Source organism: Haemaphysalis longicornis, unplaced genomic scaffold (genome assembly GCF_048455015.1).
Source record: "Haemaphysalis longicornis isolate Haplotype H1 unplaced genomic scaffold, Haemaphysalis longicornis Haplotype H1 scaffold_9, whole genome shotgun sequence".
Lineage (NCBI taxonomy): Eukaryota > Metazoa > Arthropoda > Arachnida > Ixodida > Ixodidae > Haemaphysalis > Haemaphysalis longicornis.
Genome location: NW_027526460.1, coordinates 83,028,688 through 83,100,776, shown reverse-complemented (window position 1 = coordinate 83,100,776; position 72,089 = coordinate 83,028,688). Strand labels below are relative to the sequence as shown.

Genomic DNA, 72,089 nt, shown 5'->3' with positions numbered 1-72,089 from the left:
ATGAGTCCACTGCAGAGCGTGCTGCCAGGATTCGGTACGAAAATGCCAAAAGTAGCGTTAATGCGTCACAGGAACCTTCCAAGGCACTACTCCACGAAAGGATTACGCCCCTTCTACGAAAAAAACAAATTCCCAATCGCAGTTTCCTAAAAGCATGCTGCTTCTCCTGGAAGGCTTGCGGCTCTTCGAGGAGATTGTTAGGGTTCCCCGGCATGTCCAATACAGGTTCATTTTTCGACGAGATATGTGAATGAACCGCTTTTGGCTGGTTAAGGTCGCTGCAGACGACTACACTGGCCTTCTGCATGGTGAAAATAGCATCCATGGAAAGGGAGCTTGAAAAGCGGACGAAGTACGACCGGTTGGTGCATTTCATGGTGGCAACCAGTTTCAACACTCCAGGTTCAAGATAGACAGGACGACATTTAGGAAATAATAGGGGGTGGGTTCAGGAGCAACTCCGCAAACCTCAAGAGCAAATGTTTGCCGCTGTATCGTCCGTAGTATTTTGCGAGAAGTCAGAGCAAGCACTGAGTGCGCCACTTAAACGGCGTAAGCACTGGAGGGACATGGAATGAATTACCGGCCAATGCTGGCCGTGGAACACCGTGCGTAAATTGTTCCTCCCATGTAAAAAACAGGCAGTTAGATGTATTCGTTGTGCAGTAATTAAATGTAGTTGTTTAAGGGCAATGAAGACCGATCCTGATGCCTGATGTGTCACTTAACTTACAATGATTACTCCCCCCAATATATTGTATAATTGATTGTCATTCACTCGTATTACATGTTGCTTGTTTACTTGATCTAATTTCTTGTTTGTTGTAATTCATCGAGGGTCCCGTTACAGTTTTTAAATTTGGGACCCTCGTCTCTATAATACTATTTCTGTACTACTTTTCTGGAATGAATAATAAACTGAAACTGAAACTAAAACTGAATGAGCACTAAACATATTTACACTTGCAATTTGTATTTTTTACTTTTTACGTAAACGCCTTCCAAAGTAATGTAAAATGTTGCCTACGCAACCTCAACAATCTTCACGAAAAATGCATTTTTAGAATTAGGCGCTTCTACTGTCTTTATCTACTCCTCATGCTCTCGAGCAAGTAATTATTAACCCATGATAAATATATTTTTAACAAAATAGGTCTTCGAATTTGGTCAAACCGGAATTCACGTAGGAAGAGCACTCAAGCTCTACCCCAAATGAACATTACCCACAGCTATCTTTCTTTTCATAAAAATATTCTGCGAAATTTACTTATCTCGATCATCACGGAAAGCGGTATCAACAAATTTCGCTGAAAAAAATTTGACCCCAACGTTTGTTTGATATTATATTAAATCACGCTACCCCAATGACTCCTGTCTATCTCCAAGATTTTTTTATTTTAAAATACCTGAAGCTGTCGCCAATAATTACAAGGGCGGGTCTAAAATTTCATCAATTGACTCAAATAATATGATTCTATTCCTTATGTGCGAGAGCAAAAGCTTCTAACGCATACAGGTAACATGTTTCTGTTAACGTGGATCATAATTGGCTGACAAGCCTTTGTTAGCTAAGATCCGCTCTCTTCAAGACGTGTTTATAGAACAATGAGCCTGTTATCTCCTCGCTGCATTATTGTCCCTCTCTCCTAAACTGCCAAGTAGTGCAATACGTTCTGTTCGACGTCCAGACTAAATTAGTTCGCTCGGGTGCTGCGCAACCCGAAGGTACGAGCCAGACACAATTAGAGCGTCGACAACGCTTTGTTCCACGTAGTAGGTTGCATGCCGAGCAGGCGGCCTGCCTGTTTACACAAGCGTTTTGCAATCAACCAAGCTTTTCAATTAGTGTTGATACGGGAATTTGACGTGCCTTGTTTACAGCCCCCGTTTACTGCGGTGGCGATATTTTTTTAGTTTGCCATTTCAGAGTAGACGCGTCGCGTTCCTTCACGGCTGTGTCTAGACGTAATTGCCTCACTGATTCATACCCTGGTGGCGATTCTTTTAATGAATAGCCACAACACTAAACAAACCTGAACGCTGCAAGCGGTTCACCCATCCGCGCTTTTTCTCATTTCTGTCAGTGCACACAATGAGTTTTAAAGGTTACAAAAATAAACTCAGTTCCAGTTAGCGCGAAACCTCCAGAAACAGCCAAGCTGTGGTTCTCTTGTGTCGGATCGAACATCAACGGGTACTCGCCCAATAACTGCAGCACCGTCGCAGCACAAATTCTACGATTTGACAGCACTTGTTTTTAAGCGAGCTAATTCATAGTGGAATGACGAAAAAAACGTGGCGCTAAACAGACGTGGACGAAGATAAGATACGACAGATTCAGGCGTGCAACACTTCCCGCAAATAAATTGGTAACTAAACGCAAACGGTTGGAGGCCCCTCCCTTCTCTATCCCCTAGCGGGAGGTAGAGAAACACAGCCTTCGATACCACTGCGAACTCTACCGGTAGGTCTTGTAACCTGCTCCTACCCCTGCGTGACGCATGACCTACATCATACAGACGACAAGGCTCAACCTACCACAGCTGAGCTGTTAAAAAGGACCGGTAGTCTACAGATCGCTTCCTTATCTATTACCATTTTCTTCGAACAGATGCCTAGCTGGACTCGAGCGTACAGGATAAAGGGCTTCCTGGTAAAACATTTGTGGACATTTTAATTATTTTAAGTGCAGAGCAATTTAGGCGCTCTCCTTGTCGTCCTAGCTCGCTCGCTCGACCCAAGTATATAAAGCACCAAGGCAGCGTCTCGGGGTAACGCTGGTGTTCGCGGCGTATCCCAGAGGGATCGAAAGCAAAGCGGTTTAAATAGTCATAAGCGTTCGAAACTCGTGAAACGCTGGCGCTTAGGAACCTATAGGTACATTTGAGAAACTATATACGTAATTAACCGGCAGCGCGCCCGTTCCTTTAGTTAAGGACGCGCGTAGGGGTGGTGTTTACGATAGTAAAGGTAAAATGTAGCAGTGCAACGCCGGCACGTGCGGGGAGCAAAGCACAAAGAGAACAGAACTCGCGCTGGCGCAGTTTCAGGCAGGGGCGCGCGAGCACAGCAAAGGCGGGAAATTTGAATTGAATGGGGTGGTAGCAGTAAGCCGATAACGGTGTTACAGCCCACTATGGCGAATCACTGCTCTGCACTTCCGACAGCTTTGACATTAAGTGGAATGGCTTTAATTTTTTGCGTCCTTTTTTAGATGCAGGTGTTTTCTTGTATCATTTTTAATATATGGAACCATTGGCCATATCCCTGCTGTTTTCCTCAATAGGCTTCTTTAGTAGCAAAAATACAGAATTGCCAGCATCCTTCACGACGAAAATACACACACGGGGATAATAAGGGATGGCGAACACATTAACACGATAAAAAAATTCTAATGTTTTTGTTTACCTTAAGCATGACTGGTGGTTGCTCTTTCTTTGCCATGAGCTTGATATTGCATTGAAAAATTTCCTTCGGGAGCACATGGACTAGAGGGCCGGAGAAAGAAGTTCTAGATTCAATAAAAGTAAACACACACACATTTGGCCACCCTTTAAAAAGATCCCTTTGGCCGCCCTAGTGTAATGCAAATAAAAATTATGTTATGAAGGCAGGGAAAAGTCGAGGGTTTGGTGTGTTCACAAAAAACAAATAAGAACTTTTTCTGCAGTGTTTTCCCCGCCAATAAGGACAAAAACGAAGCTTGAATACAAAATTAACGCTAGTTTCTAGGCGCCGTTTGTTGGTTTCCAAGAATTGCTAGCTGACCATGGAAATCCTTTCCGTTAGCGGCCTAATATTTTGAAAACATCCGGGCGCCGACCAATTGTGATTCTTCGCATTGTAGTCACCAAACTAGTGCCAAGGATTTTATTTCCTGAATTTAAGGAATCACTGCAACAGACGCGTTGTTGCTCCCGATTACCTATTTTCTGAACGCTTTATGGCGAGAGAGGTAGAAAGATTTCGGACAGCGCCACTTTGAAAGGTATTTTAGACTACTAGATGACGTCAAATTATGATATAGTAAGCCGGTATCGTGAATGCGCTATCGTGGATTACCGGCATTGTGAAATACGGTATCGTGGATGCAAGATAATCACTGTGGTTGTCATGCTGTTATCCTTATTATTTTGTTACGTCTGCGTAAATTCAAACTGGAGGAGCCCCGCTTTATAACGCCCAAGATTTGAAGGTTGTGAAGCTGTACTCAACCTTCGAGACCATAACGACGGTTTCAGGCCACTATTGCAGCCGATTTGCTACTTCGCTGCCGCAATGACCTTTACTCCATCTTCGTCGCTATAACGACAACCAAGACGCGAATCGAAGAAGCAGGACGAATAAACGGAACGCGGGCACTTAAACTAGGCGCCCGCGGGTGCACTGAGTGCCTCCTTATCAGGTGTTCTGTGTCGAGCAGGCGCCGTGATTTTTCTCCCCACTGTCACAGCCCAGTTAGTAAGCCGTTTCACTCTTACCCACTCGGTCATAGCAGAGTGGGTAAAACGACCTACTCTAACTCTGTTACACAACACAATACATACATACACAACCCCCATGGATTTCAGCCTTCTGTGTCATCGCTGTTTTTATTTGATTTAAAATATAACTGACTCAAGCTTACACTCGTTTTCAGCAGACGATGAGTTTGCCTCGATGACATTATTTTATACGTAAACGGTCTGTTCCTGCCCACAATAGAAATCCAGGTCAGAGACCACCCCCGTTTCTACAGTATTTTTTGTGCATTCAGCCCTTTTGGAAACTCTGCTCATCAACTCTAGTCAGAGAGGGAAATGTAATAATGCCCGCCCAGAAAAACGTAAACTCGCGATATCTCCACTTATAAGCTTCTACGGTTGGGCTTTCCCACGCAGATCATTCTCAGTCTGTCTCTCGATCCCTGCAATTTTTTTTTATATTGGATGGGATTGATTTGAAAATTTGGAAGCGAAAGCTTTTTTAGTGGAACCGAAGTCGTTCTGTCAAAAAATCCTCATAGACCTGCTGGTCCTTAGAAAAGCTCTGATAAGATCCTTGAACAGAGTGCGCGTGAGTGAAACCGAGATTCCATCGCGCCAAATCGATGCCGGAAAATCGCGAAAAAAAACAATACACGCATCGATCACGATCAAGGAGTACAATACTATACCTTTAAGTCATAAACCCCCCATCGCTATAAATGTAGATCGCTCGTATAGAGATGCGTTTTCTTGGCGCGGAAAACATCGCCGCATGGATTCCTTCTTTGTTTGAGATTTCGGTCTTTGAAGGTTTGATGATTCATTGCACGGACTATCAGCAAAATTTGGACGCACTTTTAGTTTTTGCGCTTCTCTCCATTTCTTTGGGAAGCAATGCCAAAATTTTTGGTCCTGTCACTGAAGGTAAGCTCTCTACTTGCGGCGATATTGCAATGTAAAGTTATAAAAGTGCACGAAGAATTCCCAGGATTCGAAAAAAAAACTCGGAAACAAGACAACAATCTTCTGAGTGAGCACCATGAGAAAAGGTGCATGGTGCGACGCAAGTTGGTTCATGTATTTTGGGTTGACGTAATCAATGATCTGGACGGCTTTTGGGCACAATACTGAACGCTCAAGCAATGTAAAAAAATTGCAATTCTTTGCGGCAGTCCATGACAAACTTCGACGCGTGCGTATTCAATCTGCATACAGCTACTATAGAGTGTCCTGAACGCTTCCCTGTATTTAAAATCTCACCGATGTGATCATCAAAACTATCATCACGCTTCAGACTTAACTTATCATTGGCTAGATAAACAGGGTAATGGTCTTGTTGTATACTTCAATCATCTCAGATGTGATAAGCGCGAGAATACTGCTCCCATACGCGCGCTTTCTTACGTCAGCTACGAACCGATTAAAATGTCGATGGGAGTGAGATCAAACACCATTTGTTCCTTGCTGAAGCGGCATGCGGCTCAACTGCCACAAAGTAAAAGGCACCCAGAAGAATTGCACAAAGACCTTGCGATTTTTAGAGGTTCACAATTAGCAACGCACACGTACCGCCAGTTGGCACAGAAGATGAATAAGGAGATAAAACCGCGGTTCCTACGAAACGAAACCCCGTCCGTCAAATCTTAGTCAGTTCTGAGAATCATTTTCGAGCTCCATCACACAGACTCCCGGAACTGTGACCTTAATAGGCCGGTTCATTTATTGCCGTAGTGCCATTAACGACTCCGCGAGACAAGCAGTCAAAAAACCTGGGGAATTACTGTGCTCCCATCCCAAAATTTAACAACTACTTTGGGACAGCGGTCACCCTAAGTACAAGGCTATGAGGTAAAAAACCCAGCACCGAAAAAATAAGTCATTATTCGCAGCAATAAAAACACAAATTGGCTTCTAGGGACATATATTAACCCAGCATTCAAAAGGGACATGAGTGCACAAGTCTGTGGGAATTTTTCTGGAAAAAGTACGGCAGATTTTTACTTTAATGTCTGAAGCCATTGAACTTTTCGCACTCATGTTCAAGATATTATATCCAGACTGTCATAAATATTTCAGGCATTTGAAGCCGTTCATGAACCTTGCACGCTCCATCAGAAGAAGAGCATCCTCCGTGGAAGGTTATAAAAATGAAATGACATACAATAAGCCGCGAAATAAGTTTCGGGGCAGGCGTCTGTGTGCAGCTCTTCGAAACCATTGGTAGCCCACAAACCAAGGTGAAAAGGCGGGTGTGGAATTGCGATAGCCTAAAAAACGATCATTCATTTGAAATTTATGCTGAAGCTTTCCCCATGTTTACTTAGGAAAATATGTTTTTTTTTTTTCTGTCTGTCTCGCAAGTAGCTTTAGTTGAATTCTATGTGCCTGAAGGAATACAACATAAATCCTCAACGCCAAACCAGCCGTACGAGCATTGGCTTGCTTAAAGACAATTTGTAATAGGCGGCTGCTGCAGCGAGCATTATTAAGAGAGAATACAAAGAAAGTGCAAATGTTTGACCCAATATGCTGTTTATTTGACTGCCTGATTTTGAATAAAAAAATCCAGAATTTTTGTTTTTATCACATGCGACCTTCTCTGTCTCGAGCAGAACCGCAGCATGTGCGTATGAGGTGGTACACGCCAACTCGGTATTCGGTGCATAGTGGCATACTGATTCAAATCAAAATTCATTGAAGGCTGCTTAGATGTTAGGCTGATGCTTCAAGAATATCTAAATAGTAAAAACTGGAGGAAAGTTGAAACTTTGTGTTGTATGTGAGCTAGAGAGTGGTTGGTTTTAATGCACCCCTCTCGTTATTTTACGCGACTCACAGCTCAAGCACCAATGTGAAATGATTGATGTGCCATAATACTCCGCAAGAAAATTTTTGTGTCTCTCAACAGGCTCCTGTTTTTAAGCAACCGAAACATTCAGCAAATGAAGGCTGCACACAATGAACAACCATGTTGCCGTTAGCTCGTGGCTACCATGAGTGGACCTCCAGCGTACCGGCATTTGGGGTAGCGACCTAATTCCGACTGCAGACGCAACAGATCTGAATTCTGTGCGTATATGAAATTACAACAGACTGCGTGTTCTGCCCTGGCATCATGCCGCCAAAAAGGGGAGGATAGCAGGTTGATGATTTCTGTCGTCGGCTTACCATTTGCTATAGTAGTATCAAGAACTAGTATTGGCTCTAAGGTGGCGGCAAGTCCACAACTCCTTCATAACCAGGTATCTAATCGAACAACACAACCCGCGCACCCATTTATACACACGCTCACACTCACCCTCACACACGCGCACACGCACCCAAAGACTGCCACTCGGGTTGACCGACGTTTATCGCGGCCGCTCAGAAAACCATACCTCGCTCCGACAGGGTTGCCAGGTTTGGCGATTGGGCGACAAACTGGCGACTGTTAGAGGCTCGTGCCAATTGAAATTTTAGTGCTGCGACTTGGCTACTTTCTGGATTCTTTGAGCACTGGTGATTACTGATATATTTCTGCGTACTACCGACACGTCATGTTTAAAAAGGGGCCTTATTTTTAAAATAGGTACAGCGCGAATCGAAACGAAGACACAGAAAGACGACACCTAGATTCGCATCTAGATGTGGTATCTAGATCGCTAGATGCGATGACTAGATCACGATCTAGATCACTAGGTTGCCGCATCTAGATCATTAGATACGGCAACAAACTGACGCCAAAGAGACACCTAGCTCACCATGGCGTTTCGCATGCGAGGCTTCCATAGTAACCCGTATGGATAATCCCTCCCAACCTTCCCTTCCGCAACTAGGCTTGGAACCATCCCATTTCACGAGTTATTGTTCCACTTCAGTGGGAACCGTACAGAGGGGTGGTCTAGTAATCATGAGCGCGGCGGCTTTGTTCGAAAGAATGTTCTCCAGCGCAGGAACAAAAGGTCAGGCATGATTTCGCCTTCACCTTTGTTAAAAATGTTCTATCAATTCTTCATAATTTGTATCGGTTGCTATCATGCTTTCTTAATGCCGTCGGGAGAACACGCCATATAGCGACGTTAAAGCGGGGCTGCCGTAATTGATTGCTTGCAATAGTTCGTCCAAAAAAAATCGGGTGTGGGGCAAGCTGAGCTTTTTTGCAGTCTCCTTTGCCGCTGGCTTGATTTGTCTGCCCATTTGTACGTGCGAGGTTTTTTATCATGGTTTCTGAAATATTTGTGTAAAATACGCACGAATTTTTCATCGAGAGAGAAGTGCTAGTGAGCGCTACTTTTCATTTGCGAATAGGAAAATTCAGGGAAGCTTGCACTCACGCGTAAGACCCTAATGGCGGAGCTGTTGTACGTTAGCATAGCCGGACAGATTGTTAAGTTTCACTACACACTAAACTTTTTACACCCTTTTTTACCGAAAAGGGTGTACAAGTCTTGTCCCATGGCTAACACCCTTAAAAGGTGTTTTGGCAAAAAAAGGGTGTACGGAAGAAAAAGGGTGTTGAGCTCAACACCTTTAGAAAAGGGTGTTGAGGATGCTCAACACCCTAAAAAAAAGGGTGTTGAGTCTCACACATTTTTTTTGAGGTGATGGCATGCGCAGAGGCAATGTCAAACGGTGGAGCGCGCAGCATTCAACACAAACACCCAATACGTACAAGTTACAGTTGGAACACGGGATGCAAGCGGTACAGGGAGTGCACACTTACTTAGCAATACATGTGCTATTCTTGCTTTTATACCCACCAGAGGAAAGCCCCCAGATGGAGTCGGTGGGCTTGTCGCAAAAAACTGATATTTTAGCGCTAATTTTGGAAGTATGGATTTTACTACGAGAATATACAAATCAACACGCGGATTTGCAAAAACGTTTTAATTACGCGGTAGTTTTTCTGATCCGTAACTTATAGAATTTTATTAAATACCATACAAATCTTCCCTGCCACTTCAACACCCTTCAAAAAGGGTGTTCATTATTTCAACACCCTTTTTCCTAGAAGGGTGTAACGCTACAAATTAGGGTGTCCGAAACTAAAAAAAAGGCGTAAAGAAAAAAACGGTGTAAGAAAAGACCGCCAACGAAGAAAAAAGGTGGAGAGACCTCCAATTTTGGAGGCATTTTGTACCTGTTTACACGGGTGGACTGAACATTCTCTACAAGCGGGGGGGGGGGGGGGGTTGTACCTCACGATGTTTACAGCAATATGAATTTGCATAATTTATTACCAGTGAAGCTCTTTAAGCTTCAGGACGTAGTTTCGGTGGCATTAGCAAAAAAATACAAAGAAAAAGAACTGGGGCACCTGTAAAGGGTGCACCACCGCAGATAGGGTAATATAACAGTGAAGTCGGCTTTCGAGCTTGTTCGAGTGTGAGCACAAGGGGCGTATGCGTATCCGCAACTCTTACTGTACCATTTCAAAGGTACTAGTCTTTTTTGGATTCTAAAAGGTAAAAAAATTCGCGCACCTTGCAATAGTGGTGCAAGGCTGGAGAAACAGCAACGCTGGGGGCCGGCCTACCTTGTTTCCCTCTTGGATCTCCTGGCAATGGGGAGGGGGGGAGGAAGGGGGGCACACTGGAACAGCCTTGTAAAATCCGGTTAAACTTGGCCTCATCCCTCAGCGGTCATCCTGGCTTAGAAACAACATTGTAAAGCTTAGCAGACATAACAAAACTGAGCAACACCGGAAGAAACTAGGTCGACCCCAGCTCTGCTGTTCTTTTTTTGCAACTAAACACCTATTTCACACCGTTTCAACAACCTACAGAAAGCCAAGCGTGTTGCAGTTGGTAAACATCCTTTTCGCCACACGACTACAGTCTTCTTAATTTTGAAGGTTCAAATTGGTGTTTCACATGCCAAAGGTAAACTTCGGGCATGTGGTGCACCGAATAAGGAAATGAGCGACCATTGCATAAGAGTAATTATTATTTTTTTGCGTTTGGAAATTTCTTGCGAGTATATGAGGGGATGTCTTCTTCTTTACAGTGCTATTATGCATCCGAACATGGCCTTATTCAATGAACAGCTGAACACCTTTTCCACACCCTTTCAACACCCTAAGAAAAACCAAGGGTGTTGAAGTTGATCAACACCCTTTTTTTCAAACAAGAAGGGCGTAGAGCTAGGAAAAGGGTGTTGAGACTCAAGAAAAAGGGTGTAAAGGCCTCCCAACACCCTTTTCACGCTTATGCTACACCCTTTTTGGCTAAAAGGGTGTAAAAAAGTTTAGTGTGTATGATTGATTATTTGTATAGTTGCGGTGCTAGTCATTGTCCTCATATGCATGAAAAAGGTCGTCGTATTTTTCGCGGCGAGGGGTGGACGCAAAGTCATACTCAGCATAATAGGCTTCCACCAGCTCTTCCTCATCGGCTCGAGGCAGCGGTGGCGGGGTCTCCAAGCCACCCCAGAAAGGATTAGCACACCCGTAGCCATGTCTCCAATTATCCATAAAGGCTTCTAAAAAATGCGGTGGCCGCGATGGCCTCTCCCAAGCAGGGTGTCTTGTCATCTTTAGCATTAGCTCCGGAGTGCTTTTTTTACATGTACGGTAGCGCCTGACGACAGCATTGGAGTTCTTTTTTTCTAAAGCCGCTATGGGCGCCGGTGACTCGGAGGTTGCTGCGAGTCACGCGCTCACGAGCACTCGGCATTTTCTTGGTGTTTTTTTTTTTCTGAAAACGGTGAGCTTATCGCTTGTACAACAGCTCCGATTTTAAAACGCGTCCTTGGGAGGCCATCACAATATGTAAGACCAACTGGCTCACAAATGCACGACGCAGGATGCTTTCCCCAGTCGTGTCAAAAAACTGACTGCAGATCCACGTAGTATGTTGTGTACAGTGAGGTCTACTGTTAAACGTAAGCGGAAAGTGCGTGGCCGCATCGTTCGGTGAAGCGGTGGCGCTGAGAAGTGGCGAAAGGCGGAGACAGCGCGCATCCCGCAGAGAGGGGGCAGCCGCTTGTTGTCTCCGCAGCTCAATTTGTGTTTTTTTGCGTATATTTCAACGAATTTAAGGTTATTTTAACAAATGTGTCATATCTGTTCATTTTTATCAACCTGCTCTTCAATTATCCAGCTCATTATTGTGCCACGTAGAAAAAGTTATAAGGACGCATGCACAAGCGTGTATTTACAACGCAGGGGTCGGCAACTTGCGGCCCTTGGCACAACGTCCGAACCTTCCTACTTTGTCACTTCCTATCTAGCTTAAGGCGGACATGGCGATTTTAACCTCAAATCGGGTTACACAGGAACAAAGCGAGATCGCGTCCAGTTGACATCGCCCCCAACTTCACACTTAGCCAGATAACGTCTTTACTTCCTTCTTTTGCACAGGTGCTTTGCAACCATGAAGGTGATTTGAGAGTTCATGATTAGTAATTATGTCGGTCGCTTTTTGAGGACACAAACAAACCACTTCCTTTCATAAACTACAAAAAACGTTGGTTGTAAGGCAGAGTGTCACGGAAAGATACACAATCTCAGTAAATTACGACCTGCCTAGAAGGCATGTTCAGAAATCCCTCATCGGTAAACATGAGGTATATGAATCAAGGTGGAATTCTGCCAGGTACACAGATGACATTGTCCCATTCAATCTCTAGCTGCAGGACTGACGGAATACGCTTCAAAAACTACACTTGAAGAGCTTTGTGTGATGCAAAAATAAACTCAAATGTTTTATATTTTTTAAGGGGATTTTTACCATCTTCAACAAATCGATAGTAGCAAATTACTATCTTTAACGAATTAAGGCACAATTCCACTGGTCTGTGCTGCATTCAGGAAGTATTTAGGATATTTAAAACGTGTGGAATGCGGTACGATACCCGCGTCACCTAAAAAAGTAGCCCCGCTTCCCCGACTTAACGTCGCGAAGGCTAATCGAAGCTCCCTGGCTTTCCCTAATCGCATGGCTAAGCTTCAATGAGCTTAACAAAGCTGATAGCTTGATTCCCGTTCGCGCCATTTCTTTTTTGCCGTTTTGCACTTCTCGCACCATGTAATAAAACCTTTTGGTACTTTTGATCTTCATACACCACCACGAAAACGATCCGCAAGCGCTTTTTGCTTTTTCAGTGCGTATGGTTCTATTTGGTAAAGCAAAAATCAACCAGCCGTGTATTGTTATATAAAAGAGCTATGCAAATATCACCTATGTATGGATGGCTTGATTCAAAAATGCGTCATGTTGACGTTTTGCGCAGCCATATTGACAAGTATTAACATTCCCACCAGAATTAATAGTTTATAAAAGCTTTGCTTACATAAGCGCCTCGTCCAAGCATTTGTTCAACCTGTTGCATGTCTGCTTTGCGCTTGTTCTCCGCCGCACTAGGCTATGCCCTCTCCACATCAGTGCGAGCGCATTGCCACATTTCATACCATGAAAGCCTGGATCAGGAACAGGTTCGCTGTTAAAAACTGGCAATCACTCAATTTGTACTACCGGTAATGATATATGAGTAATGAACTTAGGGTGATGTCGCAGAGCACCTAGCAAGGAAATTTTCTCCACCCAAAAGAGCCATGAAAAGATTGGTAATGGTAACACTTTGACACAAGAAAACAGCAGCGTGGATTATAGAACAAATTCCTGTGGAAGACACTCTAGTTCACATCAAGTGAAGGAAGCGGATTTATTCATGTGTCGTATAACGGATGACGGACAACCCGTGGATCATGCGTTTAACAGATCGGCTTCCAAAAGGTTGTAAACAGATTAGGGGAAGGACTGCAGGAAACTAGAAGTCCTCGAAGGAGAAATGGACTAGGAAAGTTTATGGGCCAAAAGTGGGCATGGCCAACCAACGATAAAGACGGGTGGCAATCTTTGGTAAGCCCTTTACCCTGCAATGTACCAAAGCAAGTCCATCCTAATGAAAATGATGATTATGGCGATTACAGAGACGTAAAGTTCGGATTAAGATTCGTTATGACCTAACCAGAAGTGTCCAAATCGTGCACTGCCAGGTAGAATATTAATACATCTGCGCAAGAGTGCCGTAGTTTCTAACGCAATAGCTCCGCTTGCCCTAAAGGTTAAAAGAGCATTATCGTCTTTGCCCATGTCATGTTTGCTAGTTCAAAGAAAAATAAGGGGCAGGATCCAGTTCCTCATATATAACGCCCTTAACACGGACAAAAAATTGGGCTAGTTAGTTCATATTAGATTAAGTTAGGTGAAAAAACAGTGCAAAGTAAATTTCCCCTTATTTACGTCGCGCGCTTTTTTTACATCATGAGAACGTAATAAGAGCTGCAGAAAGTTCTTCATTTCCCAGATAAGGTGTAAGGCTCAGGAAAAAGAGCCTCTTTGACGACACGCAAGATAAACATAGCTAGGGCTCAACAATTCTAAGGCTCAACACTTCTACGGCTCAACACTTCTAAGCCTAGCTATCACGAGCAAAAGCAAATGCTGCGCACACTGTTTTGCGAGAGTCTGCGTTTGCTGGATATTTCACAACCTGGCGGCTAGCTATTTATACTGGATGATTGGATTCATTATTTTGCTTGAGCTGACGGGCTAGCCCAGACAGAACTGCCTGCACTTCTTAGAGGGCGAGACTAAGAAAGCAATAATTTACAGAATGCATATAATAAATATCGATTCGGGTGAAGCAAAAATATAAAATAGCTTTAGAAAGGCAAATTTAATTAGAATCACAGGAATATATGTAGTAGTAGAAAATTAGCGAAATTTCATTAGTGGCGTTAGGCTAGAGTCAACAGCGTAGCTCGTTATCACCTAGCGTTTTACGGGGTTTGCCTAAGTTGTTTCCAGTTTTGGGAGGGCATGATAGGTACTTTCACGCAGGGGTCGTTTTGTCCACAGGCTTCCACATCTCCCCTAAAGTAGCCCGCGTTCGCAAGTGCAAGAGCCAGCTGAAATCGGCTTCTGAAACTCTGTGGCTGTAGCGCGAAGTTTACTGTGCTTCCCAGTTGAGCTGCGAACGCACGCGAACTGGCGCGGAGCAGAGCTTGGGAGAGATCACGACACGAACGCCGGGCAGAGCGTTCTGAGTGACGCCGTGCTAGAACCGGCGACAACAGGCTTCGGGAACTCGGCGTCTCTAGCGCGAACTTTTCTGTGCTTCCCCTTTTGACGCGCGAACGCACGTGAACTGGCATAGAGCAGAACACGCGAGAGATCACGCCACGAACTCTAGGCAGAGTATTCTGGACGATGCCGGGTGCTCCTTACCAGGCACACGCTCACGTGCGCTCGCTATTGTTCTGTGTTGCTTTGCGAGCTGCTCACGTGGTAACGGTCCATGTCGGAAATAAAAGCTTAAAAAGCTCCGTTGTTAAAGCGATCTATGAGGTCCCGTCACACACACCTTTAAATTCAGAATAATTCAGTCAGCCATACGAGTTGATTTATTGCACGATTCAAGCCAAATGTGTTGCAAATTTGGAGGGGGCAGAACCCTAGGCGTGCCTGGGGAGTCTATTTTATGGCCCTTAAGCTAGCTAAAGTAGCAAAGCACGAGAGGTGTACTTAGTGATTAGTCTGGCTAATTGAATATTCGGGGCAGGGAAAGATTTTCACCGAAGTAACAAAAATAGCCGAAGTTCCACGATGTTGATTAGAACAACGTTGGCTGATTCTCGCCGAGGACAGTAACACAGTATAGGCTTTTGCACTTTATATACAAGAGCGCAAGAAGAGAGAGCCGCTGAGCTGGACCTCATGCAGAACTGGTCTCCATACTGCTGGAATCGCGTTTTGAATCTCTTTTTCTCCATCTCTTCTTATTCGTTTTATCGTCATCTTCGTTTAACATGGCCATCGTCTTGGGAAAGATTCTGCATGGCAAACAGTTTGTTTGTGCGGCCCGGCATCCGCAGCTATTTTTCTTACGCTCTCAAAACTTCATGAGGGTGGGGCCGTTTATAGGCGGCGAACCTAATTTAATTAGTCGAAATTGCACAGAAAAACCCGGAAGGAATTTCGCCGCCACAGTCTGATGAAATTATTAGAGGTGAGTTAGTGGTTCCCGCAAAAAAAACAAGAGCAGATTTCAGCGAAACTTGTGACCCAATTTATAAATCTGGCCAGAGCCTCTAACACTTTATTCATTACTTAGCTTACTACTTGTACGGTCGAGTTTTGTGACCAGCCATTTCTTTTCCGCAAAAGGGCCGATGGGAGAAACGCGAGAATAGTTGCCATGACGAGGTCGTTGAACACGGTCGTTGAACACGGTAACATGCTATCTGGTCAATCCGACTTCCGAAAATAGGCCAATGATAGAGAAGCCACAGGGCATTGCTCAGGCCAGAGAGGAACAGCCTGCTCTAGCTGAAATCTTGCTTATGGGCGAACACCTTTTAACTTGGCCGGGTATTGCAATGTTTCAGTAGAAGCTTAGGGGCATCGTTCTGCTGAGTCTTCGAAAGATCTGAAGTTTCAACAACTAGGTATGGTGCAGGTAGTGTTTTACCTCCTCACGTTGCTAACTACCATCCAATTTTCCTCACATTACGCTGCCGGTTGCGTAAGAGCCGCTGGCTGTAATGGTGCACACTCGAAGCACTGCGCAATCCCGTTAGTACTGACTGAATAACCATTGCTCACCAGCGCCTCTCACGCTCGAGATGTTGGTGGGAGCTGAAGGGACCGATGGAAACACTAGAACTCCTTGCATGCAGCAGATACACACTGGTGACCAGTACCGTATGGTATCTTGCATAGCACCGGGTTATGAATGTTACCGTCAAACTAATTAAAACAGGTTGCAGAAGACACTAACTTGCCATTACTTAATGCTCCGATAAAATGATCGTGAGTGAGAGGAGTAACAATACAAGAATCTTGTGCGTTCCATTGAAATATTACAGCCTGAATTGATTTTGACATATATGCCGTCGTCCGACCTTTCACTTTGATTGGAAGAAACACTTAATTGGTTGAGCAGATTGTTTGTTTATTATGTGCGGTGGCCCTGAAATAAAACGACGACACCTTTGGTTATTGTAAAGGGAATGAAAGGAGCTTGCAGTTATGGCTTCTTGAACAACTGTGCGGTAAGGGCAGTCATTTCGGGGACTGTAACACTTGTTTGGCACGATCTTTCCTTTCGTCTGCTGGCTTGCCCTGCGGCAATTACTAAATTATAATTTGCAACTTGTCTTCCGGGAAACCTCATCATGCTGTCGCAATTGGACTTGTGATATCGGTTGCACTGTATAGCTTGTCTACTGCTGGGGTTCCAGGCATATTCTGATCACTGCGAGCTTTGTAAACAGCGTTGTTGAAACATTCATCAGGTTCAAGGTTTCAGGCACATAGCTAATTATAAACATGCAATACGATGCGCATTCAACGCAGATAGCGACGTCAGCATCTTGTAAACTCAGTAGCCTCATTCAGCGGACCCTAAAACGAGAGTTAGATTGCATGAGTGCACTCTAGATAGTCGCTACAATTATGCAGGAATAGAAACATCGTTACACAAGCAACGCTAAAAGAGGTCACATACGAAATGTTGTAAGACACGGAGAACTGTCGCATCAAGAAAGGCGTTATTCAGGGGGAGTGAAGTTAGCTGGTTGCTTTCGCCTGCCCCATACTCTGAATCCTTCCTCCCCTTGAGACCCCAATTAAGGAAGTCATTGAAAGCGATTTTGGAATGTAAAAGCATTGATGTATACTCCACTCAGCCAAGTCAAGAAAACACCTGCTGTGCAGGACATTCTCACAATACAGCCATAAATCTACGCAACTTGAGTTGCAATCTGATTCGGCTCGTCTGTCTTGGTAACTAGCTTTGCAGATTCTGAAGCTTCTTACGTATGCTCTGAAATACTGCAAAGTATAAAAAGTTTCATAACGATTACTTTCAACTCTAGGTTGAACAAAAAGCAAAAAAGTTTACAACCCTTAAAACGCACAACTTACACTAATAAAGACAAAAACAAAACTCAAACAAAGTTCTTCAGCGTTCGTGTCTTTGGTGCTTTAATGTAGGCACACAGGTTTAATGAAGCTCCTCTATTGTAAACTTTACGGAAGCAACTCCATTGCAAACTGAACCCTGAAGTGTCACGTGAAGTGGCGAAGGAACTTGCTTGTACATAAAAGAACGTTCTTACCACACTATGCTCTTTATCGCCGTGAACGCTCAGTGAAAACAAATTTTCCTACCCCTGAATTACACAAAGGCTGTTTCCTGAGCCGTATGAATCCTTCAACACGCCTAAGGTTCATTACATGTGTCGCCTGCTTACACCTGAAAGTTTCTGGTCCAAAGGTGTCCTATTGCACAGACTACCGGACTTTTTCGACCACGGGACACCATTAGAGCCTCCACTGTACCGAATGTGCTGTCAACTTGGTCTTACGTTTTCACTATCGGCATGGCTAACACCCGCGTTTGTGTCGTGTGTGCCACTTTAAAGATAGTTGAACAAGTTTTATGCCACTGTCACCGATTCACAACGACGAGGCAACAGCTCTCACCGACACTCCGAAATCCCGACGACCACCTTTGGGTCGTCGTCGGGTCGTCGTCGGGATAGGCGTTGCCCGTCAAAGTTACATAAATTTGTCGCCCCTTCTTAAATAATATTCAGACAAGTGGGAAGGCTAAACATGCTTTCAACCTTCGCTGCAAAAGTGCCCAATCGATCGAACTTTAATTACCGAAATCGAAAACAGAGAATAAACGAGTGTTGTACGGAACGGCGTTCCTGAACTAGTTCCTTTTGTGAGGAACGGAGGAACCCCTCCGTTTTATTAAGACTGAGTGGAACTGCAACGCTAACTCATTACGTTTACGAAGAAACGGCAGAGGGAACGGTGTTCTTCTGGTAACGTTCTATTGCTAAGGGTTGGCTTTTTTCATGCCAAAGCTTTACGGTGCATTAGCTATAACAAAAAGCCACAGGCCGGTAATGTGTCTATCTTCCTATACCATGCCCAACTGTCCGCCCTTCCGCAGAACGTGCTTCCGGGAAGGTCAAAGACAGAAGAATAACCGCGCAGCGGGTCGCAACCTGTAGGGCAGGCTGCACCGGGTGCGCACGGCCTTGTCGCTATGTAGGCTGCAGTCGTGCATGAGACATGATTCGGCGCCCCTTTGATTCGTCTTCAGCCGCGACCTATTCTTTTCTGCATACTAGTGGAACGTGAAAGCCGAGCAGGAGAAGACGTGACTGTACCGTATTCATCGCACTAATTTTATCTACAGTACAAGCACCCGTGCCAGCCAGAGGGGCCGTACAACACTTATCCACTGTCTGTCAATGGACACCTGGGTCGCCGGCGTTGCGCTCACGGCTTGTAAAGACAAGGTGTCAAGTTCTGAGCCTCAGTTGTTTGAAATATTGCTGCATCCGCCCAAATCGAGGCAAGATCTATCTGATCTCATGCGCAACACCAACCATTCCTCAGAGTTGCAAGCCAAATCTGACCTTGGCCGGTTAACGCCCTACGGCATGGACATGGCGATCGAACGCTCCGCCGTAAACTTTCTCACGGAAGGAATGGGGGATCTGTTTCGTGATGCGCCCACTGCCAGGCTTTGACAATATGTTTTTAAATTTGGCTGGGAGTGATCATGCCACCTTTCCTTCGCATCATAGCAGTGCGAGGACTCTGTGTATTTTTACGTACCGGTTCCGATAAGTGCTTCAGCCGGGCACCGATGCCGAGCCGAGTGGCGTGTTCTCACGTAGGGTTACACCATCCCGGATTTTGCGGGACTGTCCTGACTTTTTATAAAACGTCCTGAGTCCCACGCCGTCTCTGTCGGTGCAGCTATATGTCCCAGTTTTGTTCCGGACCACCCAGTTAGGAATTTGTTTGCGATCGAAAGCCCGCTCAACAAGGCACGTCAGGCTTCCTAACACAAAGTTAACGCGAACTTCTCCAGGCAGAGCTTCACGTTAAGCTGAACTTCCACGTCAAGTGCGACAACATTTACAAGTTCATTCTTCAGCAAGAGAAATTGTTGCGGGCAGCATTTAGCCAGATGAAGTACCACTTCAAAAGGCCGCAACAGTCATAACAAGATAGATTCGTCCGAAAAGTACTGCCATAAAAAACGATTTCGTTAACTCACTGTGTTAAAGCATCCTCTCCCTTCCACCCTTTCCCCCGTTCCGACTTCCTTCATTCGAGAGTTTGTAATCTTAAGCTGGTGGCTGCTGCCGAGTTCCTCCGTTCCGACAACGAGATGCCGGAGGCCAAACTTAAAAACTGTAGCATAAATTTACAGCAGACAAGTCTGCGGCAAAAAAGGAAATATGAAGTCTCAATCCAGAGAAGTAACACTCTGAAGCTCTACTGTTGACGCAGCTGTTCCGATGCTCGCGCTTACGATAATTTAGGGAGCAAACCACAACGGTCAAAGTTATGCGCATGGCACCACAGAGTGTTTCAATGGCCGTCAAACAAAATATACACAAAACCACCATTGTCTGTAGAGAGTTCGAGTTGTATGCAAGCACACGCCTATGAGCGCACGCGGAGGCAGTCTCCTGAGCCTGAGAGACTGAACCAACTTGTCCTCAAGTACAACATGGTGGAACCATCAAGAGCTTTGGCAAAACGGCTCTTCCACATTACCAATAAAGTGTTGACAAAAAAACCGACTCCTCTGTCCATACCAACGTCGGACAGATGAAACTCTTGCTTAGCTCAAACAATGGAGTCTACTAAGTTGCGAATATGTATTCTAGACATGCTTTTTTCACTCATACTGTAATATTGAATCAGTATTCATTAAAAGCCTATGTATTGTTCCTTTCGGTGCGGTTTATTGTGCAAGGCAGTTATGTGTTGCGCTTGTAATAGACGAGCACCACACTTGCAGTTAAACATGTCTGGAATATGTCCGGTGCTGCGTACAAAAATTCGTCTAGGAGCGTTTCTTCCCATACTCTGCTGGCGCGGATGTTCATATTTGCATCACATACGTAGTTGGATGTTACCGTTAAATTTCCCGCTTCATTTCGCCTAAGGCTTTTCCGGCACGAGATTTTCTTTAAAAAACAAATGTAACGTTAATGTAGCGACACGTTACAACGTCCGAAGTGTAACTGAAACGCGTTCTTGTATAAATATAAGAACTTGTAACGGGAACTCGTTTCAAAACTGGCAAGGAACGAGGAACGAGCTCTCATTCCTATTTTAGAGGAACGTGTACAACACTAGAATAAACCTATGCTACGATTTTTCGCGCACTAATTAAACGCATCTACGAACAATCTACATGAATACCGATGGGTGGTTTGAGTTAAAGGTATACTATTGTACTACTCCTCAATGATAATGCATGCATTATCTCGAACGGTTCCTTTTTCGCGATTTTCAAGAAATCTTTTAAGTGCGAATGCACTTTATAAGCGACCCTGAATTCCGGTGACCGCCGTCCGTCCACATAGCAACAGCTGCGGGTGCGCGCGCTCCTAGTCTTCCTTGGAAACGGGGGGAGATGGGCGCGCGCTGCCTGGCCGCTGACATGGGACATACCCACGTGGGGGATTGGCCAGGAATCGGGCGTGAGAAGGGCTAATGCACCCGCTTAAAGGAGTACTGACACGAAATTTCAAAGCTGAGATCCGCTCTAGCAATCAAGTACAACGACAACACAAATAGGTGTCTGTGAATAAATGCATCTTTCTTTCTTTGTAGTTGTGTGTGTGTGTGTGATCTCTCTTTCGCGAACATTACCGAACCTCGCAAATTCAACTCATGCATTCGCACTTTCACATTCTTCCCCTCGGGGAAATGCGGGGATTTTTTTTTTTTTTTTTTGACGCGATGGAAGCCCGGTTTTGCGCACGCGCCATGTGTCCAGAAGTCTTATCGGGGCTTTTCGATCGACCAACCGCTCCATGGAGAAATGCATACGTTTTTCTGGCAGAACGCCCTCGGTTTCACTGAGGAAGCTTCCGCTTTATTGCAACGCAAAAGCCTTACTGCAATTTTTGAAGGACAGGAAAATCTGAACGGGTTTAGGGACGTTACTAGTGTTCGTCGTGCTTCGTTTAAAAATATTGTCGGTTTACCTGGTCTGTTTAATGCATTTTATGTTTCTTTTCGTGCATTCGTCTGTCTTGTACTTAATATTTTTATGGCTTGTTTTTTTCTTTTCTTCCCATTTTCTTTATTTGCACCTACCGCGTGTCTTTATTTCCATTTTAATTGCCATTTCACCATCCCTATGTGTAGGGAAGCCAACCAGACAGTTTCTTAAATAACCTTCTTTTTATCCTTCCATGATGGGCAATACTGGTGTAGTGGCAGTGCAAATGTATTCGAAGAATGCCCGATAGTGGCGGTCACTGCTGCCCTTGCCATCGAAAATTGATGGTGTCACGGCGTGTCTAAAGTAACAGCAGACAAACCCAGTGATAGCCCACACACCTAGCCAAATCTGACATATCGTCAACGTAACACTGGTAACACTCAGGAAATCTGAGCAAGCGCCATAATACCCCCTTGTAAGCTATTGGGTGATAAAAGTGCATCGCACTCCAGCTTTTCATCACCTCATTCAGCCAACCCGCACAGACATGCTGAACAGTCAAACAGAAGAAAAAAGGGTACTCTGCAACACAAAAAAACCCGCCCGCATCTTTCCACGGGGGGAACTCGAGTAAATGCGTCGCAGAGTGGTGGGGGTATCGCGTGAATGTTGCGTAATTGGGTATGGTTTGGGAATGCTTAATTGTTATTTCGTCTTTATTATTCTTATTTATTGAATGAAGGAGAAGCGAAGGCAAGGAGTGTAAAGTTAAGGTCTGTCTTTATTGCTTGGTGCCGTCAAGCAAAGCGTCAAGTCAAGCGAAAGCCAAGCAAAGGCGCCCTTGACTGAATTCCGAACGCGCGCTCCGCCGCTTATATACACACCGCCCGCGTTCGAGGGAGAGGAGTACGGGGGAGAGACGCGCATGCGCACACTTCCGTACACAAGCGCGCGAACTTTCCACGCACCCACCACGCCGTTATCACGTGTACACGCCCTGCCGCCGTTACTGTGGAGCGCGACGCAGCGCACGGGTAGCTACGACGCATGCGCGCACAGACGCGCTCCCCCCGCGCCGCCGCAGCTGTTGTTGAGAGCGACGGAGCGCACGGGGTACACGCGCTCCTCCCGCACCGTTGCACCTGTTGAGAGCGAGGAGGGTACGGGGGAGAGACGCGCACCTGCGCCTCGACGCGACGCGCATGCGCAGTGAGCGTGTGGACGGCGCCGATGACATCGACGAGTGACATCGGGAGCCTAAGAAATGCTCCGCATTGAAAAAGCCCTGAGATAACGTTATCTTCCTCGGTTTCATTAATAGCCGAATTTTTTAACCATTACCAGTGGGACATGAAAAAAAAAACCAAGCAAATAGCGAGGGTTAGATGACCATTTTTCACGGTCCGCTCCACTCCAATAGCAAGCGGGAGTGACACTGCACATGCGTGGCGCGCTTGGCCGCCAACGGCACTGGCTCCGGCTCCGCTGAATCTGTGGTCAATACCGGAGCGGACCGTTGGAAGCGATTAAAATTCTCTAACATTGGCGTAGAGTTTTGGTGCGAAAATGAAAACAAAAGAAGGCAGTTTATCATATGATCTCTCCATGGGCCTCTCCGCTCCTTTATGCAGTTTCTGGAGGAAGCGTTAGCAGTAGCAACTGCATAACTAAGCGATCGGCTCTCCTTAATCATTTTTTCGGTGTCACAATGCGTACTGTATCTTGTTACAAGGCGCTGAAGGATCTCTGTCCCATCGTTCTATTTATCCCAGCCTGTGAATGGTGCCCCTTTGACGAGCGGAGAACGAAGAATAAAAAGCAGTAAAAGCGATGAGAACGCATTCAATCTTTGTCGCATGGGTGAAGAGCAGAACGGCGCCTCCTTTCGTACAGGTCCTCTTTTTATTCCGGGGACGTCTGGGAAGTCACGTTGGAACCATCAGCAAGAAGCCCGTTGCAACACTCGGCTCGAGGGTGCTTGACAGCCTGCACGGCAGCAGCCCCACAAGTGGGGCAGCGTACGTGCATCGCAAATAAACCTAATTTCAGGCTACGTTTGTGTTGCTTTTTTTAATTCTGCTGTCAGCCAGACGTGCATGGCTTCGCTTGACTTCATCTTGCGACGACCGGCCATCTTACTTTCTTGTGTGCGCTCCTGGTAGTGACGGCTCTATTGAAGTCGTTCGGTTATTCTTGCTGGAGGGTAGCATTACATCGTGCAGAAAAGGCTCTCACTTTGAAGCTTGGAACGTTTTATTTACTCAGTAGAGCAGTGCTAATGCTCAATTAACCCAGTAAAGCATTCAACATGGCTCGATTTGATTTACAAGTGTGAGCTATCCTGGTATAACTTTCACTCTTAATTTCAGTGGCGAAAATGGTGACTGCACGACTTTCCAATCCTGGCTCGCAGATCAATGATGAGCCATAGCACTGTCGGATTGCTGAACAACATTCACAAATGACCCATTCCTTGTTATCAATATCATGAATTATTAATAGTTAATAGCACCGAATTATTAATAGCACCGAATGAGGCAGGAGAGTGTGTATAAAAATTCTGGATTTGTTCTTTTGCTACAGTTTCAGTCTTTGAAATGGCTGAGCACGCGGTTGCGAAGTTTCCCCAAGAGCGCAAGGAAAGCCAGCTCTCACAGCGCTGAATCTACTGCAAATCTGAGTAGGGGTGTGCCTGTCAATATCCCTAGATTTATGACCAGATCCCTGGTGCCAGCTACCGAGCATCTCTGGTCAAGGGTTTTAATTTTCTGTTGAGGACGTAAACGATTAAATGAATCTTCTTTTTTCCGTAGTTATCTCCCTGGGCTCAGGCCCTGTCAACTCCGCCTGCAATGACCAAACTTTACCTGGTTACCAACAACAATGCTTTAGTGTTTTTAATGATTCCTTTTGCTGGTCAGTTCTTTGAGAGCATGTAGAAAAGTAAAAATAAATAGTTTATATCCAAGCTGTCTTTCGTTTGTCCACAATAGTATGCTTGCAAGGAAGACTCTCACTCTGCGAAGTAAAGTGCTCTTTGTTCAGAACTGCTTTAAACATTCCCTTACTCGTGCTCTTGTTGGGCAGTCTAAGCATTCATGGTGTCGTGCATGACATTAACATAAATTTATAACTCAAATTCCCTTTTTCCCTTTCATTCCCTTTTTTTTTATTAAATTAGCATTGTGTATGCTTCAAATACCCGAAATATCGTTAGTTCTTAGAAAACCAGCCACTAGGTATTCACGTTTTATGCAAGTCTTGAAGGCGAAATTCACTATTAAAAAAACGCAAACATACCTACACAACATATGTTTAAAAATCGGATAGTTGTTAATATACAAAGTTCTTTTTTCTTCCGAATCATATCGTTCAGCGCCCTAAGTATGCCATTTGTGAAACATTCGCAAAGAAAATTGTAGGAAGCTCACGCTAACACGTAACACTTGAAGGTAGCGAAGCTGCATGCAAGCTTCACTACCATCATGACGGCAGCCTACGACAGCAGTCGATTTGCTTATTCTTCGCTGCCTGAACGCCCATTTCTCAATCATTGTTGTATAAGTGTAAGGTTCCTTCATTTTTTTCGGAAGTGATAACCATTGGGCATACCCTTGGAAGGGCCTAGGCTCTGGCGCATTTTTCTTGTTCCGAGTAAAAGTTGCCACGATTGCGGCAAACGCAGTAATCTTTCTCGTTCCGTGCAAGTATTGCCTCGATTGCGGCGGACGCTGGATGTTGTTTTTTTTTGCTAGTCCTGGCCAATCTCCCTAAGTATGCTTGGTTTCACAAACGTGCGCCAGTGATGATGGAAGGTCGGCGCGATGCACGAACACAGGAGCGCTGGGCATTTGCTTTGTTTTTTCAGCTGCCTGGTGGTCTCCGCGAGGCACAAGCTCACGTGCGCGCGCTGACGTGCACTCTACATTTTCTTGCAATTTTTAACAGCGGAGACAAAAAATAACGATTTGCTAAATAATTTCTCTCTTAAAAACATACGCTGTGGTAGTGGCTTCTCAAAGTGCAACATCTTTTATTTTAGATGCAAAGCATCTCTTGCTCTCGGCTCCGTCGTCCGTTGTCCATCGTCCATCCATCCGCCGGCCCAGGAAGACACCGGTAACACTGTCGCTCCAGGAGCCATTAAAGGGTAAGACACCACCGGGCGTTCAGCAAGCCAAGCATGCGCATTGGCGGTGTGGACGGCGCAACTACAACAAGGGAGGGACATAGCCCCGTCGCATCAAATAAAATTACACCATCTTCCCGTAGGGGAACCCTGAGTAGTGTGCGAAACAGCCATGGGCTCAACGCAATTTCGCATTTCGTAGTTCCGGTAAGGGAAAAGTGGGGTAGTTACCATGAAAACCGAACTGTAAATATAACGGCAGTTACGTACCTCAAACTAACAAAAACAACGAACTGAAAACTAATGGGCACCTGAATCGACCCCATGGCTGCTTTGCATACTACTCAGGGTTCCCCTACGCGAATATCGTGTAATTTATTTAGCTTTGTTGAAGTTATTTATTGTGGCTGAAGCAAATTATTTCCCCTCCACTACGCAATGCAGGTTTCATTTTGTCAGTTTAGTCGCCTGGGATTTGTGGGCGCAGTGAAGCCACATCGTGTACCAGGTTTGACGTTCCCAATCACGTCATCGGCACGCCCGATCTCTTTCTGCGCGAAGTACTTTAGCACTACTGCTCATCTGAAGGACGCACGCGTCTCAAACGCCTAAAGCCTGTACCTCCTCCTGTCTGGTTCGGTGCAGGAGCGACGATGGCTTTCCTTCTAGAAAAACTGGCATTAGCAAAAGAGAACGATAAAAACTGGCAACAGACTACTGAACATGAGCAAAATGCACTCGCCATCGCCCTTTTGCTACGTGTATCAGGCGGAGAGTATTCAATGAACAAAAACATAAAAACAGCGTAATACACAACAGGAATAAAATTATCTACCCCCCAACCTTGCTATTAAAAATGCGAGGCTCTCTTCATACCAAAGATGTACAAATGTATTAGGACACCCGTGAAGTCGCCGAGCAGCTAGGACGTCTTCAGTCACCATCCTGAGAGGTACTTCCGCTTCATCTGAAGTTTAACAAAAGTTGGAAAACGGCAAAAAATTAAGTCACCAGCCTGTGTCTATACGGACACCACTTGTAGCCATTGTTCGTGGCGTTGCGAGCCGTGCGTGTGAGGAAGACTGGGATCGAGACATTGTTGACGCAGTTGACTGCCATCTACGCACAGTAAATGACAAGCGTAGTAGGTAATCATCATCATCATCATCATCACCAGCCTATCTACGCCCACTGCAGGGCAAAGACCTCTCCCAGTATTCTCCAATTACCTCGGTCCTGTGCCAACCATGACCAATTTATCCCCGCAAACTTCTTGATCTCATCTGCCCATCTAACTTTCTGCCGCCCCCTTCTCTAGGGATCCACTCTGTTACCCTTAATGACCAGAGGTAATCAAGCCTCGTTTAAGAAGATTGCACGAAAGAACAATGTCTTGCCATTGTTGAAGCAGATAAATAGAGCATTTTTGTAATTATGCCTCAAGTAATGTTCAACACGAATTCCCACGAGGCAATTCAAACTGACTTTAAACCAGCGCACGTGTTCCCTAACAAACAAATATCCTCGGCGTTTTGTTTACTAAAAGACAGCAGTTTGGAGCTGCTTCATAAAGCTGTCCGCAAATATGAGAAGAGTACCCTTAAAGTTTTCCTTATGGGTCGAACGCACAAGCGAGATTGCCCGCTTGGTGGGATTGTGTCCGAGAAAGAAACTTGACAAGACAAAGCTAGCAGCTATCTGCCACACTACCTGTGCTGGTTGGTCGTACAGGACCTATTCTTGGTGTGCCACTGGCGAGTTTTTTGCACGGTTTAGTAGAATTCAAGGTGGCGACGGCCACAAGGGGCTTTTCTAGGCGTAAAATGTATTTATTTTATACCCCAGAATCTTTTGTTTCAAGCTGCTTGTAAGCTGGTCGAAGAGACGGGTGAAGTTGATGTCCAGAACTATTTGACGTCTGAGCAGATTGTAGAATGTTTACAAATTTACTTGCTGTTCATCATCATTAATTTTTAGGATACGTCACCCCCATTGTAAGTCCGCGCTACGTTCAAAACGACGGCATTTGCATCGGGTCTTCTAAAGCCTCTGTTCTGTGAGACATACGGCGTTCATTCATTGACGAGGACATGACTGCCACTTGTAATGTAGTTAGGATTTATAGATACGCGGATGACTACCGTCCGCTTTTAAATCTCACTGAGACTATTTTTGACGTTGCTGCGGCAGTTCCAATATTGTCATGACAGAACGCGGCGCTATAGATTTCACCTGTGAATTGCTAAACGATCAATCTAAGTCGTTTCTGCACATCAAACTTAGCTAACTTAGCTTCACGAAGGCCCATGTTTGCTTGATGTATAACCCAAGCACCAAAAAAAGCATTTCACCTTTTAACAGTGTACATTCTGAATTAATCAAGATTAGAATTGCCTGCACATGTATCAATTCGCCCTTAGTCATGCAAGAATAAACGGGTTACATCTTTCAGTAATCAACCTATCAGTACTTCAGTAATCAGTAATCAATCAATTAGTCGCAAGTCGCAGACCAATTAGGAGAAATTATCAAACTGCCCGACAGCAGTATGTTTGAACTCTTGTCAACGAGAAGGCCGAAGATGAAGCAGACATTTACACGGACGCTGCGGTGGACGGAACGGAGGCCGTAGCATGGACATCTACAGATATCCCCCAAATAAATGGATCCCGTCACGTCTCTAATACATACAGGCTTGTGGAAAAAGTGGAACTCATGAAACTTTTGGCAGCAATCTGGCACATCGGTGAACATTCCTCCACCCTCTTCATCAAGAAGTTCAGAATAATCATGGACTCCCACGTCTCACTTCGGGAGCTGAATCGTTTGTTCGCGCGTAATAGCACGGCTACGAGCATTCTGACCCTGGTACGTGACCTACAAGAAGAAGGATTTATGATTCGCGTTGCCTGGACACTGGGGCACACCATGAGTGCAAATGGCAACCTTTTTGCACACGCTGCTGCCATGAAGTGACTTCAAACACCTCCCGTGGTCCCCAACGCACCAACCCCCTGCGTCCAGTCGGACTGGCAACTTCGGCTACAGCATCTAAAGAAACTAAGCAGACAACGCTCGCAAGATGCGACACCGGACAGAGTCTTCCACCTTATTAAGCCTCTATCATGGTTGGGGGAAATATTCGCGAACAAAGTCTAGGCTAATGCGGCCTACACCCCTAACGTCATTTAAAAAAATTACACCATCTTTCCCTAGGGGAACCCTGAGGAACCCTGAACGCACTCATCGCGGCGTTGTTGGAGGAGAAGTAGGGGGGCGAAGCTCGCGCACGCGTCATTTCTCCGCGGAGCTACAGTGGCGCCCCCGGCGGAGTATGCAGCGGTTACTGTCGCGCCTCTAACCCTAAGCTGCTTCGCATTATCACGCCCGGAGATGCAGGTGTTGCCATTCGTTGCGCAATCCCGGAGAGGAGAGGAGCTTCGGAGAGGAGAGGAGGAATGCTGTAGAGGAGAGGAGCGTTACTCCATGTTTCTGTTACTCCATGAGATGTCTCTACGACCATTTAGGGGAAGGTACGTGACCAAGGAAAACCCCGCCTACTTTATTTTTGCGAAGAGCCCCATAGCAGTCATGGAATTGACAGCAATTCTCGTTAATCCTGTTCATCACCTCTCCTGGTCAGAGAAACCTCTCCGGCGGTGAGAAAGTGATTCTAAATGAGCGAGGGCGCCATGTGGCTCTGGAATGAGTGAGTGAGCGCGAGTGAGTGAGTGAAAATACCCTTTATTGCATCCGCTGGAAAGCGAGGATCCTGCCTGGAAGCGACATTGCTCGGCCAAAAATGCTGGGCGTGCACATGCCTAATTTTAATTGAAAGCATTATCTTCATCATCCCCATCGTCGTTGTCGTCGTCCTCCTCTTCTTCTTGTTCTTCTTTCTCATTAGATCACCTCCGTGTCACACGTTCTGCTCGCGCTACTTCGGCACGGTCGGCGGCGTGCAGCAGTGCCTACACATAGCTCAGCCAAACGCAAGCGGACGCCATGGGCCAGGTACAGACCTCTCAGGAAAACCAGGATACTGGCGTCGATGGCCGTGACGGAGTAACCCACACAGCGACCGCTGGAGACGCGCCTGCCGAAGCGGGCGCGGCAAGCGAGGCGACGGACGCCACTCCGCCCGAGATCATCATCGGCCATCAAGATAGCCGTTCCCCACCGCAGGAGTCTCCTCTGAAGGACGCAATTCCCCCGTCCGTCGAGCTGGGTGACATCGCGGTCAAGGAGCGCCGCTCCAACCTGGTGGGTGCAATTGAGCGCGTGATATTTCCTGCTGCTCAGGTTGAGCGATTTTGCCTTTTGGAAGTGTCCAGGGTGAATCAGTTAGCTGCGGTAATTATTAAGAGGAAACCATCCCGGGTGTGGGAGCCTGGCTTTGATAGGGTACACATAACAACAGGGCGGGTAATGTGGGCGCAAGGTTTCCATTGGTGAGCTCTTTAATATCGCGCAAGACACGCGTCAAGTCGTCAGAACGTCGTAAGAGTGTTAGGTCCGCCTTCTACTACCAAATTCAATGAACGACTGCTTCTATCAAAAGGAAAAGGGCGGTTTCCTTGCAGGTTGCCGATTCTCCTGCTGCTGAAAGCAGCGTGCACCTCGGATACCTCTTAGGTATTTGAGTTCATGTTGGGAGATGTTGACGGTTTATAAACTGTTTATTGTGCCGGCAGCAGGCACAGAAGGTTGCGCAAAATGTCGCGACCACCACTGGCAGGTCGCGACTATGAGCCCATCCTGCCGGCGTTTCTTGCTGGATGTATGCAATTTATTATCTCTCGCCCAGCTGAATTGTTCCTGTGATGCTTTATTCGTATTTACTTTAAGCCAACATCTAACCTAACCTATCTTAAACTATAACCTATCCCGAAAAGGCAGGTCCAAACCTAATCTAACCTAGCCCAATACAATATAAACCAAAACGCCAGGACACGAATAAATCATAAAGGCGGAATACTGCAACAGAACCGAGCGCATGTATATTACCTATTACGTAGTTTATGAATAAAATAACGCTACGATGAAGACAAAGAAATTCAGAAAAAAAACGTTAAAATAAATAAAAGGAAAACTGCAGAATGTGGAATTGAAGCAGCAATCAGATCGTGGCAGCACGACCCCTGTGCCACGCTAACCACGGCTGACTGCACTACTTGCAGTGGCAGCCACACCAGTCACAACAAAAGTAATCCTGAACAACCAATAACAAGATAGTGCCAGAAAATATCCCTATCAGCGAAAATTCCTGCTGCCGGCAATATGTCTGCTTTCTGGTGCTTAATGCTCCGTACTTACACATGGGCATTGGGAAACCGCGTAGTGGAATGTTTTGCAGGCGTTCTCACTTCGCCTCCACCCAAAAAGCAGACACGGGGCTGGGATCGGGCCCACGTCCTTTTGCTCAAGAGCACGACGCCTTATCCATTGCGCCACCGTGGCGGGTATGATTTATTGTGTACCGCTTAGCTGTATAACGGCGAAATGTTATAAAGAAGAGTTCGTAAACGTCACTAGGAGACCATGGTACCTTTCCTCGACATTGCAACACAACCCAATGTGCTCTGGACAAAATGTGGACTGCATAGCATTTTGGGTTGTCCGGAGATGAATTAGCGATTTCGCTCCTCTGTGCGTCGTTTTCCTCCAGCAGAATTCGCTCGAGTGGAGGGCTCGCTTCAATCTCAAAGCGGCCTCGAGCAACTTTATTTTAAGAGCCAATGGTTCATAGTCCCACACTCGGTTCTCTCAAGGGAGTGTACTCTCTGGAAGATGATGCCTGCTTGTGCAGAACACGCCAGCAGGCACCTCCTGTTTGTACGAAATCGCTTTTGGGATTCTCAGACAGGCACTGTTTTCTGGTTTGGTCTATATCTTGAAAGTGAATAAAAGATAAGAGAAACACGATTTGGTTCCGTATTAGACGGCTGAAACTCATTGAGATGACTGGCTACCAGCATGCTCCGCACATTCATTCAAATTTACATTTATTTACTCTAAAATACCTGCGACGCCCACGTCTGGTTCATTTGATCAGAGTCTCTTAACAAGGTTTCGAAAGCAGGCTCATCATCTTCATCATAGTCATCATCATCCCATTCATCTAGTGCAATCAGCTAGGCGCCTTTGCCCACCTATCCTCACCACTATTATCAAAGACCATTATCTCTTTTTCCCGTTTTATTGTCTGGGTTCCCTTAGTAACTGGTTTTGGATATCCCGTCTAACCAATTGCTCCTGACATAAATGGTCGACTACGATTCATTGCTGAGTACATTCTGCAAAGGTGAATGCGGCTGCTTTGAGTTTTATTGAGTTGCATACGCCACTTGGGTGAACTGCCTTATTGATTCATTTAGGGTTTAACGCGCCGACGCAAAGCAGCCGATGAGGCACGCCGTAATGAAGGGCTCCGGATTAATTTTGACCACCTGGGGATCTTTAACGGGTGCCGAAATCTCGTACACACGGGGTTTTTTGGTTTCCGTCTAACTGGTTTGGCCCACGTAGAAGACGAAGACTCGTCCACGTCTACAACAACCGCAATTCACGATTCTGACGCACTTCCAATTGTAACGCGCAAAAACGTTTCCTCATAAAGATTTGTAAAAAAATTTTTACGACTGTTCTGCCACGCAGATGTAAAAAGATACGACACCACGTACCTGGCAGAAGACATCTTATTTGACTCACGCAAGTGTTACAGGAAACATTTCCTCTGTTCCATAAACTTCCTTATCGAACTGCTGGTGGCATTAAAACAAAAGCCGGTACCACTGAAAGCTAACTTTAGTGTGGAGCCCCATTGTAACGCGCAGGTAAATTTTAAGGCTACATTTAGCGAAAAAAAGGTGCGCGATATACTTGTGCAAATACGGTATCCCATGCTGGAGCTTGGCCACGCACTGTATGAAACCTTGGTCAAAGTGGACGTGTGTCATTTTTCTCGCTCCTTCCTTGAGTGTGAGCGCTATTTATGTACACTTATGTTCCTAGCAACCCTTCTCTTTTGTTCTCGCTGCGCACAGCAGTCCAGGAAGCCCGAAGCGGAATTGACGCCCACAGCTCCTGCCATCCGCCAAGCAGGCCAAGAGAGAATCGGAGGCTCCGGGACGGAGCGCCGACGGCACCCTTTGGATCAAGCAGGGACCGTAGGGAGCAGGCCGTCGAGTCCGGCTGCTGGTACAGCCAGGGCCTCAAATCCCATACGACTGCCACCACTGGGAAGCCCTCAGCCAGGACCAACTGATCTCCCTGCCAGCCTGGGAGGTTGGCCTTCCGAACATCAGGTGCGCTCACCGCGTTTAACATTCCCGTAGAAGTGTAGTACAAAATTTCTCAGAACACCTAAGCACTTTTACTAAGTTGTGAATCATGAGTGACCGGTTGGGAGACGCCTAGATTCCGCCTCACGCTGTCGAAGGGCCATGTAATCTTGCCGCTTGAAAAGCTTTGCTTTGCGACACAACGCTTTCAAATGGCTTCGATTTGTTTCGCACGCCTTGCGACGCAAATAGCTCCTGCCGCCGTGAAACGGGCAGTTGATGACGATGGCTGGTTATTCGGGTTGTCTATCCGCTTGGTTGGGTGCGTTTTTCTCCTGTCTCAATTTGATATGTGCTGGCGGGAACGACAACCTATGGAACGCCTATGGAACGCCTCGCACTAGCGAACTCTTCCTAAAGAGCCATTTCTGTGACGAACTCGGAACGCCGGCTTTCTTGGTCAATAGTCCATTCAATGCTTTGACTCAAAATTCTTTCGCATGTCATTAGTTGTGTGCCTCTATGGCTCAAATAGCTTTTTTTGTTTTTATAATTACTGAACCTGACCTCCTAGCACTCATAAGAACTCTTTCACAGAATTCCAGTTGCGAATGCGTGTCTGGCAGGAGTTTTAAGAAATTCCGAGCTCTTCAAGTCAAATTGTTCATTTGATAAACGCCCCTCCCTCTGCTACACATGTCGTACTAAGGCGGCCAAAACGTCCCGCTCCCCTTGTCCATATCTCCCACCCACCCCCGTCCACTGTACCTGGAAGAAAGGCCAGTTGGCATTAATTTCTATATCTTGCATCTGCTCCCAGATGATACGCAATTCGCTCTTGGATTAGGATTTTGGAATTCTTTCTTATTTAAAATAGCACTCACTGTGTACGAAAGGTTGTTAGACACACTTAAGATGTCACCTAAGCGATGGCATTGCATTATTTCGCGCATTGGGCTCTTACACGGAGACGTTAGGGAAACCTGTTGGCAAACAAACTTATTCGGTTCAAAGAAAATATCTAATGTAAAAATCTAGAGAATAGCGGCCACGAAGGGTGGGGTAGGCTCCTAATGTTTCTGCCCAAACTTCAAACGCGACTGTTTCAAAATTTTATTTTTTATTGAGATTTTGAAAATTCAAGTACATGATTTAGACGCAGTGAAAATCTTACATGAGGGCACTGCCGCCTTTAGTAATTTCATTTTTACTTATTCACAGCGTACGAGAGCAAAGACGTTAACGAAGCTCGTTCACATCTGATCATCCGCAGTAACGTTACGGATTACCCAATGCGGGCGAAACATACGTCAAATCTTTCCTGGCCCCGCCGCGATGGCTCAGTGTCTTCAGCCTTTTGCTGCTGTGTCCAGGGACGCTGGTTCAATGCCGTCCGCGGTGCCTGCGTCTCAGATGGAGACAAAAAATGAGAACGCCCGTGTGTCGTGATTTCGGCACGCATTAAGGTGGTCTAAACTAATCCTGAGCGCTCCACTACAGAGAGCACTATTGGCGGTGAGATATTTGAGTGGCGCCCCCTGGCTCTAACGTCGGCTTAGGGACTCGCGCAGCGGTCGTCTGCAACACTGCGCTTGTGCGGGGCAGCAGTGCCTGCGCTCAAAATCGTTTTGATGCTTTAATGCATTAAAAACGTATTTGTAATCATTCAGTCATTTTTGCAAGCTTCTGACACATCTGAATAATTTCAAGCTGTATACCCCGCAAGTTTGCAACCCACCATGAGAGAAAGAACAACTTTCTTCAGAGCATCGGTCAGTAGCTCAGGTTCAACCCGTCCTTTCGCGAGGTACAGCGCACAGATAAGTATTCAAAATGCGTTGGCTTCCCCACAGTATTTTTCTATATGCTCTTATGACGACTCAACAGTCTAGTGCTACGTACACGCGAATCGCATAGCAGGAATTAGAGCGGCTGCCTTCTTTTTTTTTTTTTGTTGTTGTTGTTGACTTGTGTCAGATGAAGGCTTTTTCTGTGTCCAACGCTATATTTTAATATTTATGACCTAATTATTAACTGTCACAAACGTCTTTTAGTAGGTTTGGATATGTTTGGGAGGCTCACAAAGATCGCGAGGATACTTTCTTCAGGCTGTATGCATGGCATACATTCCCTTCTTCACAAAGCGGCTTTTGTTATGGCTACTTGCAAGAAAGTGCATATCCGCAGCGTGCGTTGTTTATTCACATGCAAATACAATGAGAAGGTTTTTTCTAGGCCACCGCTATCGCGCCCCAGGCAACGTTGTCCAGAGTACTCGAAGGTGGCTTTGTGCTCCGAATTTCTATCGTAACCATTCTTATCATACCGAACTGACTCTCAATCCGGACCATTATGACATGATTAGAGTGTTTAAGGCTTGATATAATCGCCAATGAACGTAATAAATAGTGCACGTGCATATATTACAAGAATCGAAACCGATGAATATTTCCAAGAGCTCTCTTCAACTCTTTTAAATCTTCCAGGCGTAAAGAACAAAGCCGAAATGGCGAGCTATCAATTGGAAAAATTGCTCTTGCTCATTTGTCCTGGGCTGAGGATCCGGACCACTAATCCGCTTGATTTTAGTATTGAATAGAGTTTCTCCTCCTCCTCTTGGGTGCAGTTTTTTATAACGCAAATCTCAATACTGGGAAGACGCGGATCTGGAGAATGTACCGAACTATCCCTCCAGGTCTGAACAAACATAGTGTTACTGTATCTTTACCGTAGACGTGACTCGTTAATAAAACCTCCATATTGGTTAGAAGCGTGGTATCAAACCAACACGCGCCTATACACACAGTGGGTTATTCGGAACTCAACCTACAGTTCTTGCAGCCCCATAATGCATGTCGGCCTACTTTCATGACATGACAACGTCAAGTGATGTGGTACAATACTTTAGAGCGCCCGACAAGGTTTCGAAAACTCTAACCTTACTTACCATTACCGGGAATCGTAATGCCTTCTGCCAAAGCCGAAAGACCTGAAGGCCTGGTATTTACTTTGGTCTTTCAATTTCGCTGTTGTCGGTTATTAACAGCCGGCTTTTCCTTTTGTTCAAGAGATGTCTTAGTACAGAAGCTGACCCCTAGCTCCGACTTTTCGCGCTCCACACAGGATGGCTTCGCAAGGAATTGGCCGTTGCCTGCTATATTTCTTCCGTATCGGTATCGAAAACTGCACTTTAGCTCTCGCCTTGAGCTAGTGTATGCGATTTTATGTCTATTATTATGATAAAAAGTTACGCACACGCTAAACCTGGTGCGGACAAGCATCATACGTCAACCGAGCGCAAAGAAACAGCAGGGAGAGCGAGCCCGATTGAAGCAGACGACAAATGCGAGAATCCCTAAGCCGACGTCACGGAGGCGCAGCGCCGCCCGTGGCGGCGCACACCGCCAATAGCTTCGGCACATTAAACTCCCAAAATTCGAATACCTTCCTAGAACCGTATGCAAAGGAACACTTTTGTTGCTGACGTCGCCCTTTTTCTCACGCTCTATGACGCAGAGTCCCGGTGCGGCTCCCCGGCACTTGGTGGTGGTGGGTGGCTCTCGCACGTGGGCCGTGGCATGCACGGGGTTCATCCTGGGCTGCTTGGTGGGGGTGGTGGTTATCCTTGTGTACGGCACCGCCAAAAGCATGGGCCACCAGCGTCGCGTCATCGACGACTTCTTCAACTGGACGCTCGTCCGGTTGAGACGAGCGGGAAACGACTCGTATGCTGGAAACAGCTCGGATGCGACTTTGCTGGATGTGTTGCACAGCGGAATCCTGACCCAAGGCGCTGCCAACGTAACAGTTGCCAGCAAAGAACCACCAGGAAAATGAAGCTTAAAGCGCGCACCTTCTCTCATTTTTCTTCTTTTCATATACTATTTTCTTTTATTGATTGATCGATTCACCAAACTAATAATTTGGGTGGCGCAGGTCACTTTCTTCAGAACTGTCATTGTCTGCGTGCCGGGAGGTGTCCCAGATTGGAAAATCTGAAATGCGAACAGGATACAACAATTTTAGGACCCCTAAGCACTCCTTGTAATGCAGTGATTGTGACAGCATAGGGTCAATTTGCCGAACAGATTATGCTGATATTGTGGGCGCCAGCATATTGATTGTTCTGGTTCTCTGGGACTCCTCCGCTGTTGATGCACCAGCAGGAGTGCGAAGGTCGGCACGGCGCGTGGTAAAATCAGACGTGTTCCCATAATCATCGCGACACAACTTCTAAAGAAACCAAGGACACCTAAAGTAGGTTGTGCCTCCTGCGCTTTCCCCCGTGGGTCGACAACCAAGCCAGAGAAGCACACTTGCAATCCTCCGCTCTTTGCTACCTCCGCTGCTATTATTACGGAGATGCTATGCTAGCGACCCTAAAATAACGTGTCCTCTCATGACCCTCGCCATAACTGAAAGCCATAGTCAATCACCTTCGTTCCGCTTACTTGTAAACACAAGGAGCACAGGAACGCATTGGGGGATGTATTGAGAAGGCCGTGAAAACTATTCCTCTGGCGTGTGAATAGACACCTCGAGCAAAGGAGTCGTCGCTTCAATTAACTACTATACATGAGCATGAGTAAAATTTATATAGGGTTGCAAAGTGCTGTGGAGGCCTTGCTCGACCTGAAAATAAAAAGGCCATGCAGAGATATCATCGAGGCAGCAGAAACAGCACGCCTAGGGGACCGATTGTCGAGCGCAAGGTCTGTAGGGATATTGGAATGCGTGGTTCAGTTAAAAAACACGGATTTCTTTCTTTTCATTGTTGTGAAAAAATATTTTGTTATTGGCTCATTGCTGGAATAATTTCCGTGGTATAACAGGGGTGGAGCGTAGGCCTCTTATAGGTTGACTTCAAGGCGAGAGCTGTTCAGCTGTTTGACCCACTGCGGGTGCCCGCAACATGTGCCAAAGAGTGTCGGGTTGTCAACAGTGCGGCCACGTAGAAGTGAAAACTAAAGCGAAATTGGCAACCAGGCTCGGGGGAGGGGGGGGGGGGGGGTATCATGGGACATTGCCGGTGTGAAGCTCTTTAACATCCTGGAGCTGGCTGCACACATCGGATCCCTCAGCGGCTTTCTGGGTCGAGGCGGCTGATGCATCCCCGCCATGCCGCGTCCGATAAATTTTCTATCTATCCTGTTTGGTGAGAGCGCCTTACGGTACACCTTGTACAAGTGTCTGCAGTGTTGGTTGATATCCTGGTATGTAAGAGAGCAGAGTTTAGCACGTGTCCAAACGACGGTGATCATTCGTTTCAGCGGCCATTGCCAGATGAGTTTCAATGCGGTAGTGAGCAGTCTGCCGTGGAAGAGAGACCTACATTCCCCTTTAGTTGTCGATGGTAGTGGCGTCTGTGTGCATATGGCCGGGAGTGTGTCCCTTCCTTCCATCCACTTGCAACGTGGTCATGTGTGACGGTGTGGAGCTGGCTAGGCTGTGTTTGGGTAAAGTATGACAACGTGGTATACACGAATGTTTTGTGTGGGGTGTAATTTCGCCGTTTCTTCAGGGCATCGGTGAAATCGTGTAGTTTGCCCAACTACCGCAGTGTATTTTTAAATATGTCAATATATCCAGACAGAATCAGGCTAAATAGCGTCAAAAGAAACACGGCCCCATAGACTCAACAGGAAAGGGGGCGTGAGCACTTGTTACTTCGGTAATTTTTCCACAAGCGTTAAGGACTGCGCCCACTGCTTGTTCGGTCGACAAGCCAACTGCGACCCCATCAATATAACAATTGAGCTCCATGCCTTCATTTGATACCAGGCGTCATCGATATTTGGTGTAAGATTGTGGGGAATGAAGTTAATTTTCCGTCACAGCTGTTTGGCCCCATATTTATTTCTTGATTGCGCATTGTGTCACCTTAAGTTCATACTTTGCAAGCCTCTATCATTAATGCTCAAGTAATAGCGGAACATAAACCATACGGAATCGTCTTTTCTGCCTCTATGCTCACCTTGGGCCCAGTTGCCCATTTTTCAGATTGTAACACAAGCCTAAAATTCGTATATTGATGCCTAGCATAAACGTTTAAAAAAAAAACCCCGTCTCCTCCGCCCCCCCTGACCGACACGGCCTTGCCCAGCCGAACCTTGGCGCAGATTAAATAGAGTTTCAGCAGACTCATAAGTGCTCATGGCAAAACAAAAGTACCATAATTTTAGAAGAGAGAATCGCTCAGACCCGGCCCCAAGTCCTTAATTGATAACAAAATTTCAGGATCTTGTAGCCTGAGCTCACTGGCCGAGGTTGAGCAGTTTCGCGTGGCTCCTGGACAGCCGCGCTGCGCATGCGCGAGAAGCAGTGACGTCTCACGGCGCACAGATGGCGCGTCGGAGCCGCCGCCGCCGCTGCCGCGGTTGGATTGCATCGAATTGAATTTGATTGTATCGGATTGTATTGGATTGTAAATCGTTTTAGGAGCAGTAAGCATGATAATAAGCTAATCCTTGACAGCCAGGAAACCTAAGATCCTTAGCTCACGCTAGGTATATCCTGGCATAGCCGAGCTAAGCCACTGCTAATTTTAATGCACGAGGCTCATGCCAATCTAGTCCAGCAGGCAAAACAATAATTCAGGGTGGGTTGGTATACTGCCCTTTATTATTACTTGAAGTTGCCACAATACAGGCGCAAAACAATAATTCAGGTTGGGTTGGTATACTGCCCTTTACTATTACTTGAAGTTGCCACAATACTGGCGCCTGCACTGATAAACTGGAGGTTCATCGTGTGCAAAAAACTGTCTCAAGCACATACCCACCTTGCCCAACGCATGCGGTAGGTACGCAAAAAAAATTACCAATGCCAATAGATTGCTCCACCGCTGGTATCAGATACACATCACAGTAACTTTTAGCTTGAATTCAGGGAGTTGTCTGGTCAGAAAAACCAAACACCTGCATGAAGAGGTGTATCTAACCAGCGTTCGGGATTGGTCAAGACGCAATGAAGGCTGGGCGCGCCTCTCAGTCAATGCCAACTTCATTTAAAGCTTGCTTAATATGTAGCTTGGTTTCTGGGGTACAACACATACTGTTCATTTTCATGTTTTATTACTGAAAGCAATCCTTTAGTGTTTCATCGCCACTTGATGCAAATGCACGGTGTGATTCCGAGTAGTGGTTATAAAAGAACCATAATTATTTAAAGTGAGAGCGCTTCAAGGTCTTCATTATTCGGGGTGGCACACGGTGTCAGATGGGAAGAGCTGCCATGCGCTGTATCGGGGACGGAAGACGCGTTGGCTGCAGAAGCGGCGTGGGAGGCTTGGGCGGCTTGTGCAGCGCGCATCAAGGCGGACGCGTTGCGCGCAAGCTCAAACCCGAGCGGCTCCCGGTAGAGGTGCCATGCTGCCAGGGCCAGCACGCCTGAAGCCAAAGCCAGGATGGCGCCAGCGGAGACCAGGGTGCACGCGAAGAGCGGGAGATGGAGCGAGCGAACGGTGCCGTCGTGAACTACGATCCCACCGCCGCCGCCAGGGACCTGTGATCAGACGGCAGAGACGAGAGTTACCTCTTGGCTAAGCACTTCAAACTAAAAAACCTACTACAGACACACTCAGAGGTGGAACAGCGGCGCCATTTGCGCCATTGAGCGCCAGCCTTGTTTACCTGCGACATCCAGTGCCGAACCGTGCCTGTTGCGCCAAACTGGTTTATCAGCGGTGCCCTGCGCCGCATATCCCGAAGTGAGCCTCGGAATATGACCACCATCATGCCCCCTGCCCGACAACGTGGCTAAAACGATCTGTTTTCGGTTTTAATGCGGTTATGGTTTCGGTTTTATCAAGGTTATGGGCGGCTGTGGATGTTGGCATTTGCTTAGCTGTTAGGCCGCAGGCAGTTCGCGGTTTTTTTAACCGGTGCCAGCCGGCTTGTCACAATTAATAGAAACTGACTAAAAGTGAGTAAAGTCCTTTTGCGTCACATCGCAGACATATAAAAAACAGAATAATATTCGCATGAAAAATGTAGATTATTGAAGGTTAACATCAATATAAACGCGTGGCGGGAGTATCGGCATGTATTGAACAAACAGGGTCTTGGACGCTTTTCCGCTGCATGCTAATTCGGTTCGCCTTTGTTGTGAGTTACTTGGTCCTTTTCGCCTGGGGTCTTCGGGTTTAACTTTGCTTATGTGGGCGATGCTCCAGCACTAATTATGCCTTCTAACACGTTCTCGTTTCATAGTCTACGGCGTACGCTCGTCGACTTTCCAAATTACGCGACGGGAGAGGACAAATCTATGTTTGGCTGCGCACGCACTGAAACCACTGCTCGATAGAAAAAATGCAAGCAAACGCCTCGTTTTACGGAATGCCGCTGCGGTTTCGCTAAACACTACCGTATACCGGACACGAAGCGAGACCTCTAATCTGATCCCCTTTGAATCTGTGGGTGAGGCTTCCCCTTTGAGTGGTGATAACGCAGCCCACTCGCTGGGTCTTATAACTCCCCATATTGCAAAATTCTAGATATACTAGATGAACGGCGTTCCTGGTTCGGAGTGGGTTCTAGTGCTCTGTAGAAAGCCTACTATAGCTGATAAAAAATTAAGCTTAATTGCCAGGGGCCTCACAGCAGCCTGTGCAAGCCCACTGACAATTTTCTGGCTGCTCCAAACTTTCTCCAAAAGGTAGTGCTGGCTGCTCCAAGCCTGCTACAAAAAGCAATGTTCCCTGCTCCCAGGTCTGCTCAATAACCCATGCACCCTGCTCCATCCCTGCACACTGTATACGCCACCATCTACAACATCATCAACAAAAGAAGTGTGTGCGTGCATGTGTGCGTACCTTCTCTCAGTATTTCTGTTCATCACCACGTTGTATGCAGTCAGGCAAAAAAGTGTCGGACCAAAAGAATGCTCATTTAGCGACATTCATCTGGACCCGTTTAGCGCAGCAATGTTTTGTTGCCTGAGCGATTATTTAACCCCTAAAAAAATATCGCCCTGACTAGCTGCTAGCCTGTCATGTGGGCAATAACTTACCTAGAATTAACCCTGATTGTCCGCTAATTTTTCTCATGAGTGATCGATACTCATTACGACACATATTCAATATCATCCCCACTTACTGTTAACTGACCAGGGACGACCTCATCCTCTTACCCGAGGAGCCAAGTTATGAGTGTGGCCCTGCTGTTATAAGGAACTGTAAGAAGAGTTGCGCTCGTGGTTTGCAATGAATGAAAAGTCAAGCGGCACGCTTACATGTGGGTTCCATGGCTGTTGCCATGCGTTAAAGGCACCGCTTGAAGCCAGGATGGGACACTCGTCCAAGCCATGAGAGGCGGAGGGAATCTCCAGTGGCTCATGGCAGGCGGCCGATGTACAGTTAGCCAATGACTGGTGGTGGCTGGGATGCCACACATGACCGACGACATGTCTGGCTGAAGATGGAGACGCATTGCTGGTGGTGCCCTGCCGAACGGGTTCCATAAAAAATTTCTGATACCGTGATTGAGGCTTTCCTAAGAAAACAACAAAAATCACGTCATCCGGCTTCCAGCGCAGATGCTGTAAGGATCTTTATTGCTTCGTCTGAGCGCTACGCCGTACTGACACTGAAACGCTGCAGGTATCTCGTCATGACTCATCGTTAAAAAGAAGCCCAGAATATCCTAATTACATCATCACCATCTCATCATCCGGTTTTCTGTCCACAGCAGGATGAAGACATGTCTCACTGTCTACCAACTCCGTGTATCGTGCGCTGTCCGTATCTATTCTTTGCCTCCGAATGCCCTTATTCTGTCTCTCCATTCAGTTATCGTCACCGGCTGTTTCAGTTACCCCCTCTCCGTAGCTGCTAAGGTAGCCTGGTGGTCCATTGGTTGTCTGTTCTCCGTATTACATGTAATCGCATCTACACTTACCTTGATTTGACAAAGCACATCGTCAATCCGAGTTTTGCTTCATAATCAAAAGCCCACGTTTCCTGTCTCGAAATTTTACTTCTGTCATTCTTCTTCCAAATGGCTTCCTAGGCAGACTTAAGTTTTCTTTCAGTGTTCTCTGTAAGGGCGTAGTCACTCGCCCAAAATTATTTGTTTAAATAATGGTCACCCCACCATGATGAGAACAGCGTAGCCAGACTAAAGTAGCAATCTGTAAGTGGTTCATAAACATTGCCCAATTCAAAATTAGGGTAGAAAACTATCTCAAATTATATGCACAACGTACTGAAATTCTGAAGGAGTGATCCAAGCCTAAGATAAGTCTGTAGGAGGCAGTGGTGTACATGGGTAGGCACAGCACAAGGGTGCTCCACTCACCTCGCTGATTACGTCGTGCAGCGGTGGGCTGCTTCTGCAAGGGTGACGGTGGCCGCGGTGGTGCGAATGCTCTTTGCAACTGTCGTTGCCACCTTCGCTATCGACGTCCCCGTCGTCCGAGTATTGCGTTTCGGCGGTGGCAACCAGCTGCTGTGTGGCAGACTGGACACTGTTCTCTGCCGTGACACTTGAGGTGTTCCCCATTCGGCGCTTGAAGGGGATTGTGAGGATGAGCTGAATGAATGGCGACGAGATGATGATGATGTCCGTAGGTGAGTTGCCCTATTTCCTCAATCATTCTCCAACATAAAATGTTTCGAATTTCTTCTTCTCTGCCGCATAAGATAGTTTCTATAGAATACAAACACGTGTAAATGTAGAAAGCATTCCTCAGTAATAAAGAATATGCGGATTTTGCTTGATTCTTAAAACAGCCAACTCATGGGCATCTGTAAGACGTATTGGCGATTACTGCGATATTCCAAAACGCATTGTAATGAGAAGTGAATCTTCTTATCCGCTTCTTTAATTCCATCGAGAAGTAGGGATTTACACTCGACGATTGTGAGGGGGCATGTCAGAAAGTGTGGCGCCAGGGCCTCACCGCTTTATATCAGCCAGAGTCTGAAATTTTGCAATTGTAAACATTACCAAACTCTTTAAGTTTCCTGCCTGTGCCAACTTGCAAAACCATTTTCTACTTGTGGACTACGTGGGGGTCTTGGAGGGACCTAGCTGGTTTTCCGGCGTAAGCCACCACGCTAGCTACTGGTGGGTCAACCACGTGGGCCCCGCCTCCACCGCATCCCAGTGAGGTTCACCAATACGAGAGCACAGTAGACAGTAGTGCTGAAGCACAGCAATTTATCTGGATCTCCCAAACAACGCGAGCACGAAGCTCGACGGTGTTCACGAATCACGCCATTCGGTCGTGATCATGAGCGGTCGATCGCGACCGAATGCACACACTGCTAAATGAGGTAGCCTGAACCACGTCTGCGGTCGATGTAGCAGACGCACTGAAGATCGGGATCCCCTATCCTCGCGGTAATTGTCCGCGGACACCATCCGCACCACGCAACCCGGAATTGATCGGAAGACGAGACCCATGTTCGGGCGCCATGTGGAATATGTAGTATTGTTAATGGGATGGTGGGGCGAATCAGCCGTCTCGGACCAGGCAGCCGTTGACGGCCCTGGTGATGTGGGCCGCCAGTTCCCGTTGGTCTTGGAGACTCGCCGCAACAGCCAGGCTCCGGTTAGACTACTCCGACTGAAATTAGACTCCGGTATAACTGTGCGGTAGGGTAGGGTTGTAGGGGCACTCCTACAGAATGTGGTATTGGGTAGGGGGAATAAGGAAGTGGGCACAGAGTGGGACAGGGGCGTCTGGCGTGCGCTGGAATAGATAAAGCCGAGTGGGTAGGTTCTTGGGGATGACGCAGCCGGCTCTCCGGCGTAGCCCACAACGCTACCTCCCGACTCGTCAACCACGTGGGCTCCGCATCCGCAGAAGGCCCGCGAGGTTCGCCGATATGAGAATCCAGTAGAATTATTAGTGCCGCAGCGCAGCCACTTATTTGGTGTCTCTCGAAGCATGCCAGCACGAAGCTGGACGGCGATCACGAGTCACGCCATCCGGTCGCGATTTTGAGCGGGCGGCAGTCACGGCGGGGACACAAACAGTCCCCAGGTGAGATAAATGGTCCGCCGCGGCCGCCTTCAATGGCGAATCTCACCAATCCGGCTCTCCGATTTGACTCTCGCGCTCCCGCGCGCACACGTTCGCGGTGCCAGCGCGCGGAGCGGCGGTGCCATCTCTCGGGGTACTGCCGAACTAGCGGCGCGCCGGACCGGTTTACAGCGCATCGACTCTCTCCCCGGTTCCACTGCCGCACAGGTTTTATATTTCTTATCTACTGCACGTTTAGACGGGACCATCAATGCCCTGGTGGCGGGTTAGTGATATTGGCATCCATTACAACTGTTGTGATGCGTTTAGCACTATCTAGCCCATGTCCTCAGAATAGGCGATTCTTGGTATCGATATGCTTCGGCCAGGATGTCACTATTTCTCGTTGATAATTGCGTATTTTCTCAACGGAATTTCCGAAGTGAGATCTTTAGATGAGGTCCATCGGTTAGCCAGAAAGCTGTGGTTGTGGCGGGAGACTCCAGCTCGCTTAATGTGTCTTGTGAATTTAGGACAGACACCAAGGGGAATCGTCTGTGGGAATGGGCTGGAGATAATGACTTACACTGTCTAAATGTGGGCAATGCTGCTTTTATAAACGTTCAGTCTCGGTCTGTCCCAGACGTTACTTTTGGGACCTCAGGGCTGGTATCCTCTTGGTGAACAGTTGATTGCGCGGCCAACAGTGGCCATATCCCTCTAATTTGCACAGCCAAAATACCACGCCACATACTAAGTTATCCTCGGAGGTGTGCTATACAATCTCAGCTCTTCCACCTATGGACCAGAACTACAAGCCATGAAGTGTTGTCACGAGTATTCTGTACTTTGACCAAATTTACGGTCTTATGAGTATATAGCAACTCCTGTAGCCGCTGGTGGAATGAGGAGTGTACTAGAGGCTTCCGCCGTCGAAAATCCGCTTGGCAGCAGCTTCTCCACAATGAGAGCCCAGCTAGCATGGTTAATTTTAAAATTTACAACGTAAATTTTAGGCGAACAGTATCAAGTGTAAAGGAAAAATTCAATGTTGTCCGATTTTTACCCCTATCCCAATCAAATCGCGTACAAGCATTATTCAAGTTTCTCATGACTAGGAATACATGTTTTTCTCTCTATGAGCACACCCTCCCTAGTTTGTACGCCAGAAGAAACCATGGACTTCTTGTAGAGTATTGCTGGTGACCTACAGCAGCGATTTGAGGCGAGGATTTCGCCGTCAAGCGATCGAAATGTAGGCCCGGCTGATCTTCAAGAGGTCGCTATAGGCGAACTAGATACAGTTATTTCTGGTCTTCCGGCATCTACGCCTGGTCCAGGCGGTATTACCACACGATATTACAACGATCATTAAATTGTACAATGAAGCCTCTGCAATCGGGTAAATGTAGATAATATTTCTCTTAAAAACGCCTGGATACTTCTGGAATTGCGTTTCGCCAAAATTTGCCTTTTGTTAAGAAACCGGAGCTTGGATATACAATTGATACTAGTAGGCCAATAGTACAACATCCACTCCTGTTGAAGCAGTTTAGCGCGTTTTGCTTCTCCCTATAGGCAAGTGTTTGGGTGCCAATAACCTACTAAACTGCCGACAAATCGGTTTTAGAGAAGGATGCTCTATCTGGTGGGTGCATATAGACTTGGAAAGAGGCATCCACTGGGCTTGACGGAATAAGCAGATTGCGGCTTTAGTCGTCTTGACATCTCGAAAGCTTACGACAGTGCACAATGGGGCATCCTCCTAGCTCTATTAGCTGGCTATTGTTCCCGGGGTACATCACTGCGTGGGTAGCGGCTTTTCTGGAAAACACAGAATTTTCCTTTTATCAGCATGATTACGCCTCCTCTCGGTATAAGCAGACGTGTCGAGTCCCCCAGGGGTCTGTTATGTCCCCGTATTATTTATTGTGCTTCTGAGCTCCATACCTATTCACCCAGATGTGCATACATATGTTCATGCAGATGACATTGCCTTTTTCTCTTCGTCGCAAGACATCCATTTTTTGTTTCACTCTTTTCAGTCATACTTGAAAGACCTGGAAGCACGGCTGTATGCTTTGAAAGTTCTTTTTAAATTACTAAGTGCGCCTTTGTCGTGTTTCCTCTTGCAGACCCAATATCGATTTCATTACCCCATCATGAACAATCCATTTGTCAGGTTGATTCGCGATAATACCCTGGAGTCATATATGATATTAAATGGAATTGCGACCTCCACATCGAATATATAGCTACGAAAGAGTCCCATGCCGTAGCTCTACTAAGGGTTCTTCGCCATAAGCGAACAGGTCTGGGGACAGATATGCTCTTGATGATTTACAGCATATATTTTAGACCAATCTTAGAATTTGGGTATTTTATTCTCTGGCTCTGCTACCTATAATCTCCTGCATTTGGTAAAGCTGGAACATTTTCGTTGCTGCTTAGGCCTGCCCAGTTTCGTCCTGATTCAAGTATTGTACTTAGAGGCTGCAGTCCAAACGCTTAATTCCAGTTTCAAATACCTAACAATCAAAGCATTTGCCAAGTCTCTTGTGACCGCGCTGGCCAGACTAGAAGTTATCCAACACGCCATGTCATTTTTCGGTTCTTATTGGTCTCGTTTCTCGCGCCCACAAGTCATTTTTGACAATTCCTAACTAAATCCGATAAACTCCACGCTCCTTGCAGTTCCTGTCTTACAGTTTCAATCCACACTAGTGGAGATTTCGTTCTATAACCTTTTCCCTAATAATGCCAAGTTTCTTTTAGCTAACATAAATTAAAGCATTCTCCTGATTCACCAGTCTGAGCACCCATCGCACGTGGGTATGCGAACCGACGCCTCGCGGAAAAATGAGAAATTTGCGGCGGGTATCTTTCCTCCGGCATGGAATTGTTTTCTGTTCATTCAGTTTAACAGATTATATTCCTATCTTTTGTGCACAATTTTAGGCTATTCTTCTTGCCTTCCTGCAACTTGATTCGGCGCAATCTTCAAATATGTTACTCACTGATTTCCTTCCCGTGTGCATGGGTCTTTCCTCGGAAAGTGTACGTCCTATGCTTAAAGTTTTTATTCCAGCGTTTCCATTCATGTGCGGGCAATTAGGCTTGATTGGCTGCCTGGCCACGGTAGATCAGCCCTCAATGAAGCGGCTGATATGTTAGCGAAGATGGCATTGCCGTTTCCGGTTATAGACGTGCTTCCACCGTTCGCTTGCGCGTTGTTAGCCCGCTATTGCCAATTCCTGTTCGCCCAAGACGTGTCTGATCACGGGCTGCACACGCGTCCTGAAATTGAACACCTCAGGTTCCGCTGGAAAAGAATTCTCTGCCAAACTCAATCGTGCGAAGTATCGCTGACCGCTTTTCGCTGTGCGGTCCCCCCACTTCATCGATACCTATATCGGGCATATCTGACAAATTTTCCCCTTTGTCACTTTGTCAAAAAAAATTGAATCGGATTAACATTTCTTCTTTTTTTGTCCCCGATTTTCGATCATCGAAGAAGGCTGCTGGAGCTGCAATTTACTCTACCAGTGCTTTTATTTTTGGGGGGAGCGAAGATTGGTCACTGGCGTGGGGCTGTTTGTCACGCCATCCATTCATTCATTTCGGTGAGGGCTCGTCGGCGGGGCTAAAGCTTTTCCAATCAGGCTGACATTTTTTTCATTTCTCGTTCGTTTATCTTTCCTTTTCCCCGTCTCTTTTGATTCTACATACTAAATTCATTTCTGCTACTCTACTATTTTGCCGTATCTGCATTTTGATTCAGAAAAAACCTTGGCGAATCCCTCCAAGTGAGTATGCGCCAATTTTCCGGGCCACCACTGCGACCATTGCTACCGGACTCTCCTTCCAGAAGGATTTTAAGAAAGGGACATGCAACCAATTTTTGTAGAGGGCATGTCCTCTAGCTGATATGAAAGCCAGCGTTTTATACAATGAAGTAACCACACAGATTTTCTAAAAAATAGCAGAAATAATTTAAATTTTGCACTAAACATTGTGAAGTATGAAAGTTGGCGCCATGTAGTGTCTAAGTAAGACAGTAAGGCAGGTATGCTGGCATTACCCGTCATATATGCCAGTTACTTTTTCTAGTTTCGGTTTTATTATCGCAGTCCTAGATGTAGGGGGCCTGGGGAAATACTCCTCATCTCTTTTTAAAGCAAAGCTTTACTACTTTCGACCAGCCAATTCGCGGCGGATGCACAAGGTGACCTTTTGAGCGGAGACACACCCCCCGATGAGACACCTCGAAGCGCATCGCGTGAATCACCGGACCGCTGTTAGCGAGTGCTGTTAGCGACCCATGCATGCGGCGATGGGTCGCTTCGGGCTACGTGACTCGTCTCGCACCCGTCGTAAAGGAATGGTGCGTTCGCTCGGCCTCGTTCTGTGAGCGTTGAAGAAACCCAACTGTTTTGAGACGTGGCCGGCAATACAACTAAATCAAAGGTTAACAAAACGAAACCAATGCTCAACCAGACAAACTCAAGCTTTTGCTTTGCATATCCAAGGTTACCTGAGGTAAGCCGCCGCCATTTTGTTCCTCCACTTCTTCACGGCGCGACTGGCGGCGCGCATGCGCGAAAAGGGTCACCGCTGCTGCCGCTGCCAGTCAGCGAGGCGGCGAGGCCGACGTGCGTGTCATGTAATGGGGTATTTCTCGTGTGTGCTCTCTCGGATATGATGGTGCTGCGAAACGGACGCCGAGAACACCAGGACGAATCGCAACAGGAATGTTTGAGTGCTGTTAGCGAAATGTTAGAACCTCCTTCGTGTGCTGTGAAGCTGAGATGAAGGATACAACTTTTGTGGAGCGTGTGCTGCGCTTGATGACAGGCAACCTTGTCTGTGTTGTATTGAGCATAACTGTTTCTCACCGCACGCCGCGTTTGCCCACGTAACACGAATAGTGTTCAAGTGATATTCGAGTTGGCTGCGTTGCCGAGCACGCTGGGCAGCGAAGCAGCGCTTGCTGGGAATCGGGGGTGGGAAGGGGGGTGGCGGAATCAAACTGGCTGTGAGAGGGCGAGGGCATCATCTCTCCCCCACGCAAGCTGCGCCCAATCACATTGCCGCCATGACAATTATAACGCCTTGAAGGGAAACACTGGGGCAGCGTTGCTATGGGAATAATAACGCACTAATATTTCCCCAGGCCCCCTAAGGAAGAATATGGCGCTAGTACCGGGATTAGCCCGGACGCTGGGTTGAAGGCTAAGATACCGCCTCCTGGTAATACTGGCTGTTGTGATTCGCCCCTTAGCCCGTAATCATCGATCAATACCGGTGATATTCGTCAAACTCTCGTAGCGTTGCCATGGCTTACCGGTTGGCGCACGCGATTTAGCTTTAAAAGGGCATTGAACTCGTTTTAACCATGTGTCGTCGTCTTTAGAGGCTGGTAAAATTGCAATAACAATGAACAAAAAATGGCGGCACTCGGCTTAATGGCTGCAGATTATAAGCGGGTAGCTTTCATTAGAAAATTTCTATAAACTCCGTCGCTCCAGAGTTTATATGATTCCTACGTTGAATAAAACATGGCACGATTTTACGAGGTCTATCTATATGTTTATTCATGACAGGGCGACAAACGCTTTGGACTGCCAACACGCAGGACAATGTAGACAAAACACAGCGGAAGAGATTATACTTATAATTGAGGGTAAAGGGCAGGCGAATTCCTATTCGGTAGAGCGAAATTATTGTGAGGATATTGACGAGAATGTTTCCAATGCACGTATGCGCATCCATGCGGACGCGCGAGCGCAGGTACGCGTACATGTACACGTACACACATGCACAGACCTGCGCACACACACACACACGTGCACACGAACATACACATGATGCCATCGGTAGTTGAGAAATGACCTACCAGATATAACGCACGAGTGCTTTCAGGCGGAGGAATCGGTGAGGGTCACGGTCGTTTGAAGTTTTAACTAAGTCATGTCGTTGGAGGTGTACAAGTCTGATTCTGTGAAAAAAATAAATATTCAAACAGCGCTCACAAGTGGTGGTTTTTATATTGGTCATATAAGTTACTTATCCCTATCACTATCAGGCAGCATGCGTGAGAGGAGTGAGTGGTGAGGTTAACGCTTTAATGGAACAAACAGCAAGACGACTGCACACAATATCCGAATACCTTCACCGGATCCCCTGTTGATCCACCGACCATGACGATGCACTCCACATTGCTGTGAGCTCATTGCAAGAAACATGTCATTAATCGGTTGAGGTAATAAGGAAAACTACACAACGAAAACTACACAATTATAATTCTTTGCAGTTGTGTAGTGGCAAAGCATTACCACAATAAATTTTCCGACTACAGCCGGAACATCGATCATGGCCATTCCCCGACCATAACAATGCGGCCTGTTTGTCCTGGTGCTCTTCCTTCCAGCGAAAGCGATCTAGCGCTTGGGGCCGCATAATTCCAGCAGGACTGGTAGAATGAATAAGGCGACGCCTCTTTCACGAACAGCGGCCGCCTTCCGAACTCGCCGAAGGCAGGGTAGCAGTCGGTGAGGACGTGAGCTCCTGGACCTACAGTGGTCCAGACCACGCAGTCGGCTCGCTGCCAGCCGTGCTGGAGGCCGATCAGAGGGCGGCCCTGTTTGGGAAACAACGTAAACCATTCTGCATGGAACACACAAAGGAAAGGCCGACTAAATATCCTAGGTAGAAACAAAGCCCCGATACCCTAGACCTGAAAAAAAAAATAAAACTGTGTTCGTGAAGAATAATTTGTTAGGAAGCTTATTATTCCTCCTTAGTTTTGTCAACAGAATAACGGTTGACCTTCTGTTAGTGGTGTACATAACCTGGTTCCAGTTTTTTCCGTGTATAGAGCATTTTGATTGTGAGCGAGTGAAAGGCAGCTGGTTGGGCATCGAAAAAAGATTGAAGAATGCGTAAGGTAGTTGGAAATGGAGCCCCAAAGCCGCAAGCATGGCTGGGGGGTCTGGAAGGTAGGGAAAAGTTTATTGCCGTAGTATTCGTTGCCTTTAGGGGGTGAAGTCTGCGAGGAGCGCATTGTCTACTGACAGGCCGATTCAGACTTCCTCTGCTACAACAAGCACGCCAATCTACATCCAGGAGAGAACAATATTGTCACCACCGGCAGACTGCCTCGCTGGCAAGAGGCCGCTAGGTAGTTTTGTGGCAACTCCAACTCGGTAACCTTTGGAAGCGCAAGAGATTTGCCCCAGATGTAGAAACTTCTGGTATTTTAAACTGTATACAGCAGCGAAATAACGGAGAAGTACATGGTGGATGGCGACGTACGCGGGTTCTATGAACCTCACGTACAGACTGTATAATGATAATAAACGTATAATAATAATAATCGTGATGATGATGATGATGATGATGCCGATGACTACGATGACGGCAATAATAATTATTATTACTACAAATATTGCAACATCAACAGAAACAACAATAATAAAAATAATAAAAAGTGCAAGATACGAACAATACGAAAAAAACTACGCATGTAGCTGTAAGAAACATTTCAAGAGATAATAAAAGATATGGGCAAACGTTTACGCATCCCGTGAGCGGTAATTCTGACAACTTCTCTCCCGCATTTCGCCGTTACTTGCGTGTTTGACGGATATCTTAGGAGCTAACAGCAGGGGAGAAATGGCTACTCGGCTATTGCGTTGCTCGCTAAAAATCACGGTAGCATGCGTGCCATAAATCTGCCATCACACCTTTACGTGAAACCACATACTCCAACTCAATTCATGAACATCGAAAGAAGATATATCCAGCAATATGTAGTGCTTTGTAACAACAGCGCCGTCCACAGCAAGGCACGACGTGCAGCTGTCCCTTCTAACCCTGTTGAAGATGAAGTGGTTCATGGTTTCGAAACTCATTTTTCAGCCAGTACACCATGGCCGGTGTACCCTTCGGCGAGTAGACCAACAAAATGGGTCTGTAAGGCGAAGAAGAAGCCCGCGATACTCGCGAAATTCATACATAGTTTGTACAGTACACACACGTAACCGGTGTAATACGACAAACGTACATAATTGACAGCTTGAAAATTGATAAAAAGATTGGAAAATAAAAACGAACGAAAACGAAAGACACAAGAGGCTAGCAATGCATTTGAATTTAAACGAACTTGGTGGGTTTATGGTGCTTTCGTAAAGGCATGTAAAGGGGCTCACTGGCACCTGGTATAATTTCTTCACAAAACATATTTGCGCAAGGAACTCATGTCCGATTTCGTTGTGGTTTGTGTGCCGAAAAACAGCTGGAAAGAATGCGTCCGATTTCTGCATAATTCTCAGGTTGTTTGAGGAAAGAATGCCGCAAAAGCAAGATAGCACGCTTCCGTTGTTAGGCAATATTGGCCGAAGGAACGCCGATACAGCAAGAAAGAGGAGGAGCTGTCTGCGTTGCCAGGAGACGTCCAGGCAGGTTAACGGTGTGTTTGGTTCTCTCTGCTCTGTGATGTGGGGTATCTGTCGGCTGCTTATCCGCTAGTACCCGCGAAAATGTCGGTGCCACGACGGTTGCTCTGAAACCCTCTTATACAAGGTTTCTGCAGGGCGGCATAATCTCAGTTACACCTCACATCCACGAAGATACCAAGTTCATCAAATGCTGATGGAATCGCAGAACGCTGTGTTAAAAGTACGCAGCAGCAGCGGAAGCGGCGGCCGAATCAACGTGAATCCGCCGACGCCACCTTTCGTAGAAAAGAGTTAAGCGTGGTGACAGGTTGCTAAGCTTCACCAAACCTACCGACAATCTCGCTTAAAGTTGCACAGCTTCGCTCAACCATGCTGAAGCGGTATTGACTATAGACACATCTACAGCTCTTGCACTACCCCAGTTTTCACAACTGGAACGGTTCTCAATCTGTGGGCTGTGTGTCTGTCTTAGCTAACGTGTGTATGCATAACAACATTTTTTTTTAATTTACCCTAAAGACCCTTACGGGCGTGACATGGGGGTCGTAGGGAAAAAGAATCACGCTGTAACATTATAAAAAAACACCCATGCAAATGCAAATAGAGACACATTCATGCCGAAATATATAGTTGGAAAATAAGGGTACAGAAAAAGGGGCACAACAGTTATCCAATTTCAAAAATGCGAGGGTTAAAAAATGATACAGGTTCAAAATGGCACAAACATCGGACACTGAACCAATATAAGAAGTTCAAAAATGACACAAGCACAGAAAAATGACTCATACATGGATGAATAACTGCAACTCTTTGATAAGAGAGAGAGAGAGAAACAACTTTCGCTGAGCCCATTTCAGGTGACGCTCGCAGGCGTCAGACGGGGTGGAACCCTAGTCACGAGTCCCATATGAGTCCAATAGCTCCTGGCCCCTGGACGCGAGCTCTTGCTGCGTCGACAGGTCGGGGCTGGACATCAAGATCTCCCATCGCTCGGGTAGGGGGGTAAGGGGAAGGGGGAGGGAAGGTAGAGGATTCTTGAGCTCAGTACACTCCGCCAGTATGTGCGGCAGGGTGCCTTCCGTCTTTTTGCAGAACGGGCAGATGGGGTCGTGTTCTGCCGGGAACATCTTGTTCAATAAAGCTGGGTGCGCCAGTGACCCCGCTTGTGCGCGGCGCACTATTGTTTGTTGCTTGCGGTCGAGTTGCTGGTGCGGCACGGGAAGCCTGCACCTGGCGCTCCTGTACAGCGTGGTAATCTCGCGGTAGCTCGTGACTGGGTGCGGTAGCTCCGACTCGTCCTCGGCCCGGTCTGCTAGTTCGCGGGCGTAGTGGTCGGCGAGGGCGTTGCCTTCCACTGTCGAGTGTGCCGGAACCCACACGAGCTCTACGTCTCGTCCCGGTGGGCTGCGCTTTGCGAGAATTGCCATGGCCGCGTGGGAGACAATCCCCTTGCGGTAGTTGCCGTAAGCCGTCTTGGAATCAGTGACGATCGTATGCACGTCTCCGTGCGTGAGGGCGAGAGCGATGGCCATCTCTTCTGCTTGGCTGGCATCTGTCGTCCGTAGCGACGCGCTGGTCACCAGCTTGTCGATGGTCGTGACGGCGGCCACTGCTTTGCTGCTGTGCTGGGGAAGTGAGGCGTCCACGTAGAGGACCCGGGGGTCTGCTTCCAGCTGTCGGGCGAGTGCCTGTGCCCGCGCGGCACGCCTCTCGTCGTTCCTGCCGGCCTGCATATTGCGCGGCAGGGGCTTGGTCTTGAGCGCTTCCCTCCACGGCGGAGGTAGAGGGTGCTTGGGTATCTGTGGTTCGATGGGCCAACCAATCTTCCGAAGGACTGCTCGGCCGTGCTTAGTCTGGCTCAGTCGCACTCTCTGGTTGGAACGATGAGCCTCTATGAGCTCGTCTACCGTATTATGTGCCCCCATGTCCAGCAGCTTCTGCGTAGACGAGTACTGGGGCAGGCCCATAGCCGTCTTGGTGGCTTTCCTTATGATCGTGTCTAGCGTGTTCCTGTTCGCCTTCGTTAGCTGGAGGTACGGCGCCGAGTAGGTGATGCGAGACGCGATGAACGCTCTGACCAGGCGGAAGGCGTCGTCTTCTTTAAGTCCTCTGTTCCGGTTCGCAACGCGTCGGATCATTCCGGTGACCTGTTCGGAGGCCATCTTGATCTTAGCAATGGCCGCTGTCGCCTTGCCGTCTCGTTGTAGCAAGAGACCGAGGATGCGCAGCTGCTGCGTGGGCTTGACGTCTACGCCGTCGATGGTAACGACCACATTCGGCTCGGCATCGTTCTTGCGTCTTCTGGGCTGCACGATGAGGAGCTCCGACTTCTGGGGTGCGCAGCACAACCCGCAGGTCTTGGCGTATTCGTGGACCGTCGTTGCCGCCCTCTGCAGGACCTCCTCCGTCCAGGCTTCGGATCCCGCGCGACTCGTCCACACCGTAATGTCGTCGGCGTAGAACGCGTGGTCTACGCCGTCGATCTGTTTGAGTAGACTTGGCAGCGGGAGGAGGGCCAGGTTGAATAGCAGGGGCGACGGGACGGAACCTTGTGGGGTGCCGCATGAGTCGTGATTAGTGAGGTTGACGATGTTACTTGGGACTGATTCCAGTGACGAATAACAAGAAGCAAGAGTGGCGAGAAGAAAATTATGTTGGCACGTGCGATTATTGGTTGAACTTTGAGTGCATGATCTAACCGGAAAAAACGCGACCCGCGGGTGTTATGTGCAAGACAACGGATGAAGACTGGCTGTGGTATAGCCTATGAAAAAGCGATGAAAGAATATGATCCCGGCATTGTTGTATAAATGGTAAGTTCAGGAATTTTTCACTTCTGTTATACTTGATGTTTATGTGTGGTTCCTAAGAATGAATCGGGCAGCTTTACTTTGGAGTGCCTCAAGTTTATTTACGAGATACGGCTGTGTTAGTTGAATGCAGATTGCGCCTAATAAAACCGAGTGATTGAGATGCTTTGCTGGTTATTGTAGCTATATGGTAGTTCCAGGTTAGATAAGACGTTATGTGGACCTCCAAATATTTTACCATGGTTACGGTTTGTACAGGCATACTATTGAGAAAATAGTGACGGGGCTCAGACGCGCTAATTTTGGTAAATGTTATGGCGTTAATTTTGGGCACATTTACTTCCATCTGCCAATCAATACACCATTTCGTCAGTTTATTCAGGTCTGCTTGCAAGGATAATGAATATTGGGGGGTTTTATTTTCCTATGAATGACGCCGTCATCCGCAAATAATCGCATAGTAGAACAGATATTACTGTAATGTCATTGAAATATATTAAAAATACGATAGGACCCAAGACTGACGCCTGTGAGATACCGAAGTTACTTTCGCTAACGAGTAGGAATGGCCATTAATGGTTACTTACTGATAATGATGGGTTACGAAGTTCTCAATTCACCTATTAACCTTAGTGTTGATATAAGAACAGTAAGTTATTCTATTAGGCGGATGGGTGGGACCTTGTCGAAGGCCTTGGAGAAATCTATGAATATAGCACCTATTTCTGAGGACGAATGTACTAAATTATGGAGATCAGTAATTAATTCGAATAACTAAGTTACACAGGAACTGCCTCTCACGAAACCATGTTGATTAGAAAAAAAGAAGCTGTGTTTTGTTCTGTAGCTCATTACGGTAGATGATATTATGTGTTCTAGAATTTTGCAGTCTATGCTGGTTAAGGAAACCGGTCTGTAATCAAGAGGTGCAGATGGGTCGCCTGACTTGAAGATGGGGATAACACAGGCAATTCTCCAGGCAAACGGTACGCATCCTGTGTCTATGGATTGCTGAAATTAGGCAGCTAAGATCGGGGATATGACCAGTTTAGTCATTTTTAGTAGTTTGCTGCGTATTCCATCGGGGCCTGGTACACAGTTGGTCGGGGGTCTTATCAATGTCTGCAGCAATACCCTCATGAGTGATAAGCAAGTCATCCATTGCTGAATTTAAGGAATGTATATTAAGAGTGGCTGGTAATGGGCTTGCATTCGTACACACAACAAAAACAGAAGTGAATTCCTCTGCAGCCTCTAATGAGGAAATGAATGTACTATTTTTAGCTAATGCTATGAACGATGATGATGAGTAGTTTTGATTTATACCTTTGCGAAATTTTCTCGCTTTTGGCCCGCAGTGGATTTGTTGCATCGCTGCTGAAAAATTTTTCCTTGGCTGCCTCGATTTCTGCTTTGCACAGTTTATACTGTTCTTTGTAGCGCTTCCAGTGACCGGCTGAATCATATCGTCTGGCCATGGAATAAAGTCGCTTTTTCTTATTGATGCAGCGTTTAACGCCCGCCGTAAACCACGCGTTTTGCGCCGATGGCGTGATACTGATTCTTGGAACGTACTTTTTTTTCAGTTCCAGAAGCTTATCACGAACAATTTTCCAGTTTGCATTAAGTGAATAACTGCGAGGAAAATTATAACAATTCGGTTTCTATTATGTCAGGGTGCGCGCGGCTGTAATAAAAAATTGTTTTCTTTTTAGTCTGGGTTTCGGAGCTTTATTATGTTACCTCATAATGTACAACGTTGTGATCTATGATGCTGTCTAAAACATGTACGAACATATTGCTAAGTTCTCTGGTCAGCACAAGATCTAAAATTGCGGCGACACCTGTAGGCAACCTGACCATTTTACTCAAACTAAAGGAAGATAACACATTGAAAAATTCTTGACCTTCATGCCTTTTTTGTGCTGCCATGTGGTCTGCTTGACCTCCAATCAATCCCTGGATAATTGAAGTTGCCAGCAAGAATCGTTGGGTATTTTTGGAACTTGTTTTGTATGAAACACAACGATTCGTTTAAGTGATGAATAAATTCGGAGGAAGAATCTGGCGAACGGTAGCAGACCCCGATCTCACAACTTACAGAGGCGGACATAACTATAACCTTGCTAAACAAAGAATAACTTAGAATTTCCAAGAGGCAACACTCTGCACTCGGGCTAGTCTCTACTTAACAACGTAACTTTTTTTCAGAATGCCCTGTTCAGATTTGAACAACGACGAGTCTTCAAAGGATGCGGACCGGCCTTGCAAACTAAGAACATTTCAATTTAATAACCACTCACACGCCCACAACAGTTTCTGCGCAGTAAAGTTTGAAAATATTGTCCCTGCAATTTGGCAACACCGTCGTCCGTAAAATTGTGCTTATTAATGTTAGGTAAGTTAGGCCACACCGTTCAAACTTCACTCCGGCGGCGGCGGGCAACCCTTGGCGAGGCTGAGGGAGCAAGTGTCGGCGAAGCAGCCGTTAGACCCTCCTCTAGTCACATGGTACCGCGGCGGTGAGGATCCGAGCGAGCGCATCTGCGACGCCACTCCGCAGCGCCTTTTACACCAGCCACAGTTGCGCTCCGGCGGCTCAAGGTTATTGCGACTTGGTTAATGACTTTGCCAGACATGTCGCAGTAGAGCTTGCGCTCTAAAACATACCTTGCGGACACCCTCCACCGACCACGCCGACTGCCAGCCCGGGTCGTCGTGTCCAGCGGAGGGCAGCGCCAGCATCCGAGCTCGGCGGCGAGTGCGCGCCCAGTGGGCGGCTAACTCGACTGGAACGAGGAGCATCGAGAGGGCGGTGCCGAACAGCAGTAGCAGGAAGGCGCTCTCGATCTCGGCCAGCCCAATGGGCTTGGACAAGCCGCCCACCTCGGCATCGTAGTTGCGGATACACGGGTGCTCCTTCTGCTGGTGGTCTTTAAGCATGTAGTTCAGGTTGCCCGACGAACCAAGCCGGAACATTCTGGGCGGGATCACGTAGTCCGGCTGATACAGGAGCCATTGGGGTTATACTAATGAACAGTTCCCCATGCCGGCCTCCCTTTTCACCCGTCATGCCCCTCTCGTGGTCACGCAGCAAGCGGGCTTTGTACGCTCCCGAAGAAAGTCGCCAAAAGAGGTGGGCTACGCCCTCCCTTCTATCCCTCTTCACACACCTCTTCTATGCTCTCCACCTACTCCTTGTTTGCCACTTGTGTACGATTATTGCAGCACAATTACAGCGAACCGACATACACCGGCCGTTTGGTTGTTTGCACCTTGTTGCCCCACTACGCCATGAACTTGGAGTTGCAAATAAAACGACATAGCAACGACGTCCACGTAGTTCTAGAACCTGCCAGAAGATTTTAACGGACAAGAAAATGCGCACAAGCACCTCCAATATAATAGGTATTGCATTGTGGGATACAAATTCGACCAATCCTAATAGACTTATTAATGCCCCTGACCAGTCAGTAGTGATACTTTTAATATGGTATAGTAGGAACTGTTGTCGAAGTAGGGGGAGAAGGGGGATAAACACTTGCTTTTCATCAAGTTAAAATCATGAAGATAACTAAAAAAAAGCAATATCTCTCCGTTTTTGACGAGTTTTGACAGGGGATAGGCCAGGAACAAGCGGAGAGCTCAAGAGAGGTCACCCTGAAGGCGACGAAAGCGAAAGGCAACGCAATACCTGCGGTTTAATGAAGCAACGAAAGGGCTGCCTTTGCGTGTGGCGATGCCGACGCGGACGAGGAAGATGTTCTCTGTGAGGATGGCCATGCGACAACGCCGGCCGCCATGCTGCCTGCAGTCGGCCATGATGAGCGCTCGCAGCAAAGCCTCGTCCGCTACGCGACAAAGGAGAGCCAGACACGTACTGCAACACGCGCATCGCAACCCAATCCGCGCTCACTTTAAGCGACGCTTGCCTGATGACCATCTTTTGAGACTTACTAATTCCTGACCCACGGGGCTAAAAACCATCGTGCACCAATACGAAATATTTGCAGCTGCATGAATACGTTCTTAACAGCCCAGATTCTTTAATTTGGAAGTATATCTCTTCTGTACTGAATTTAAGAACTATCATTATTAATATTATTCATTTAGAAGGGGTAACTAAAGGTACAGTTAGGCATGAAGAATGAGGCAAGAGAGGGGGGAACGTGTAAATCGTCTTGTCTATCCCCGTTGTGCATACGAAATTGCACAGGGCTAGGAAAAAACAGTGGCCTCTGAGATACCTATCGCCTTCCAGCAGCAAACTAGCTAAAAATATTGTGTTCATTGTTAATTTTTTTATTGTAATATAAAATTGATAATAGTAGAACCTAGTTAAACACTGATATATCAAATTATCTGTTATAGTGAATAAATATAAAATTTGGTTGGTCGTGCTTTATTTCAGTGACATTCTTTTATAACGAAATTGAAACCGTTAGAGCCCCAGGATATCGGATATAACGAAGAAAAATTTGACCAGTAGGCTGAAAAGCTACTTGAAAAGACCTCCCGTAGTCTGCAATTACAGAAGTATAAAGACCCCTTTGTTCGTGGACACTGAAAAATTTCATCCGGCTCAGGGCTGTGAGTAGCCACCAGTCTATGATAACATTTTTCAACAAATAAATAAGCACGCAGGTCTGTTTTATCACGTCAACTTTGTTCTGTTCTAACTTCACGTACTCATGGTCCGTTTTATTGAGCTTCAAACGCAACAAGTAGAAAGGTAAGGGTTACCTTGCTTGTAGTGGGTTCGAAGCCTTAAAAATGCATTGTTGTATCAAGTGTTTCGGCGTGAGCCTGATTGTCGCTTGGTTATAGCCTATTTTTACCTCTGCTGTTATAACGAATATTGGTTACAACGAACTAACTCGCTGTCCGAATACTACTTCGTCGTAACGAGGCTAGACTGTATATCACTACGATAAGTAAACTACGGTCTTTCGAACATTTCCCTTTATCTGTAAAACTTGCCGCATTAGTGCCCGAAGGTTTCCAAGCTCTTGTATCATAAATTAGTAAGTCCCATAAGAACATTATCACGTGAGTCCCCTTAAGCCGGAAGACCAGAGTGAAGATATTTCAGGCTCTGCTTAGTCGAGGGGCATGGCACGAACACAGAATGCGATTACAGGCGGTGAGTGCATTCGACGTCCGCCAATAATACACACGCCCTCCTCAATACCACCCTGACGTGCGTGGCAGCGTATAACACCCCCTGGTCTCTTCTGACAAGGCGTACCGTGTTTGCTTACCACACGGCATGAAAACGTACACAAGGGCCACTCGGGTCGCGCAGCACAAAATCTTTAATAAACCTTTCTTATCTAACAAAGACTATAGCAATCTTTCAAAATGCCCCTATTAGTAACACATCTACTCAACATGTATATCTAAGGGATGAGACTTATAATCTTACAGTCCTAATTGTGATTTTATCGGCGTGCGTTTTTTTGATGATGACCGCGTACTCCTACATCACACACCGGCACTTTCGTTTTCCAACGTCTGACACAATGTGATGCCTCACGCTCCAAACAAATATAGAGCCTCGGGATTATTTTTCGCGTGCATAAAGCGTCCACGGAAACCTAGTCAGAAGCATCTTCGCAGTAAAATGAAATTGCAGGAAATATATAGAGAGAGAACGCAATAAGCGCAAAGTTAGAGGAGGCCGAACACAATCCAGCAGTGCCTGCACAAAATCTGGCAGTGCTCCTCACAAGATGCGGGAGCCAAAGTGGCGTGTTCCCTTCACCAAGGGGCCGTAAAGAATGTCATAAAACTCTCGCTGTCTGCTCATCTACCAGGATTTTCTTATCCCTCCGTGGACGGAGCTAAGGAACGCACGAACAGAATGGGGTAGGTTCAACCCAGGTGTCCACGAGCCCATGGCGTTGCAAAAAACCAAAAGCCTAGAAAAGCAGAAGCTGGTGCAAAGCTCACGCTCGCAATGGCACCACTGGCGAAATGCCTTGATTTCTCGGGTGTTCCCTTTGGTTGAATGAAAGTTTTTTAAGGTCTCCGCCTGTAGTGTTCTGCTCATACCTCCGCAGAGGCCTATCCCGCGCCATAAACATTTGTGAATACCTCCCAGCAAGACAAACATGTTTAAATAGATTTCGTCCTCTTTAGCACTTTGCATACTTCCTGGGATGCTTGCCGCACTGCCGCATGTAATGAATATGCGGAAGATATGGTGCGAATGTAAAAACATCTGAAGGCGCTGAGTTGGGAGAAGAGGTAGTGTAGCCAGAGATGATATCACGGTAGATCATGATGCTTAAGGGCCCCAGACAAAAGCACTAGAAGATGCTTTGAACCACCTTCTAGAGCTTTTGTGGGGCCTCTTACCAACAATGCTGAGTGCACGACAATGATATGACTAACTTAAGTGAGTTGCAGTGACCGTGTATTCACTGCACGACCACGCATTACCGCCTTTACCGAGGAGTATGGCCTTGCCGGCTGCCACAGGTTCGATGGCTGTGTTCACGTCTGGAACCAGACTGGCACCGCGGTTTTCTTCAATCCGTGTCTTCAACTTCATGAAATCTTCGTTCCTCGACTTCTGTGAAAGGCATACGGAGAATCTGAGTGAAGCAGCGTATCTCGTCATTATCAGTCCTATTTATCCGTCATATTTATTTGCACGTTCCCGGTTAACTAAACTTGTGGAGGCTGTGACGTAAGCTGTTCATTTACTGTGGACAATATTCGTTGCTTTCATTTGTCTACAAAAGAAGAACTCATAGACCTCTGCAGTCAGGAACAAAAAGAATAATTACAAGGGGTTTCTCAAGTGTTTCAACAATGTTTTCCCAAGCATGCATAAGACCGTCACTGCCTGTGCTGCTTTTGCACATAGCATTATGTACTCATCCGCTCTGGAAACGTAATATCACAAAATAAACGGCCAATACACCCTCGGTGTTCGGCCTGCGTGGCGTGAAAGGAGAGTATCAGGTTGTGACTGTAACACTCTAAGTTTCAGCCCCCGCTGTTCTAAGCCTCGCGATTTTCTAAATGTCAAAGTTGTTCTCTTCGATGAATTCTGCAGTGTTGTGGTAAATACGCGTGGTTTTATATTTTGCAGATCGCTTTGTTGCGGGTGATTTAAGATGCGGGGGTTCTAATTCGTTTTCGCAAAAAGCGATCAAATACACCTTTAATGTATGTTTGCCTCAAATATGCTAATTTTTTTTTTACCTAAGCAATGTTATCAGGATTAGAACGGGCAACCATTGCTTTAATTATTTATTTATTTATTTATTTATTTATTTATTTATTTATTTATTTATTTATTTATTTATTTATTTATTTATTTATTTATTTATTTATTTATAAATACTGCAGACCATTATTACGTCCAAGCAGGCCGGCGCAGTGAGATAAACGGAAAGAACACTACAAAGAAACAGAACACTTAAACAGTGGGTAATTTATTATCCTCTAGTATCGCAAGCGGAAAACGAGGATAGTTGAGCGTGTCAGTAGCAGCAATGTAAGGGCGAGAGCAGTTCGTTTATAATGTCTCGTATATTATATATATATATATAGTTTAAGTAAAGAGTCGGATACACAGCAAGAACAATAACAAACAATGTTTACTTATGTAGCGGCAACGGGACTTGCCTTCATCAGAGTAAAGTTACATGATTTTGCTGTAACTTTACTCTGATGAAGGCAAGTCCCGTTGCCGCTACGTAAGTAAACATTGTTTGTTATTGTTCTTGCTGTGTATCCGACTCTTTACTTATACTATTTCTGCGCGCTTTGTGAGTTTATCTTTCTCTCGATTTATATATATATATATATATATATATATATATATATATATATATATATATATATATATATATATATATATATATATATAATGCGTTTGTAATGGGTGAAAAACACTTTGTATATTTACGCGAAGAACCAATCTGGATGTGCTGATATCAGCTTAAAAATAGCGACGCAGTAAGAACAAGGGCAACGGTATGCTTCTAATTTAGGGCATATTTTTACGAGAGGGCAAAACGAGACGGCTTTGCACGTATTCAGGTAAAGTGCCGTAGCCCTGAAGGGACACTTAAAGGGACACTGGAGTGGTTTGCAAACATTGTGAGTTTACTTGCGCAAATTGACGTGTGGAGTGCCTTGGAAACATTCCGACCACTCTGGGTGCGTTTGCGTATTTTGTTTAGTACAAAAATCAATTAAACAGTGCTGCCCTCCTTCTACATCGTCCTTGCCGATTTGATTTCACGCTTCGTATGACGTAAATTAATCTCTCAGGCTTGGCTTGACTGCGCCTACTGCGTGGCTCGCCGACCATGCGACCGAGTCAGTCTGCCGTCTGCCGGCGGGTCGTCGCCACCTCTTTGCTCAGTCAACACTTATCCACCAGAAGAATCATGCCTGCAAGAAGGTGGCTTTAGTTTGTTTGTAGACTGTATTCAGCTTAGTGAAGTCGATTATACCAAATTATCCGCATACAATCAAACATGCGACGCTTCGCTAACTTAGTTTCACGGTTGCTGTAAGCTGCATGCGTCTGTGCGACTTGTGCGCTAGTAGAAATTCTAAGGCCAGTTAAAGGCGGGAGAGAAATCAGCGAAGTTATCACAGGTAATAAAAATTCTATTGACCCGAAACGCGTATTAAAAAGCGTGAAACCAAGGTACGCGAGGCATTTTTGAGCCGGGTGAACGAACACATGTAGCACTCCCCTAATTTGCTAGAATCGTCAGAACAATACAGAGATAAACAGCATCTGGGATGCATACTTCATACTTCCTAATCAGCATACATGACGTTATGGCCGAGTGGTCTGAAGCACTTGATAGTTGATCGTAATGAGCAGGTTGGAATCCCCGATCGGACATGTTTTGTGGAGTTGATTTCTTTTTATTTCGGTAATTTTTGTTATACTAAATTCACCATTTCGGGCTGGACCATTCATTGCTCTATGATAGAGTTGGCAGACAGAGTGAAATCGGACACTGACGCTTTAGAAATTGTCGCTGACGTGGTGTTGAGATAAGCGTGGACAATTTGCTAGCACATGCCGAATCAGCCGACTGTGGGCCTGGTGCTTACGCACCTCTTACGACGACGCAGGAACTAGCAAGGCAAGAACCGCCTCCGATGACGCGGAGTGTGCTCAGCCAGATCCGCCTTGGCTAGTAAAGCGTTACGTTTTTAGGCGGTGCGGACAGGCATATCTGACCTATTCTACAGCTATCAACAAGTCAGAAGTGCGGCATGTCGATTCCTGAGATATCAAGAATGCCCATCCAATGATGACTCCGGATACCAGGCATGTTTTCCTGTAGCGCTGAAACAGAAACTATCTTGAGCTCCAATCTTTGACATCTTCCAATCACATCGCAGGACAAAGACGCGTCATCTGCTGTAGTCTTGGCGGTCGCCCTAAAAGTCCCGTGGTATTGTTCTTCTGTCATGCTTTATAAATTAGGCACTGGTTTGATAAAATTTTGATACATTGGGCGTTCTGGGGTTAACGATGAAAACTGTTAATAAACCCTGTATATGCAGTGCAAAGAAAAAGCGAAGTGTGACAAATTGACTTCACTGTCCCTTTAAAAGACTCTGCAACGTTTTCGACACACATTTTCACTCCCGCCTTCGTGTTTGGAAGCACAGCGAAAGCTATATTAAAAGCCCGCTTGTAGTGGCAGAACGTGATATGATCGTAGTAGCAGATACGCCTCCCGTTTCTGCTTTGCTTTTGTGGCTTTCATTTTGAAGTGGCTATCGAATGTCTTCAGTGATGCAATACAATAAAAGCCGGCCAATAGCCGCTACACCGCTTTGATGACGTAATTCCTAGGGTCTACGTTTGCCAAGACGGAAAAGAACTTTTGAGCAAGTTTCAAAGTTTTCTCATGTGCATAGAGTCGTAAATATCGGCCGAGGTACTTTACAACCTCCAGATCTAACTCCTGGATGTGGTAGTTAGGTACGTTTCGAAAGCGTTTAGGATTTAGCAAAAAAGTAGAAAAAAAGTATTGCAGGTCCCTCTAATTAAGCAGACAGAGTGTGCAGCGACCGCGGCAACCTAACGGGGTGGTCTTTCTCTCGCCGCTCACAGAATGCGGAAGGGGCAAAAAATTTTAAGAAAGCATTTCACCAATGGCAGCGCACATCTTCATCACATCACATCGACCGGGTGTTTTCATTATAAGAGCAAAGGTTCATTCATCTCTAGAAGGGAACCCGCTGGCTCATACCGCAGCCCGACCTGACACACACCCGTAGTGCCCCCTGGAATTGCGCCCAATATTTCCATCAGCCCAAGAAAAGAAATCATCTTCAGATGATACACAGACAGCATGGCCCAATACCCCATGATACGAAACGCCTTTCTCCCTGCACATCCCACGATGTCTCGCCGAGACGTGGTCATCTACTGACACCTCCAGACAAGCACATTTCAACGTGGTGTAATACTACACGTCATACACCCTACTTTATGCACATATAATTGCAACTTGTGCCTAAAGCCATGGCTACTGTACCACATGGTCTATGAGTGAACGCCACACACCATCACTTTCCCCGAATCCCATCTCCAGATTTGAACAGCTGAAGCGGTGGATGGCCAGCTTACACCCTGCTCACCAACATCTCGTGGACCGGATGAAACTGCTCCCCCAGACCCAAACTTCCAAGGACTTAGGTGGTTGCCCACCTGGCGGTAAATTAACTGATCTTGACTGCTTCGATAAACATTCCGTCTTCCTCCACCAAGCTGGCAGGCATACGCTAGCAGCGGACCCGCATACTTGAACATGCTGCACAGGCAGACTCGCCAGCATTGATATACCAGAGTGACTCTTCCTTTGTCGGCTTGTTGGAACGCACCTGAACCTGCTGCTGGATGCCCGTGCCCAACGGTATGTAGATGTGTATGTCATCCCTTCGGAGAGCGTCCCTGAGGGAATAGATCAGCCAATGAGGCTGCGGTACCGTAAGGTAGGCTATGAGGTTGCTGCTGTAGTACGCCATCACGATGACCACGTACAGCCACCAGGCGCTCATCACAAGCCGAGAGGAGGTGCCTCTGGGCAGGTGCACGCTACCTGCATTGTTCGAACATCGGGCTGGGTGAGCACGGGTCGTCAGTGTGTTTCGCCAATGAGGCGCCCATAACGCTTAGCTGTGAATCGCTCTAGTGCGTCCGCCCAAAGTGGTCTTAATGCGTCAAACGGCCCCTTGCGACGAAAAATAGCTTCAATTTTGTGCAATACTGTGCACGTCCTCCACCACCACCGTGATGATCACCACCAAGGCCACCACGATCGTGACTATCATTGTAATCGTCACTGTCATCCCGATGATCATCACGATATTCTGTTCAAATCGGCTACAGGGCACATATTCTCCAAAAATTGTCGTGGCGCTCATATCATTAGGTGACACTGAAATGAATTTCTTGTCCGCGAATAATATTTAGTTAATTCCTTAATCTAATCTTTTTTTCTCCACTGTCCCCCGGCAATCGTTCCATTAAAGGAATCGTCCACCTGCCCTCCCTTCTGCACATTACTAGTGAGCATACAATTACGCAGCAAAAAATTGTAGCCTACCACTGCAGTACTCGACGCCAAAGGTACCGAACTATTGCGATTTGAACTTATATGGGGGTATCTGCTGAGTGTGGCGTTACTCTAAAAGGCCACAGCTGAACAGCTAACACAGTTTAGTGGTGTATCGATAGGATATAAGCTACGGATGACATCTCATCCTAAGGTAGTTGAGGTTATTTGCTTAATTGAGGGGGCCTGAATGAAAGCTGTCTCTGGAAAGGGCGCTGTCGACAGTGTCTGAACCAATTTCGTGAATGTAATATTCACAAAATTGATAGAGGCCCCGTTGTATCTGTTTTCGAAACTGGCCGTTTTGGGATATGTTATTAGTATTAAATCCTTAAGGTGACCTTGAATACTGCGACGCCGAAACGAAGGCTACAGAACCTCGAAGAAGGATAAAAGCAATGAAAAGCATGCTACCCGAGTATAGGAGATTATCAATGATTGTCAAGGTTAATTATTGACTAATTAGTTAATAATAGCCTGTATTAGGTGCATTAAAGTGAATACGAACAGTAAGAGATGTAAGAATAGACTAAGATAAATGATTGAATATTGATTAACAGTAATGACTGAAGTGGATTTAGGCATAATATGGTGTATTAAGGTACATTACATATAGGATAGATTATAGATTGACTAGTGATTGATAGTAACCATTCGTAATGTGGGATTAGCTGGATTAAGAGGGAATAAGGTGGAATTAGAAGAACTAGAATAAATGAATGGGAACTAAGATGAGTTAGGTTGAAATGAAGGTGTATTGAACTGGATTAAGACATATTAGGATCAGAAAAATACCGTGGTACCTGTATATAAAAGGTATTCCTCAAACAACCACTCCAAGCTTTCCCCATCAAATCACCTGAGAAGGGTTAATTCTCCCCAGAAATTTTTAAAATTTTCCTGACGTAGTACGTTCTACAAGAAAACGGTTGCAAAACTCAGTTTATTGGCGACTGGGAGCCAAAAAACAAATAGATGCTCAGTCGGGTGTTAATTGCACCTTCGGATACAAACTATTGTCACGAGGTGAGTCGCTATAACATGATTTGTAACATTGGGTACAGATATCGATGCTTCCCTTGCTGCAGGAGCGCGCCGTAAGTATACCACAGGCAGTTGTGCAACTGCGATAGACCCTGGCCTCGTCGAGAGCGAGCCGTTTCTTTCGGGCACCGGTTGTAGATCATCCACAGAGCCACGCTCACCACTGGGACACTCAGGAGCACGAACAACCAAACCTGCACGATTGAAGAGAATTCAACGAGTCGTCACTATATAAAACTATCCGCGAATTCTCTACAAAATAAGACCACATATGCAAGCACTCAGTGCTCTATGTAGCATGCACGAGCAGAAAAGTACCTTTTTTACTCGCTTATTGAGCCAGAAGCGCTGATCACACGAACAACTTCTTATTGGTTTCTCCCTACAGAACGTTCTTTAAAAATAGCAGGCCACTACAGCCTAAAATTTTGGTTTATTTTGATAGCCAATCACTTAGAAACCAGAGCAGGTGGGCATTCATGAATAGACATGGACAGTAACAGTCAACATGATTCGGTAAGTAACATAAAACCGGTGAATAAACATTATTAAACTCCTAAAAAGGAAACATGCAGGTTTTGCTTACACAGCCAGGTGTTGAGTGCCCACAAGAAAATGAAAGGGAAGGTGTGTGACTCATGTTTCAACAAAATTCTGCTACTGTGTGAAGTTTTCCCGTGAGGTGCTAATTTTCACGATTATTGATAAAATTCCGATCATGAATTCATGTTAGTGACAGCCAGGGTTAAGTGGTTCTACTCCACATTGGCGATCGGGAAAAAAGTGAATAATCAAAGGCATCGTTATGACAGAAATTTTCGACTAAATTTCGGGGGTGCTTTTGCGTTGATTGCCAGGTTTCAGAAATACGGGTGTACTAATTTGCACCCATCTTATAATGATTGTGCAAAAGTTCCAACAGGTACTTCAATCGCCTTGTTAGGCTCGAAATTCAAGGGTAGAAACCCCGCAAAGCAGAAAACAAATTAGTTGGTCAGTCTGTACGCATATACCTATTGCAAATAGGTCTGAAAGGCTTGTCTATGAACCCCTTTCATGTTTTTATTTATTAGCGGCAGTATACGGGAACCACAGGGTGTTGGTGTAATCTAGTACTGACGGTGTAAGCTGGGAGTTTAGTTGGTTTGGGTGCAACCCTCAAACATCTTCCACTATAAAACAACTATTGCAAGTCAACGGATTTAATGTTTCCGACATGCGAGTCCAATTTGAGGTCATATTTCAGGATTTCCCCTAAATATACGTGTTTATTAACTTTGACCAGTTGAGCACCATTGATGTTGTAAGAGAAGTCCATGCTTTTTTTATAGTTATCATACACACTGTTTTCTTCAGATTAATGTTCATTTGCCATTTGTTGCACCAGTTGGCAAGCTGATTTAAATAATTAGTAACTGCTAGATCCTCTCTAGGACCATTGGTTGACTGGTAGATAACCCAATCGGCAGCGAAAAGTTTGATATTGAAAAACATGTGCCGCTATGTCATTAATAAAGATAAGGGAAAGAAGTAGGCCAAGAACGAAGCCCCGGAAGGGCCCTAGACATGACAGGTTTCCTCTATGATGGCACGTGTTCATAGATTCCAAATTGTAAATGGTCATAGTGGAAGTCTTGAATCCAACTTGTTAAATTACCGGTTTCCGATTATACATTTACTGCGTAGCAGTGCATGTTTCGATGCCTCTTTCACAAGCTGCGCACTCGCCTGACAACGGCGGTAGCTACCTTATAAAGCATTGCCGAGTAACTTCCGGGCTATGAGTGGCGACGTGAGCAAATAATTTTTCAGCATGAAAGGCTTTCCCGTGATATTTTCGCCCGTGTATTTCACGCCTAAGCAGGCGCCCATTACCGGTTGCCGTGTTATGCGTGCACTGGTAGTGTGAAAGAAAGGTTGCGTGCACGAACAATTAGTCTTCATGCCGCTACCAATATTTTGCTGGCGGGAAATGTAAACGTGGAAGTCTCGCGTCTCAATGCGACCCGTCAGCTGTACTCAATGGTAGAGCGGTTTGGGTTTGGGTTTGTGTATTACACACAGACCGTGACATGCCTACGACACCGGACGTAAATGGACAGCCAAATTTTTGTCCACCAGAATAAAGCTTAAGTCCTTCCATGTTTTAACTCCCTATTTAAAGACGCGTGTCGTCCAGTCAGAAGAAGAATTGCGGGAATTGAAGGAGCGTCCGCTGGAACAGAAGCGCGACGGTGCTTTTCACTTCTATGCACGCTCACATAACTGGTTGCCGGTTAATGAGCCACGAGTGGGGAGTGGAGGGAAGGGGTGCTTCACGCACAGATATAGGCTTCATTGCCTCCCTGACGACATGTCCGTTGTGCTGGCGTGAGGTTAATATTGTACGTCCACCACCCCAATCCGACCTTTCCGTTGTCCTCAGTGGTCAGGCGGATTGGGTTGGTGTGTTACGCAGACACTGAGATGCCTGCTACGCTGAAGGGAGACAGACAGCTGCATGTTATTCCACTAGAATAAATTTCGAGTACTTCAAAGTTTTAACGGGTTATATGCTACGGTGCTCAATCGCAAATTACAAACAAACGTGTTTTGTTTCGTGCATTTCGTGTACTGCGTCGAGCTTCGCAGCTCATCATTGTTCACAGAGTGGCAGGGCAGTAATTTTTGATAGCGAAGCTTTCTACCTCGAACACCCAGCAGCTCTTTCGTGGCATGCACCACAAGAAACTCCCAATGCGCCTGGGGAGGCGGAGGGTGGCTTCGCTTACGGAGCACAGTGTAGGTGGCGTGGCGAATACAGGCGCCCATATCAGCCGTATCTTGTCTCCGTCGAAGTAGGTCTTGCTTCTTTTTTTTTCCTCAGCTACAAGTTTCGCGGCAATATATTACCCGCTCAGTCATACGTTCCTTCACTCTTGCATGACCAACGTTAGGTACGATCACGCACTGCCTGCTGTTTCACCGAACACGGCTCGTAGATGTGTTAATGCATAGTGAAGGAAGCCAATCCCAAAAACCGCATAAGAATCCAATTGTCATGCCAAGCCCAAGCCCTTCCCATAACCCCCCACGACGACATGGCTTGTCAAGTGCAGTTTTCTCTCTAGTATACTTACCAAGAAACTCTATGTTTGCGAAAGTGACGCGATAGCATGTTTTCGCTCGACAAGCACGCCCACAAGAGGGCCTCGCAAATCAGGCTTTTTCAATTCAGCGGACCGTGGGTTTACCAAGCGATTCGCTGGCAACCCGTTCGGTTTCGTTCGCATGGTTCGCGAGCGCGCGTGGCTTTATTCGGTTTCACGCAATGCTCAGGCGCGTGCA

General features: G+C 46.3%; 1 protein-coding gene across 1 annotated transcript; it reads right to left on the bottom strand.

Annotated features, from left to right (window-relative positions):
• Positions 1-36,819: 36,819 nt before the first annotated feature.
• Positions 36,820-67,169, bottom strand: LOC144153291 (glutamate receptor ionotropic, delta-2-like). Its single transcript, XM_077684941.1, has 6 exons — positions 66,985-67,169; positions 62,554-62,677; positions 59,795-59,951; positions 58,771-59,080; positions 40,207-40,367; positions 36,820-36,826 (listed from the first exon to the last, which is right to left on the bottom strand). Exons 1-6 carry the CDS (start codon positions 67,159-67,161, stop codon positions 36,820-36,822), a joined length of 936 nt encoding a protein of 311 aa, XP_077541067.1. The 5' UTR covers positions 67,162-67,169.
• Between the last annotated feature and the right edge of the window lie 4,920 nt (positions 67,170-72,089).

What these genes read in the sequence shown, in the direction of transcription:
- LOC144153291 (XM_077684941.1), bottom strand. Translation starts at nt 67,161, where the DNA reads ATGAGCGCCTGGTGGCTGTACGTGGTCATCGTGATGGCGTACTACAGC. An exon ending in CGGCAAGGCCATACTCCTCG is followed by an intron (nt 59,952 to 62,553) that starts GTAAAGGCGGTA and finishes TTTGTCGCGTAG; the next exon opens with CGGACGAGGCTTTGCTGCGA. An exon ending in CGGTGGAGGGTGTCCGCAAG is followed by an intron (nt 40,368 to 58,770) that starts GTATGTTTTAGA and finishes GTCTGATCACAG; the next exon opens with GTCCCTGGCGGCGGCGGTGG.